General features: G+C 45.1%; 1 protein-coding gene across 1 annotated transcript; it reads right to left on the reverse strand.

Moving 5' to 3' along the window:
- Nucleotides 1-3,588: 3,588 nt before the first annotated feature.
- CACNG2 (calcium voltage-gated channel auxiliary subunit gamma 2) lies at nucleotides 3,589-23,841 on the reverse strand. The gene is made up of 4 exons (XM_036760809.1): nucleotides 23,763-23,841; nucleotides 23,547-23,630; nucleotides 6,196-6,336; nucleotides 3,589-4,265 (listed from the first exon to the last, which is right to left on the reverse strand). Exons 1-4 carry the CDS (start codon nucleotides 23,839-23,841, stop codon nucleotides 3,730-3,732), a joined length of 840 nt encoding a protein of 279 aa, XP_036616704.1. The 3' UTR covers nucleotides 3,589-3,729.
- Between the last annotated feature and the right edge of the window lie 47,859 nt (nucleotides 23,842-71,700).

Genomic DNA, 71,700 nt, shown 5'->3' on the forward strand with positions numbered 1-71,700 from the left:
ATAAATCCACTTACTTGAGGACCGAGCTATAAAAAAAATCTTTATTTCATGTACCAGGATTTGTTTTTTAGTTTTCGGCTTTTTAAAATTTTTTTTCTTTTAACAGTCTGAAAAAATCCCCACAAAGTAAAGAAAAATGGAGGTTGGTTTCTTGAACTGGTCTGAGCTGGAACGCGAGCCATAACCCTCTCCAAGCCCAGTCCTTTCTCCTCCCCCCCAGCCCTTGCACCCCTTTCTTTTGCACAGGAATGGCTCGCTCACCCTCTCTGGCTCCCTCTGCCTCTTGGCAAACTCCTAACCCTCTGTGGATCTCCACCTCTGTAAAGGACCCTTGGCGATCCAACCCTGATCGTGCTCCATCAGGGTCAGAGCATGGGATGTCATTTTTCACTACTGAATATTGGTTGCCGCTTGGGTGGTTTTTTGCTTTTTGTTTCTGTTTTTGTTTTTTGCCTTTCTCTTTAAGGTCTGGAATCTGGGAGGAGTGAGAGAGAAGATAGATTGAGATTCAGAAGGCATCCCATAGGTCCTGCCCAGATTGAGCAAAAGCAGTAAGCTGCTCATTGACAGCCCTTCTTTCTCTGTGTTGCTAGGGCCATGTTGCTCACTTGAATGCACACAGCAGGCTGCCCAGTGTATTTCCATGCTGGGGCTGGGGGTTGGAGGGGTGGAGAGGGAGATTCAGTCCTATATTCCGTGCTGAATTGTAGTCCCTCCCCACCAGCCACAGGCTCCTTCTGGACTGGAGAGAACAGCAAGGAACTCTAGGTTTCAGGCCCTTTTGGTGGCTGTCTTAGACACCCCAGGGATCATCACTGGGCAACCAGAAAAGACTTCAGATTGGGCATGTGTCTAGAAAGGGATGAGGTCGGCTTGGACTCCTGTGGAAGAGTCAATGACTCAACCCACTGGATAAACCTACCCTTGTACACTGGAGCACTCATTGTGGAGATTTCAGGTTTGGGGAGAGGTGATGAAGGTCTGTCCCATGGGAGTGAATTGGTCCATTCTTCTTTGGGTCAGGGGAGAGGACATTTCTAGCCCCTAGACATAGACCGAATGGGAGCTTGACCTTCATCCACTCTCCACCAGCCAGATTGCCAACAGGCAGTCTCTCTTGGCTTCCACATGTGGGACAGTTCCCCAGGCTCTTAGCCACAGAATCTCAAGGTAGCCAGAGAGTCTAGATGACATTCTCTCTCCTGCCCATCAGGGCCTCTGCTCTATTCTTGATCCTGGTCATAGTACTGAAAGAGGGCAAATGGAATAAATAGTGTTCAAAGGGACCCCTGGCATATCTTCCCTCTTTTCCAGAGCAGCAGCACAAACATGCCAAGGCAGGTTGTTCACAGAGTATAACAATCTGGCTTTGACATGGATGGGGGTCAGGGAGTGGGGGAGCACAGTGAGGAGGTTTATGGGATGTGTGTGTGTGTGTATCTGTGTGTCTGTGTCTGTGTGTCTGTGTGTCTGTGTGGGCCCCTTGACTCAGGGGGTATTGGTCATTGGGAGTAGTATTGACCAAGAGTCTGCTCGTGGTGGTGGGTGGGGGTGAATTGGCACTGTGAGTGTGAGAACCCTAGGATACCCAAACTGTAAGGCCCCCTAGAGCTCATCCCGTCCCAACCTTGGTCCCCCAACCCCATTTGACAGAAGAGGAAACTGAGACCAGAAGAAATGAAGTGACTTATCCAAGGTCTCTCAGCAAGTGTGTGGCAGAACCAGAGGTCAGAACCCAGGACTCCTGGCTTCCAAACCAGAGGCTCTTTTCATGTATCTGTGAAGGCAGGAGTCAGTGAGCATGGTGACACGTGTGTGTGAGTGCGTGCGCGTGTGTGTGTGTGTGTGTGTGTGTGTGTGTGTGTGTGTGTGTACTATGGCTTCCATGAGTGAGTCAGTATTACTTAAACGTGGGCACATGAGGCTGGATCATAGAGGGGGAAGATGGGAGAACTTTGTGCAGGGGGCAGAAAGAGGGGGAATCTAGATGGATAATTGAGTCCAAGCGGGCATGAGTCAGTGTCTGCGGGTGTGAGTGTGTGAGTCTCCTTGGGATGTGTGGTCTTTGTTTTCAGTTATACACTCCCTCACTAACAGTTTCTTCCTCTTAACAGGAAGAGATGTTTTTCTCATAGAAAGAGTCATTTCCCCCTCCTCCACCAGTCAGCTCTGCTCCTGGTCTTTTGTTAGTTTTAATTGTTCTTAAAAAATTTTAAATTATTTCATTTAAATGGATTTATTTTCTGTTTTTTTTTCTTTACATGTTTCCCGCTAATACTTAGATTTCCCTTCTTACCCCCCCTTTTTCACAGTTTAAAGCTGCAAAAGTTAAAATAAAAAATATGATCTGATTTCTCTTGCAAGGAAATCCACATATTATATTTACATGTATGTAGTTTGTAGTGTTTTTGGAATAAAAAAAGCCACTTTTTTCTTTTCTTTTTTTTTTTTTAAAGAAATCTTTTGTCTTAGTGTCACTGTGATCAATCACTTCCCTCCCCTTGGACCCCTGGCCTGGGGGAAACAATAGGCCCCATGGTGTGGCAGCTACTCTTCACTAAGGAACTGAAAAGTAGTTGGAAGCCTTGGGCCAGGGGGACCATTTGACCCCTGGGACTGGAGGCAGGAGGGATGGTGAGTCTAACTGGGTCACTTTCTTTCCCCCTTCTTCCCTATGTGGATGGGAGAGAGTGGCTTTGTTTTCAAAGTCCTCCAGAAGGGTGGCCTTCTTTCAAATCAGACCTTGTTGGATCAGCCCAATTTGAGTGGGTGACCCCCTCTGCCCTCTTCCCCATTCACCCCTAGTGACTCTGAGCACAGGAGCATTTGGGAAGTGGCTCCCCATGAATTTCTGGGAATCTTGGAAAGTCATGGGCAGCCTTCCCCTCTTTCCCCATCACTCTGGGGCTGAGGGGGTCACAGTGGATCATCCTTAAGCACTGGGAGCTTGGAGAGGGGGCAATGGCCGATGTGAAACTCACCACTTCTCCTTCCTCCCACACTTGAGGGACCCATGAGAGACTAAGAAGCCTCGACTCCCCTAAAGACCTACAGGTTCAAAGGCTAGCACTGGGTCAGAGAAGGCATGGGCACTCCTTGCTTGGGGACATTAACCCAGAGACTCCAGGGCTTGGTGGTCACTGCTAATCACCCCCAGCCCTCTCATCGCCTTGAGGACTTGGGGCTCTGCTTCCCTCTACCCCCTAAGGGCAGTCAGAGCCCACTTTGGGTTAAAAGTGAACAGAAAAGAAATCTCATCAAAATAAAAATATAAACCCTGAAAAATTCCCCAAAGCCTCCCTCCTCATCCTTGCCTTGGTTTATTTATTTTTTAAATTTCTCTTGGTTCCCTTGGTTTTTTTTTTATTTGTTTTTATTAAATGTTAAAATAATGGTACATGGGAAATCATGCATTTTCTTTAAATTTATTTTCTATTTTTCTCTTTTTTAATCTCTCTTGCTTTTAAAGTGTTTTTTTCTCTTTTTTCCACATTTTTCCTGTTGTTTCTCTTCATTTCTCTTATTTTGTTTTTGTATTTTTTGTTGTTGACTTATTTTTTCTTTTTTTCTTTTTTTTCCTTTTTTGCTTTTGGAAGGTTCCCCCTTGGTTGGTTTTGTTCCCCCCAACCCCCCACCCCTCTTTTTCCACCCCCACTGACCCTAGCCTGGCCCGGCCTGTCACCCTGGCCTCTTTCCCCTGGCCCCTACTTGGAGCTCTGGGCCTCGGCTTCATACAGGGGTGGTACGGCGGTTGGCTGTGTTGGTGTGGATAGAGTCCTTGTTCTCTTTCTGGATACAGTTGTGAACTTGGAGGAAGCTATTATCCCTGTCAGAGTTGTACGTGGTGGTGGGGGTGGTGGCGGCTTTCAGGGGGTCCCTGGTTAGGGTGTACATCGAGATCTCTGTGGAGGGCAGAGTGTTGAACCCTTTTATGCCCACGGGGGAAGCATCCCTGGAGTGGGAAGGCTCGGTAGAACGGGAGCTGGAGCGACTTCGTCTCTGGTAGCGGTAGCGGTAGCTGGGGATGCGGGTGATGGCGGACGACTGGAGGTAGTCCGTGGCACGGGCGTTGGCTCGAAGCTGTTTGTGCCGGTCAATAAACATATGGACGGCCAACACTCCCACCATCTCGGCAATGATGAAGGACAGGGCCCCGAAGTAGAAGGACCAACCGTAAGAATAGCTATTTTTCTTGGAGTCACTCTTGGAAGGGTCTCCAGCATTGGCTGATATGTACACGATGATGCCGATTATATTACTCAGACCTATGAGGAAGGTGATGAGGAGGAAGCAGGAAGAAGAAGGCTAGTTAGTTCCCAAGGAGCAGTGGACGGCAGATGGCGCATACTAGAAGCATTAGGAGGGTCTGTGGAAGGTACCTCATCTTACAGATAAGGAAACTGAGGCTGGAAAGGTTAAGCACTATCTCCAAGGTAATATAGGTTCTGCGGATCCTCTGTTTAGAGCTGGAAGGGACCTTGGAAGGCATCTAGACCCATCTCCTTTATTTTATTGTTATTTTATTATCATACAATCATTGGATCACAGAGATCACTAGAGAGGCAGGGGACCTCAGAGGACATCCAGTCCAACCCCGTCTTTTACAAATGAAGAAATGAGTCCCAGAAGGGTTCAGAGGTCAGAGTCCAAGGTCACACAGGTCATGGTTCTCCCTCCTCACTTCCAGCCCTTGGGAATCCGGAGGGCCCTTCTGAACATGGGCCAGGTGCCAACTCTTATAGGAAGTCTGCTATGGGCCAGGCACTGTGCTAAGGGCTGGGGATACAAAGAAAGATTGCAAAAAAATAGCCCCTGCTCTCCAGGAAATTACAGTGTGATGGAGGTCAAGGGTGTGTGTAGAGCATATGATTAACAAATACTTGGAAACGCACTGCAGTGCAGAGGAAAGAACATTGAGTCTGGAGTCCAGAAGACCTAGGTACAAATCATACCTCAGGTACATACTGGTTGTGTGACCTTGGGCAAATCACTTTATGTCTGTCTGCCTCAGACTCTTGCCTTATAAAATGAGGGGATTGGATTTGATGACTGAGGTCATTTCTAGCTCTGAGTCTATGAACCTATGAGGAGATGATTTTTTAAGGTCCCTTTCTTCTCTGACATCCCCTATTCTAAGCTCCCTCCCAACCCAGACTTCCCTTGTTCTAAGCTCCCTCCCAGCTCTGACATCCCCTGTTTTGAGGCCCTGAGGCCCTACATCTTATGGTTGACTTGACTAATTCGGATAGTAGACTTCTCCTCAAAAGGCAATTGGGTGTTAATGAAAAGTGGGAATAAACATCAAGTGTAGGTCCTTTTCCTTAAAATTATTTTTATTATCAACTTAATCATAACAAATAGTAATATTTCGTTGTGCAAAGAATAAAAAAGAACTTCTGTCACAAACTGAACCGCTTCTTTTTTTCCCCCAACGTAATTGGGGCTGACTTGCCCAGGGCCACACAGCTAGTAAGTGTCTGAGGCTGGGTTTGAACTCAGGTCTTCCTGCCTCCAGGACTGGTACTTTATTCACTGTGCTACCTAGCTGGCCCTGAACCACTCGTTTTTGCATGTAGATTAAATTGAATAAAATTGCCCAGTTTGCAGCACTTCCTGAGGGGACTTTTGTTTTCCTGAGTATTTTTAAATGTTTTTATTGATGCCCTTCCTTCCTTCCTTCCTTCCTTCCTTCCTTCCTTCCTTCCTTCCTTCCTTCCTTCCTTCCTTCCTTTTTCTTTCTTTCTCTTTCCTTCTTTTTTTGTCCCTGTCTGTCTGTCTATCTGTCTGTCTCTCTTTCAACACCTGGGTGATTTGCCCTGTTTGTCCAGTGGCTGGATGCCACTGAGTCGGTCTACTCAGCTTGGTGGAAGCTGTACCACACTGCTCCCTAAATATGAAATGAGGCGTACCTATCTTTGCCCCACTCTCCCCCACAAAAATTCCGTCTTAGAGGGGCCCTTCCTCTAGAAAGTCACTACTTTCTGCTCTCAGAAAGCTTACCCTTCATTGGATGAAAAATACAAGAGAACCAGCTGTTTCCAGTTGTGGGGTGGCGCCAGCATTATTACCTGGGCCCCATTGTTCCTCCCTCTTTTCCTCCCTCCCTGCCTCAGTCTTTTCTGTACACTCCCTTCTTCTTCCTGAAGCCAGACCCTTCTGGCCACAGAACTGCCCATCCCATCATCATGTCTTTACCTGCAGACACGAAGAAGATGCCGGCACTCAGGATGATGTTATGTCGGGTTTTGTAGAACTCACTGGCTGCGATGCAGAGGCCCCCCATAAAAAGCAGAATCACGCTCAGGATGGGGAAGATACTGGAGGCTCTCACAGCCCCTGTGAAGCAGAGAGAGGGGGTGGGAGGAGAGAGAGAGAGAGAGAGAGAGAGAGAGAGAGAGAGAGAGAGAGAGAGAGAAAGTTGGTGGGAGACGCCAAGTACATGGGAATAGGGGGAGAAAACAGGAGCCTAGGAATGGGCAAAAGGAACTGGGAAGAGGAAGGGGTATCAGTGAGAGGGAAGGAGAGCTGAACATGTCGGGGACAGAAGAAATGAAAGATGTGAAGGGGAAAGGATAAAAAGGGAGAGAACAGAGGGAATGATGGTGATGCAAGGAGAGAAGAGCAGATAATAAAAGGGGAAGAGGACAGACTCCACCTCTGCTACCTCCACATGGGGAAGCTAGCAGAAGCAGGCACCCAGCTGGGGCCAAAAGTGATCATGATGGTGCTGGGAGAAAACACCAGGCTGGACGTGGAGGCAGGATGGGGAAAACCAGGGTGGGCTCCACCGAGAGAGCTGTTGTAGCAACATCTCCCTCCACCAATATTCAAATGCACAAAGGCTGCTACTTTACTGCTCTAGTCAATGCTTATAATTAGATTTTTTTTCCAATGTGGATCATTTACTCGTTCAGCAAACATTTCTTCCAGAGGTTCTTGCTCTGAAGTCTATGAAATTGTTTTAAAACATTTTGGTAGCTGTAATTCAATATAATGGGCTTCTGTTGTCGTTCTGTACTTTTTATTTTATTTATTTAAGAGCATGATTCTGAGACAGAGCCCACTAATGTTACAAGAAGGGGTCCATGATACACAAAAGATTCAGAGCCCCTATTTTATTTATTTATGGGCATCTTAGTGGTGGTATAGATAGATGGCTAGATTTGGAATCAGGAACACCTGGGTTTGAATCCTGCCTCAAACATTTACTAGCCATGTGACCTTTGGGCAAGCCATTTAAACTCTCTGGGCTTTAGTGTCATCATCTATAAACTAGTGATAATTGTGCACCTGCCTCAAATAAGATCAAATAAAATGCCATATAAAAATGTTTTGTAGATCTTAAAGTGGATACCCTTTATTGCTTACTCATCATCCATTTCATTAAAATCCTTTGTTCTTATACAACCTGCATTTCCCAGTGAATTTCCCTGCCCTCCCCAGAAAGTTACTCCTTGTAATAAATAATTTTAAAAGGAGGAAGGAAGTTCAGTGAACCTAAGTAACATATCGATTGGGTCTGACATTCTATACAGTGTTCTATATCCATAGTCCTCCGTGTTTGCCAAGAGTTGTAGGGAGACACCTTTTCATATTTCTTCTTTGCGGCCAAGTTTGGTCCCAAATAATTTGGAATCATTTAATTTTCATTGATTTGTCAGCTAGCCTTCCTTAAGCACTTGCTGGGGCTGGTTCCCAGCTCCATTGTTCAGCACCAGCATGACCTTGGACCCTCTTCCTCATCACCAAGTTTCCCTTTCTTTATTTGGAGAACAAAAGAGTTGGACCATACAACCTCCTAGACTCCTCCTAGCTCTAGATCTGATATATGTTCCTACCATAGTCTAGATAGGCACAGTGAGGTGACCCAGGGATACCCACATTTCTAAACAGCTTTAAGGTTTACAAAGTGCTCTCCCCCAAGCAGGCTCTGAGGTACAATGTGCAAGTATTATTGCACCCCACCCCCGGACCCATAGGGAAGTAGTTGTAAGAGGCAGGACTTGAACCCTGGTCTGCTGACTACTACAGCCAACCTCCCTTCCAGTCAACATCATTTCCTACTTTGAGAGAAGAGAAGGGTGGTAGCAATGTCCACTGGTAGGTCTCTTCTTGCTCGTGCCCAGTGCTCTGATCACAGGCCCCAGAAAGGAGAATATTCTCCTTCACAGTAAGTGATTTCCTTGGCCAGGCAATACTTCTCCCTGGTCCTCCTCCCCTCCCCTTCCTCTGGAGCAGCCTTGATTCACAGCATCACCAGCAGGCCTTGCTGGAAGGCTTCTGATCCCCAACCATTTGGAAAAGGGAAATGACATTATAAATAAAGAGGAGACAGGAGAGATTTCCAAGGGTCGGGAAGCAGCTTTTCTGATGAGCAGTGTGAGAGAAAGATCCCAGGCATCTTTCCCAGAAAGCTGGGCTCCCAGCAGGGAGGGTCCCAGAAGGATCTCAACACCCTTTCCCAGGAGGGACAATTGTGCCAATCCCAGGGGACTGGGGTCAGGCAAAGAGCCCTTGGGTTGGAATCCTGGCTATGGTATTTCTTCTCTCATTGACTGTGGGCAAGTCACCATTCCTGTCTGGGAAGGTGGACTCAATGATCTTCAAAGATGTTTCCAGTTGTGGACTCTGAGGATCCTAGGGTTCAGCCCAGTTCTGCAGATACAACTGATGTGGCCCAGAATGGTATCCTAAACAGAAGCGAGCTCACAGGCAGATTCTGAAGCAAAACTGAAGCCAGAGAAGAAAGAGTTGAGGGGGAAGAGAGACAGAGAGAGAGAGACAAAGACAGAGAGAGAGAAAGACAGAGAGAGACAGAGACAGAGACATAGAGAGACAGAGACAGAGGCACAGAAACAGAGAGAGAGAGAGAGAGAGAGAGAGAGAGAGAGAGAGAGAGAGAGAGAGAGAGAGAGAGAGAGAGAGGGACAGAGAGACACAGAGACAGAGACAGAGAGACAGAGACAGAGAGAAAGAGACAGAGATAGAGAAAGAGAGAAACAGAGAAGAGAGAGACAGAGATTGACAGAGACAGAGACAGCTATTGTATTGCAGACAGCTAAGAGCAAACATTGAAGAGTCATGTCAGTGGGAGGTTGGAGGTAGGGTAGAGCTTACAATACAGTATGAATTTGAGAGACCAGCTGGAGAATATGGGCAGAAGCTTATTCTAGGACAGTTCAGTAAAAGATATTTCATTTCCACTAAGGAAAGATTCTTTTTGCCCAGGAAGAAAGACGAAGGCTCCTGGGATCATGAGTATAAAGCTAAAAGGAGCCTTTGAAACCATCTAGTTCAATCTTTACAGATGTGGAAATGGAGACCCAAGGAGGTCTTGCTCAAAGTGACACAGGCAATACAGGACAGGATTTGAACTCAGATCTTCGGACTTCCAAGCCAGAGCTTCTTGTAGGAAATACAGATCCAGGAAAAGGCATGACGTTGATGTGTCGCATCCCATCTCATCACTCCCTCCTTTCCTCTCTCTCTTTCCCATGCCATTCATGCCTTTGTTCAGGCTGTCTCCCAGGTCCTTCTTCACCTCTGCCTCTTAGCATCCTATGTTTTTTTCTCCCTCCTTCCTCTCCCAGCTGTTAGGTCCTGCCCTTTGAAAATGATGGGATATTGGTTTAGTAAACATTCTACAGAAGCTAGTAAAGCTCCAGATAGAATGTAAGCACCCTCAGGGCAGGATTTCACTATTGTCTTTGTCCAGTGCCCAGCACTGTGTAGGTGCTTGTTGATTGAATGGTCTCATGTCTCTCTCTTTCTAGCACAGGGTTTTCTTCTCAGCCAGCTTGGAATAGTAGTCTGGGAAATTATAATTAACCCCATTTCCAGGTGAGGAATGTGAGGCATGGAGTGGGGAGTGGAACTGCCTAAGGTGATACAGATGTTAGTATATAACCAGGGTTCTAGCCTGGGCCACCTGCTCTTTCTATTATGCTCTTTTTGGAGGATTCATAGCTGGGTCTGGGATCAAAGTGGTTAAGAAAGAAAGCCAGATGAAAGAGGGCAGGCCATTGGCTTCTTGTCTTCTAGACCACCTTCAAGGTATAGAGTACAGGCTCAGAATGGGTCATGGGAAACATGCACTTCCTACACCCAGACCTGGGACTGTGAGTAGGCAAGGTGGGGAGCCCCACACAGTAGTGCCCCAAAATGGTGAAGAAAATAATACCTCAAAAAACAGACTAACCCAAATGGCAAAAGAGGTCCAAATAGGTAACAAAGACAAGAATGCTTTAAAAAGCAGAATTGACCAAATGGAAAAGGAGGTCCGAAAGCTCACCAAAGAAAATAATCCCTTTAAAATTAGGATGGAGCAAATGGCAGCCAAAGACTTTACGAGAAATCAAGAAATAATAAAACAAAACCAAAAGAATGAAAAAAAGAAAACAGTGTGAAATATCTCATTGGGAAAACAAATGATCTGGAGAATAGATCCAGGAGAGATAATTTAAAAATTTTTGAAAACCATGATCAAAAAAAGAGCCTAGACATCATCTTTCAAGAAATTATCAAGGGAAAAAAAGTAAATGCTGTGGGAGCCCTCAGGAGGAAGGAATGTCATCCGGTAAGGGAATCAGAAGACTTCCTGGAGGAGGCCAGAGTACAGAACATGTGCTTTGCTCACCCTGGGCTAGTCCACTTCCTCAGACTCATCCTTGAACTGTGCTAAGTTACTAGAAGGGCCTTCTTAGCATTGATTCTGCTGAGTCATCCCCAATCCCTGAGCTGCACCATTCACGTTCAGACTAGGGAATGGGTAGAGTCAGAGGGGATGGCACTGAGTCCAGATACCACCTCAGACTTTCCTGTCCTGGGCCTAAGGGTCAGTGTGGCTTGGCCAACTAGGCACTATGGTCTGATCCACCAAGTGATCACAGAAAGACCCAGCCCCAAGGCTGATTCCCTCTGCCCAGGTGTTTGAAGCTGAAAAGGGGTGTGTGTGTGTGTGTGTGTGTGTGTGTGTGTGTGTGTGTGTGTGTATGTGTGTGTGAGAGAGAGAGAGAGACAGAGAGAGAGACAGAGAGGGAGAGGGAGAGAGACAGAGAGACACACACACACACAGAAAGACACAGAGAGAGAGAGAGAGAGAGAGAGAGAGAGAGAGAGAGAGAGAGAGAGAGAGAGAGAGACAGAGAGAGACAGAGAGGACAGAGAGAGAGAGAGAGGGAGAGGGAGAGAATGAGGAGGAGAGAGAGAGAGAGACAGAGAGAGACAGAGAGACAGAGAGATAGAGAAACAGAGAGGGAGAGGAAGAGCCCCAGAGAGACAGAAATTGTCCACACCTCCTCTGTGGGATAATCTATGCAGAGTTAAGATAAGTGGTTTGGCACAGAGGGTGAACTCCCTTGGTGAGAGTTCCCTGGGTGGCAGGGAGGTGCTCTCACATAAAAGTCAGGCCATGGCTGCGCCACTTTCTGGCTTTTTGCCCTGTGGGACACAGCTGCCAACTTGACCCTTACTCTCTGTATGACCTTGAACAAATCACTTCACTGTACTGCCTGGGCCTCAGTTTCCTCATCTGTAAAAGGAGGGGGAGTGGACCAGCCCTGGAGGGCTGTGATTCTGATCCCTTTCGTCTTTCCCATTCTGAATCCGCCAGTCTACCCAGCACTCCCTCCCTCACTGGTAGAGGGAAGGAATATTAAACCCTGGCAGACAATGGCAGATGGATGAAGAAGGAAAGAAGGATTTGTGAAGCACCTCCGATGTACCAAGTCTTCTACAAATCTGATCTCATAGGACCCTCACAACAACCTATGGAAGGAGGTGCCACTATTGTCCCCATTTTAAAGTTGAGGAAACTGAGGTAGAGAGTGCTTAAGTGACCTGCCCAGGGTCATACAGCCTGTGAGTGTCTGAGGCTGGATTTGAACTCAGGTCTTCCTAACTCCAGGCACTGTTCCACCTGAGATTAACCTTGATGCCCACTAAAGATTTTAAGAAGAGGAGGGGAGAAGGGAGTGTCTAAAAATGTTTGAGAATGTGAATAAACGGAGGAAGGACTGGGCTTTTTGGGGTGTGCCTTACCCATATCTAAGCAGTCTTTCCAGACTGAGGACAGACATCCAGGCAGCCTTGGGCCTCTCTGCTCAATGCTGGCAGAAACCTCTCTATTAAAAGCAACCCCAAGGGCTTAGTCTGATTGGGCAGGAAGAGGAATTTTAAAGCAGTTGGTAGTGCGTTGGAGGCAGAGGAATTGAGATGAAATGCTGCCTCAGTTTCCTTATGTAGGAAAATGAAGAGATTGGACTAGGTTATCTCTAAGGCATCTTCCTACTCTAGTTCTGTGACTCTGTGGCTTTTTCATGAGCTCCTTGTGGCCTGGGTGACCTCTGAAGAACAGACCAGTCTCCTACCAGTAATTTCCTTGACAACAAGTCAACTGTGTGCCAACCTGCCCAACAGTCTCTGAGAAACTGTCGGCTTGATTCAGGGTGAGCTTTCCTTGGGGCACAATTAGAATTAGTCCAGGGGCCCGGGGAGTGACCTGTGCTTTGACCCACAGAATCTTGGCCCCCTGAGGGGGCCATGTAGTCCAGACAGTATGGACAGGAATACCTTCTACTATATCCCAACCAGCAGTGGTCATCTAGCCTCCATTTAACCTAAAGTGGGAGAGAATTTACTGTTGTGAACTCGTTAAAATGACACAATGTTATGTAAAGAGGTCTAGATGTGGAGTCACAGTTGTTGTTCAGTCGTGTCTGCCTCTCCGTTACCCCATTTGGGGTTTTCTTGGCAGAGATACTGGAGGGTTTTGCCATTTCCTTCTCCAGCTCATTTTACAGATGAGGAAACTGAGGTAAATGGTGTTAAGTGACTTGCCTAGGGTCACACAGCTAGGAAGTGTCTGAGGCCAGACTCAAGTCTTCATGACTCCAGCCCAGGTGCTCTATCCATTTCACCACATAGCTGCCCCACAGGTTGTCGCTGCCTTTCCTAAAATTAGGTGCTTAGAATGGAATGTCCCATTATGGATATGGTCTGAGAGGGCAGTCTGCACTGGGGTCATCGCTTCTCTTGGGCTATTATGCATTCATTAGGACACTTTGAGGTCAAATTAAAGGGTTGAAATTTTTTGGGGGTGTTGTGTCACACTGTTGATACTCATTGGGCTAACAGTCTTCTAAATTCGGTAGTTCTTTTCCCATGAGCCTTTGTCTACCCGTTTCTCCCTCTCATCTCATACTTGTACACTTGGGTTTTTGGAACACAAAAGTAGGATTTTACATCTATCCTTCATGTGCTTTACCAGCATAGGGGAGAGAGTAGTAACCACAACAACCATAAATAATAATGATGATGATGGCGATGATGCCTATCATTAGACACATAAGCTAAATGAGCAATATGCCCACAAAGAAGCATCAAACAAATGGGTGGATTTGTTTATTTGAGGACAAACCAGGATGACTAGAATTTAGAGATGTGTTATTTTTAAGGAGCCTGGACTTACTGGTCAGTGAAAGTAACGCAATGGACTAGTAGAGTGACACACTAATTCAAGCTGTAAAAATTAAGCACCTACTGAATTCTTAGTAAGACACAGATTGGTGATTAGAATTCTACATCCCAGGCTCTCTGTTATTAAAAAAGACAGCCTGCCAGATGACACATCCACATATTCCAAGCAGAAACCTCAAAACCTCCTTGAGAATCCAGCAAATAAACTCTATGGAAACTGGACCATTGTCATGGGTGGAACTGCTGCCCATAACACTCATCGATACTCATTTAAGAACAGCGGTTTCCATTGATGTCACTCCCCCAAATTCAGCCCTCTGAGCATTGGGGAGCGAGAAGCTTTCAACATGAACTTTCAACAGAAAGAGGCCTAGCAGAAGAAATCAAAACCACAGGGGAACAGGCGAGGTCTTTGTCCTGCCTGCTGCCAAGGATGCTTGCAGCAAGCCTCCAGAGGATGAACTTATGTCCCAATGCGTTTATTCAATTACAAAGAGTGGCTATTTTTTCCCACCTGTGCAAACAGTCTTTAGTTTTTTTTTTTTTTGGAAGGGGGAGGGCAGGGCAATTGGGGTTAAGTGACTTGCCCAAGGTCACACAGCTAGTAAGTGTGTCAAGCTTCTGAGGCCAGATTTGAACTCCCCTGACTCCAGGGCCAGTGCTCTACTCACTGTGCCACCTAGCTGCCCTGCAAACAGTCTTTAGAACAGGAAATATGAAAGAATAATGGCCAAGAGAATGATACTACATTTCCCACCTCTGGGTGTTTGTACTGCCTGTCTGTCATGCCTGGGATACTCTCCCTGCTTCCCTCCACCTCCTGGTTTTCCTGGCTTCTTTCAAGTTTTAGCTTCCCTGGTCCCCCTGTCTTCCCTTGGAGATGACCACCAGCTTACTCTATATACATTCTGTTTGTTTATAATTATTTGTAGATTATCTCCCCTGTTAGACTGGGAGCTGCCAGAGGGCAGGAACTGTTTCTGTCTTTCTTTATGTTTTTGGCGCTTAGCATGGTGCCTGGCACGTAGTAGGTGCTTAATAGATGCATTAATAACAGCTTTAAGTAGCCAGCATTCGCAGTTTAAAGGTTTGTGAAACACTGTGTCTCGTTTGATCCCCACAACAACACTGGGAAGTAGATACTGTTATTATTCCCATTTCGCAGATGGGAAGGGGAAGGTAACAAATATTTATTAAGCCCCTACTATGTGCCAGATTCTTTAGAAATATCTCCCTTGATTCTCACAATGACCCTATGAAATACTAAGTTACCAAAAAAAAAAATTATAGTTCCCACTTTGCAGATGAAGAAACTGGTGCCGAAAGAAGTTAAGTGACTTGCCCAGGGTCACCCAGCTCGTGTCTGAGGTAGGATTTCAGCCCAGGCCTTTCTGAGTCCAGGTCCAGTGCTCTGTGCACTGTGGCGCCCCCTAGCTGAGGAGCAGGTTCAGAAAGGTTGAATCACTTGATGGGGAGTTCAGAGGGGGGATCATAGATTTAGAGCTAGGAGGGGCCTTCTAGCTCACTGGGTCCAGTCCTTTCATTTGATACAAGAGGAAACTGAGGCCTAGAGAAGTGGGTTGGCTTGCTTGGGCTCAACAGCCGATATATGTTTGAGGCGGAATTTGAACCCAGGTCCTTCTACCTCTAAGCCCAGCACCCATCCCCCCATGCTGCCTCTGTACATTGTGCCTTGCATCTCCGGACACAGGGGGAAGTGGCCTGACCCAACTGTCCAGTCCTGGCTAAAGCCACCTCGAATCGGGCCCTGGGGATGGAACATCTCATTTGGTCTGGTGATGGGATGGCCCGAGCTCTTCTCCATCCTCGGGGATTCACCCTGAGACGCTACTTCACATGGAACGTTTTCAAGGTTAATAGATCGAAAAAAAGTGACCTACTTTTAATCCATTCGTGCAAATTTTAGTCTGTTGTTCCTGATGTGTGGTTATTTCCAACTTCAGGATTAACGTTCTGCTAGAGTTTCTTTAAAAAACCCAGCCTCGCCAAGGCGCTGATGCTCAGAGGCAGCCTAGGAGAGGGAACAGATGGGATGTCTCGAATGCCCCTCCCCCTCTGCTCTGCGGAGCCAAGGCGCCCCATCTTGGGAGACTTAGGTCCAGGCTGCCCCCTGCCCCCTGCCATGGACCCTTCTTCTGCATCTCTGGCCCTGGGGCAGGCTGCACCCTTCACTGGGGTACTGAGAACAAGCTGCCTGCCATTGTGGGCCTGTCCAGACCACACGGGAAGCTCCTTTGCTTACAGACACATAGGTCTTTAACTCGATTTATGTCCCTTGAAGGGCGGAGGGACTTAGAACAGGGGATGTCAGAGCTGGGAGGGGCCTGAGAACAGGGGATGTCAGAGCTGGGAGGGAGCTTAGAACAGGAGGGAGCTTAGAACAGGGAATGTCAGAGCTGGGAGGGGCCTGAGAACAGGGGATGTCAGAGCTGGGAGGGAGCTTAGAACAGGGAATGTCAGATCTGGGAGGGGCCTGAGAACAGGGGATGCCAGAACTGGGAGGGAGCTTAGAACAGGGAATGTCAGATCTGGGAGGGGCCTGAGAACAGGGAATGTCAGAGCTGGGAGGGGCCTGAGAACAGGGGATGCCAGAACTGGGAGGGAGCTTAGAACAGGGAATGTCAGATCTGGGAGGGGCCTGAGAACAGGGGATGTCAGAGCTGGGAGGGGCCTGAGAACAGGGGATGTCAGAGCTGGGAGGGGCCTTAGAACAGAGAATATGAGAACAAAGAATTTTACAGTTGGAAGGCCCTTGAAAATATTGACTATTAGAACTGGAAGAGGCCTTAGAGGTCCACTAGTCCTACAGACTCTTGTTAGAAATGAGGGAACTGAGGCCCAGAGAAGGTCAATTCCTTTCCCAAGACCCTCTTGTTAATGAGGAGCTCTCTGCATCCAACTAAACGACAGAGGCCACTAGGTGGTGCCACAGTGCCCAGAGCGCTGGACAGGGACTCTGACGCTCCCATTTCCAAGCCATTCTTAGATGCTTGTTAGCTGGGTGAACCCGAGAAAGACCTTGAACTTTTGTCTACCTCAGTTTTCTCATCTGTAAAGTAGGTACAAAATAATCACACCTCCCTCCCAGAGTTCTTGTGAAGATGAAAGCGGAATGAGATTTGTAAAGGGCTTCGCAAACCTTAGAGCGACCCCCAAATGCCAGCTATGTTAATATAATCAGCAGACAACACGTATCTTATATTAGGTCTTTCACCAAAAGACATTAGAATGCATTTTCTATTCTAACAACAATCCTTTTGTGGAAATGTGAAAGCTGAAGCTGGCAGGGATATGGTTAAGGGGAGGCTGCCAGGACCAGCCTGTGGGGCCTGACTCCGTGGCCATCTTCATTGCTTCCCTGGACCATACTCTAGCAGGCTAGCTGTAGTGGTGATTGTAAACTGAATGAGAAGGACAGAATCAGAACATTGGAACTAGAAGGGCCGTTAGTGGCCACTGCGTCAGACTCCCTCATTTTACATGTGAAGGAGACTGAGACCCAGACAGGGGAAATGTCAGTTACCCAGCTAGATAGTGGCATTGCTGGGACTTTGAACCCAGGACTACTAACCCTCCCCCGCCCCAAAGTCCTTTGCTCTTTCCCTAACCCCCTGCTGCCTCTTTGTCCTTCACTTGTCAACCTTTAAGGGTGGCCAGCACCCACTGGGTGATGCCTGAGGCCTTGGGCACGTCCTCAAGAGAAATCAAGCACAAGAAGCGTCTATGAGAAAAACAACCAAACAATCCAGGAGCACAGGGTGTCTGGGAGTCCCAAGAAAAGCACGTTGGGAGAGCTCACAACAGAAGCCAGACATCTGCAAGGCCTCCTGTTTCATTTCCCAAATCCCTGTAGCTGCTGGATGGACCTCATGCCTCCTGGGAAACAGAGATGCCAGGATGGATCTATCTTGCTGCTTTGATTGGAGAGGCCATCCCTTAAAGAGACAGCAGCGATCCATATCATAAAACACCGCCTGAATTTTTAATATGATCGATCTGAACGTAACAGAAGCCAATTTAGCCTGGGTGAGGAAAGACAAGGCCCCACTGGGCACAGAGCCTCACAGCTGCCCTGAAAGGGATCTGAGTAAGGCTGGGGCCAGATGGCCCTCGGTGAGGAAGGAACCTTCCCTGAAAGCACTGTCCTTGAAGTCTCTGGGTGGGATAGGAAACGGGCAGCAGAAAGGAGTGACATGGTATCCTGGAGGGCAGACTGGATCTGGGGTCACAGGCTCCAGGTTCAGATCCTGACCCTACTGTTACTACTTGAGCCCCTGGGCTTTCTCTAAGATGAGGGGGCTGGGCTAGATGGTCTCTGAAATTCCTTCAAGATCTAAATCTAGGATTTTATGGCTTCTGGATTCAAGACAGAATTTATCAGGTTGAACCTTAGCTCTGCCGTTTTTAAAATCACTTTCCCATTTGCAGTCTCAATTTCATCAGCTTTTTAAAATGGGATTTGTTGTTGAGTTGGTCTGACTTTTTGTAATCCTATTTGGGTTTTTCTTGGCTAAGATACTGGAGTGGTTTGCCATTTCTTTCTCCAGCTCATTTTACAGATGAGGAAACTGAGGCAAACAGGGTGAAGTGACTTGCCCAGGGTCACACAGTCAATAAGTGTCTGAGCCAGATTCAAACTCAGGTATTCCCGATTCCAGACCCTGCACTCTATCCACTTTGTCACCTAGCTGCCCTTAAAATGAGATAGATGATCTCTAATGTCCCTGTTGGCTTTACATCTATGGCCATTGTAAGTTTTATTCTTAGAACTGCTACTACTCCGGGTTGGATTCAATGTCCCCAGAAGTCAAGAGCTCTTAGCCTCCAAGGGTCATAGATTTGGAGCTGGAGGGGATTTCGAGGTCAGAGGTCCACAGATTTAGTGCTGGAAGGACTTTATAAATCATCTTATCCAACTGTCTCATTTGACTCTAAAGCCCAGAGGGGTACAGTGCCTTGCCTGGGGTCATTGGAAGTAGTATTCCACTCTTTGTTTTCTGACTCTGAATCCACTGTGCCAAGCTGCCCACTTCCCTGGGAATCCCTGACACAGAATCCTAGACTGTCAGAGTGGAAGGGGACCTTTGAGGGCATCTAGTGCAACCCCCTCATCTTGCGGATGAAGAAACTGAGGCTCAGAGAGGGGAACAACTTGCCTAAGACCATATTGCTGGTCAGTGGACTAGAAGAACTCAATGCCTGCTTTTTTGATTCCAGACCTCCCTCTTTCTCCTTGCTCTCAGAGGAGCCTAGGTTTGTAGACTTAAATTAGCAAGGAATCTCAGTTTTCTCATCCATGTTAGCCCACTATGGTCCCTTCCAGCTCTGGAAACCTAGGATTTGATGAGAGCGGAGTAGGCAGCCCAGCCCAGTGGAAAGGCCACACTGGATTCAGAGTCAGAAGATGTGGGTTGGGATGCCACCTCTAATGCTTACTTGCTGCGGGACCTCCGAGGTTAAATAACTCACTCCTGGCTGCCCAGGTTTCGGTGGCAGACTTAGTTTCCAACAGGAGGTGAACTCAAAGGATTGGACGTGGCCCTTGAAGCCTTACCCAACCATGGCTTAGGGGATGAAATTTTCCTGCTGCTATTTGCTGAAGGTTTGGCACACAGGCATACTTGCCAGCAGGAGAGAATGGTCCCTCTTTGCTTTTTCCCCGTGGCTATTGCCAGAGGGAGAGCTTCACAGAAGTGTGGTCCAGGGACCCTGGCCTCCTGGCATTCCTCGATTTCCATTTATTTTCCCTGGCTCTCCCTTCCATCCGGAATTCTCTTCTTCCTCATGTTGGATTCGTAGCTTCCTTCAAGCCTCAGTTAAAATCACACCTTCTGCAAGAAGCCTTTTCTGGCCTTCCTGAATGCTCATGCCTTCCCTCTCTCCAATTTATCCTGCCCATGTCTTGTTTGTATGTAGTTGGGTGTTTTTTGTTGTCTCCTCCATTAGACTGGCAACTCCTTGAGGATGGGGGTTGTGTTTGGTCTTTCTTGGCATCTCCAGTGCTTGGCACAGTGCCTGGCACATAGTAAGCATTTCCTAAATTCTTGCTGACTTGACTTAATTTAACAGGAGTGGGGCTATTATCTGAGTGGTAATTTTAAATTAAATTACAATAACATTTCTAATGTAACTGTCATGGGGCTGGACTTGGGCCCTTCTCCTAGAGCTGGGCATACATACATTATGGTCTCCTGCTAAAGGACATGTATGACATAGCATCTCCTAATTGGTCACTTGGTCCCTAGGCCTGGGGTTACACTGAAGATGACTCAGCCAGGAGGAGCTGTCCACTCGATAGGCCATCCGAGAGCAAACAGCTTGACTTTTCTTTTCCACTCTGGGTCTTTTCCAGCCTTTCCCTTTGAATTCTAGTGGTGGGGGGCAGAGAATTTTTCTCCTCTCTCACCCAGTGGTAATGGTGGCCCACAACCTAGGCTGATGGCAATGAGAATAGCCCTTGCCCAGGTGAAACAGGGATCCTGGCTGCTTTCTTCTCTGGGCATAGGTCTGCAAATAGCAACCAGCCATCCTGAGCAATGGATCTTCTCAGTCTTGGTGGTGACTACCTTGTGAATGCAAGCATTCCTGAGCTCGTGAATTAATTCTGGCCAACCAGTGGGAGGTGTTTCCTGGAACTACATTGTTTCTTAGCGGGCAAGGTGACCGCCAGCCTTAAAAGGACTAAAGAACTGTCCCTGACTGGCCAGCAAATGTGGAACTTAGGAATTGCTCAGACAAGTGGAGGTCTGAGGTGAATGTCTACTCAGCAGTCTTACACTGCACCTTTACCTTTGGGAAAGATTATAATGATGGGGATGGGTTATAGTTGTATGTTTTAATTAGGTATCTGTTAATGAATGCTTATGGCCCTTTTTCTGCTTTAAGCATTTCTTTTGTGGTTGAGAAAATGAAAAAAAGCTTCTTTATACCTGCTAAGTATTGCATATTTAATATCTTTTCTACAAAGTGCTCATAAATCCCCTTATGAGGACATCCTAGATATGAGTCAGACCAAAGCATTGTTTAGAGTCGGGGGTCAGCATGCTATGGTCTTTGGGCCAAATTTGGCCCATCAGATTCTTAGCTGTACAAAAACAGGAGATGGGCTGGATTTGGCCCTTGGGGTGCAGTTTTCTGACCCCTGGTTTAGAAATTTCCCCTTGAATCCTATTTTAGGGAAGGGGCATAACAAGATAGAGAGATAAGAAAAGCCTGACTCTCCTCTTTCAGTGAACACAGGATGAATTTGGGCCCTGTGTGAGTGCAGAACACCGGGCCTTGTGGAAAAGGGCTTTCTGAGGTCACATCTCATGACCTGGTCCATAGCTGTCTTACTTCTTTTGGAGCTTACTTGTTTGGCCTAGATTTGGGTAACTTCAGAATTCCATTTGGAATGCTCCAATGTTTTTCAGTGATAGAAATGGGATACCTCATGTGTCACAGGTACCCATTGGAAATATTTTGTTAGGACCTCCACCTGGATTTTCCTGTGCATTGGAAGAGATCCAGTGAGGAAATGTATGGGTTGCTCGAAGGACCTGTGGGAGGAGTTTTCACCATGGATTGTTTGATTTATCACAAGAAGGTGAGGGAATGAGTTCTAGTTTTGTTATAAAGACCCTTCATGATCTGGGACCTGATTTGGGACCATAAATTACTTTCCCTTCAAGAAAGGAAGCTATTTAAAATTTTTTTTCCTTTTCCTCTCATTTGCTAGGGTTGTTTTTATAATTTTAATTTTGTTTTCTCCTAATAATTTTGGGTTGGGACCTACAGTAAAAAGCAACAGGCAGGAGATAATCTATGAAAACTTGGTGAAATGTTGTTTGCTTATTACATTTGCATAATTTTGTATATGGGGTTAAGTATAATCTCCAGACCCACCAGGTATGGTAGGTTTTGGACCTCATAACAGAGTGTTAATTTTAGTATTTTTAAAAAACAGTGTTGAATACAATGCTGGAATTCTTGGCATGGCATTCATGAGACCATTAAGAATTGCACCACATTGGCTCTGGTGAGACTCTTTAGTTCAAGGCACTGTGGGAAGCACATAAAAGGATGTTGGGGCCTCCCTGGAACCTCAGTGAACTATCCAGGGTTGGGAATATGGGCAAATGTGCCCCAAATGATCTGATGGAGACATTATCAAAAGTAATGAGAATGAATGAAGTTGGACATTGCCTGTGTGTTACAGCGTGTTGAGTCAGAGAACCTGGGTTTAAATTCTGACTCCACCATTAATTTCCTTATGTGAACTTGGAAAGGTCATAGCCTCAAATCCAATGTTAATGCCTTTAATATATTTTTCCTTGTCTTGCTTTCCCCCCTTATTTTATCCTTTGGAATATAAAATCCTTGAAGACAGGGACCAGGTTGTTTTGTCTTAGTATACCCAGAGCCTAACACACAATGCAGGGCACATAGTAGGTTGGTTAAATTGAATTAGGTTTCCACTTTCTTTCCCAAGATGAGGACTTTGGAAGAGATGGCCTCTCTTGCTCCTAGTCTATGTTGATGACAATGTCATAGCCATATTTTCTGAGTCAAGATCAGAAGCTTTCTTCATTATGCTATACTATCTCTCTTCCCAGGAAACATCATTGGCTTGTTGCATTTTAGCTGAAAGAGACATTTCCTTGGGTTCTCAGCATGTTTTCTCTTGATAAATGTATTTCTCAGAGCTGCCATAGTGATTTTTCCTAAAGTACAAGTTTGACCATATCACTCTTCTATTCAATAAACTCCACTGGCTCCCCATTCCCTCTAGGAACAAATATAAACCCTCTGTTTGTAATCTAAAGCTCTTTCCAACCTGGCCCCAACCTACCTTTCCGGTCTCATTACCCATTAATCTTCTCCACATACTCTGTAGTCCAAACAAATCAACCTTCTTGCTGTTTCTTATATGAGGGACTTCATTTCCCATTTCTGTGCCTATGCACTGCCGTCCCTCATGCCTCAAATCCACTCCCTCTTCATTGCTGTCACTAAGAATTCTTCACTTCCTTCAAGTACCATATACTGCAGGAAGCCTTTCCTTATCATCTTAGCCACTAGCATCCTCCCCAACCAAGTGACCTTGTATTGTCTCTATATCTTATATCCGTATATGTTGTCTCCCTGACTCAGTGGAAGTTCCTTGAGGGCCCCACCTGGCCCATGATAGGAGCTTAATGGATGCTTATTGACTGATTAATCAGTGGCTGCTCGGTGGCCCAGGTCATAAATTGTGTCAAAATTTAATTTTGGCTTTATTTGATAGTTTTCCCCTCTAAAACTCTCATCCCCTTTTTTCTTTTTTTTCACTTTTATTTTTCCAATTACTAAGCATTTCTTTTCTCCCCCTCCCAATTTCCCCCCTACCTCCATTGCAAAAAAACGAAGAAAAACCAACCCTGCCCCTTTCTCTTCAGTGGAACCGTTAGAGAGAGAGATAGGTACTCCAGCCCACTGTGCCTGGCACATGGAAGGTGCTTAATAAATGGATCGTGATAACTCGATTGTTGGTTGATCCAAGAAGGAAGGATTGCCTTGTTCAAATTCCTCATTCCCTTTGAAGTTTACAAAGCACTTTCTCCACCATCATTTACTGAACCAGTCAGTGCAAGGGTTAGCACTCCCATTTACAGATTAAGAAACTGAGGCACAGATAATTTGAGTGACTTGTTCAAGGTCACATGGGAAAGATATTAGGAGCCTACATCATGGGCTGGAAGGGGCCTTAGAGGCCATCAAATAGAACCCTCTTATTTACAGATGAGAACAGTGACCACACAGGTCCAGTCATAGATCCATAGATGACAACACTGAATCCTCCTGAAGTTAAGTGACTTGACCATGGTCACACATCAAAGCATGCGTTTGAACACAGTCTCCTGGCACTGCCATATACCTGAAGGTTGGCTCCATTGGATTTGCCCAGAGCCTTTAGTAAGAGCTGACCTCTGATCCTACTTTTGGAAGTGAGGTTCTCCCTCAGAGATCCCAGATTACTGGGTGCTAGCACCCACACCCCCATGATTGAGAGGAAGAATCAATGCACTTACGGAGAAAATACTCTGCTGTGTCAGCTTCATAATCTGCATCCTCAGGGAAGTGATCGATTTGCTTACACAGACCTTTAAAATTCCCTGAAAAACAAGGGAGGAGAAAAAAATGAGCATATCAGAGCATCAGGGACCCCAGTTCCCAATTGTTTCTTTCTGCCTTCATTGCCTCTTAAGAACCCATTGCCTCCTCCCCTCAAAGAACAATCCCCAGACCTTCCCTTTGGTTCATGCAGGCATTGGGTGGCCCCAGACCCGGGACTCTGGAGAGAGGCTCTAAGGGTCTGGCTTCCATGAGCGTTTTCTGCTTAGAGCTATCCTGGGGGTTATCTGTGCTTTGATTAGCAGGAGGAGTTTTTATTCTGGTCTGAGGACTGTCACTGAAGAGACAATGAAGCCCTAGTCAACTCGACTGCCGTCAATTCTCTGTTGCTGTGAGTAGCGAGGGAGCAGGGCAGCAAAGCCGGGGAATGGGAAGGGCAGCACTTGCTGCTAGTAGTCCTGAGGTGGGGGGACCTACTGTGATGTCTTTCTCCCATTCTGAGACTGTCTGCAGGTCATAGATGAAAGCACCCCTGGGCTAGGGGTTTGCAAACTAGCCTTTACACGGTGGCAGCTGAGCCGATTATGTTGGCAGGAGGGAGAGCAAGAGCACCAGGTGAAATCTCTCCCTGGAAGATCAGTGCGCCTCTCTGATGTTTCTGAGCAGAATTCCTTTGTTGCCTGTTTGTGTTTTCCTGGGCATGTGTCTCTGGGCGAGTCTTGTGCAATAGACTGTATTATAAAATGCCTGAAGTCTTGGGCGCATTAAACATCTAAGGATTTGGATGATGATGACTCTATCACAAAGTCTTAAAACATTTTAAAAAAAATTTAGTTCCAGATTCTCCCTTTTTCTCTACCCTCCTCCCCAACTCACAAAGAAGGCAAGAAAAATGATAGAAAGTCATGCAAAACATTTCCCTATTAGCCATGTTCTGGGGAAAAAAAAACAAGAAAAAGAAAGAGAAAAAAATATGCTTCAGTCTGTACTCTGAAACTACCAGTTCTCTATCTGGAGATATCACTGTCTGAGTCCAGTCTTATTCTGTTGTTCTGCTGGTCAGAGGTCACAGGACCCCAACAATGATTGAGGAATGGGATGTGGAGGTTGTTCAAATCCTCTAGTTATGAGAATTACCATACAGACATTCGTCAACAATTAAAAACCTTAGAGTAACAGCAAAACATATTAACATGGAAATTACACTGAATGCTCATTCAACAGTCAACAAAATTTTACAGCCATATCCTGCCTAGCCCAGACAAATGTCATTCAGCAATAATATCATTGCTATGGTAGAACTGAATCCTGCCCTACTGCCATTGGGTTGATTGCCTTATATGCAAAGGAGATAATTCCATGAACTATAGAACTAACAATCCCTTGAAATGGGTCATTTCACCTAGAATTGGGTTTTGTGGGACTAATTAGAAGTGTTGAGTAGGGTGTGGTTATATCAGATACCACTATATGGGATACACTGTGTTAGATCCCAAGGATCCTCAGATCTGAGAGAAGAGATGAAAAAGGCACACACATAACTTTGAAAAATAAATTGTAAATATATATTTAGTTTATACATATGCACACATATTACTATATATAATTGTATTATATTAACTGGGCTGGGCTGAATTGTATTATATATCTATATACACACATATGTATATACACATACTTATAAACATGTACATGTATGTATACGTACATATAAAATAAAAGCCATCAGAGGCAGCATAGTAAATGGATAGAGAGCTAGCCTCAGAGTAAGGGAAATCTGGGTTTGAGTCCTGCTTGATACACAAGAAATTAAAGAAAGCTTCATGGAGGAGGTGGCATTTGATCTGGGTCTTGAAGGTTGGATGGGACTTTAACTGGTCTAGACTAGAGAACAGGATGAGCAAAGGAGACCTAAAGTCAGGAAAAGTGTGAGATGTGTTCATGCAACAGTGAGTGGCCAGTATATAAGGGGCAACTAGGTGGCGCCACACTGCACAGAGCACTAGGCCTAGAGTCAAGAGGACCTGAGCTCAAAACCAGCCTCAGACACTTATTAGCTGGGTGACCCTGGGCAAGTCACTTCACCCTGTTTGCCTCAGTTTCCTCATCTGTAAAATGAGCTAGAGAAGGAAATGGCAAAACCACTCCAGTGTCTTTGCCAAGAAAACCCCCAGTGGGGTCACAAAGCATCAGAGAAGACTGAAAACGATTGAACAGCAAAAGAATATATAAAGGGGTGTAGCTAAAGCTGCAAATGCCGATTGGATCCAGATTGGGAAGGCCTTTGGAAATCAGGCCTAAGTGTTTGTACTTTGTTTGGTAGGAAATAGGGAGCCATCAGAGGTTTTGGAGCATGATCGCATCTGTGTCATTTGTCAGGGTGACCTGGATGGGATGGGGCAGGGAGATAGCTTAGTAGGGTATTGCAATAGTCCAAAAAAGAAAAAAAAGTAATAAGGCCAAAACAGTATCCATCACAAATATAATGATGTTGATAAAAAAAGGTCGTGTAGGTGTAATGACCAATTTTGGCCTTGGGGTAGAGATAAAGAAATGCACCCCCCTCCTTTCCTTGGAAAAGTGAGGCATGGCGGTGGCAGATTGTCGTAGGTGCTGTTTGATTGTTGGATGAGAAGGTTTATAGGGTGGGCATATTCAGAAATGCATCTACCTGAAATAGACTGAAATGTGAAAAATGCAAGCGGCATCAACAGAACTTTGATTTAAAAAAAATAACGTAGGCTTCTCGCTTGACTTAGCTTGGTGGACATGGGAGTGGGAAGGAGATCGATATGAGAAATTCTGCCCAGAGAGAATCAACAGGCCTTACTTAGGAATGGACTGGGCAGTGGATGAAGGAGAAGGGAGAAAGCAGAGTGACTGTAAAGGATCTGATCCTGGGTCACTGGGAGGATGGAGAAGCACTGGATTCCTTGAGGGAGGAGACTTTAATTTTTGTCTTTGTCTCACTTGTGCTGAGCACAGTGCCTGGCACAACTCACTCACTCAATCAACAGGCATTCATCAAGCCTAGGACACTCTATGCTTCTTTTCCCGTTTCTTCGGTTTTCACCGGCTGTCCCTCCTGCCTGGGCTGCTGTCCCTCCTTACATTCTCCCCTTCAAGACTCAGCTCAGATCACACCTTCTACAGGCCTCTGAGGTGACCTGCCATCTCTTCTGTCTGTGTCTTGTATTCCAGGTTTAGACTGTAAGCTCCTTGAGGGCAGGGACCATGATTTTTTGCTTTTCTTTCTATCTCCATTGCTTAGCTCAGGACCTGACATTTAGAAAGTGCTTAATAATGCTTGTGGACTGACTCCCTAATTGCCAGGCACTGGGATTCAAAGACCAAATGAAAAATTAAATAAAACAAAATAAAACTTAAATAAAAAATTGGAGCTGAAGGGAACCTCAGAAAGCATAGAGTGCAACCCTTCCATTTTGCAGGTGAGGAAATGGCTACCCAGAGACCTTAAGACATTTGCACAGCCAGTAAGTATCTTAGGCAGGATTTGAGCCCAGACTTTCTTGACTCCAAATTGGGCGTTTTATCTGCCGTACTTTGCTGTCTCTCATGGTCGGCTTGGACAAGAACTCACCCAGGGTGCTGCCCAAAGACACCTGGAGCTAAGTATTCTAACTAGGAGCTAGGGTCTGTTGTGTTTATTTGTTTAAGGGATGACTTTCTACGGTAGCTAAAAACTGGAAACAAAGTGGGTTCCCCTCCATTGGCAAATGACTGAACATTGTGGCACATGAAAATAATAGAACATTATCGCCTGGCAAGGAATGACCAGCAGGAACAATTCAGACAAGTGTAGGAAGATTTAGATAACCTGATGCAGACTGAAGGGAGCAGAACCATGAAAGCAACGTTTTCAATGTCCACCATGATATGAATGGAAAGTGTAACGAGATGCGACTCAGTGCTGTTTAATTACAAGGATCCAGCTTGGCCTTGGAGAAGAGATGGAAAATGGCTTCTCTCCTTTGATTGGTGAGGTAGGGGTCCTAGAGAGGTCGTGAGTATGCTAACCAAGATTTGATCTGTGGTCCTCCCATTCCAAATCCAGCTCTAAAACTATGCTTCTAAAAACGCTATCCTGAGAATGGGTCTGCAGTCTTCCCCAGACTTGACTGCCACAGGGGTCCAGGACCCCAAAAAAGTGAAGAATTCTTGTCCTAGGTCAATTCACATTTTTGAAAAGCCCTATACATTCCCCCCCCCGCAACAACTTTTGAGGTCGATAATATGAGTGTGCTCTCTCCATTTTCCAAATGGCAACACGAAGACCCAGCAAGTTCAGGCAGTCTGTCCAGGATCACACATAAGTGTCAGGAGTTATGCCTTGAATCCAGAGTTTTTGATTCTAAGGCTGGCGTCCTCCCCATCGCACCAAGCCTTCTCATCTAGTCTGCCTCCTACCAGACACCATATTCTTCCTGCCGACATGGAGCTTGCCTCAGGAATTGAGAACAATTTAGAAAATCTTACGGTGACCACCCTGGCAGCTGGTGCCTCCAACTGAATACATATTAGAATGACTTCAGAATTTTGGGTCCAGGAGAGAATGACAGTGAGAAAGTGGCCTTCACCAGCCAGCCATTCCTCTAAGAGACAGTTTGGCTTCTGTCCTTGGCTCTGGCTCTAGGGAAGAGGTGGTCAGACATTCTCAGGGACTCATAGGAATGGTTTCCTGGCTTGCTTAGTTAGGATAGGCAAATGGATACAAGCGATTCTCTGTCAACCAAGCCATCAGCCAATAAGCCTAATGAAAATAAAATCCCTAAGGTCCTTTACACAGACCCTCCAACTAACTCCCAGCATCCTCCTAGAGCTGGGCACCGGCTTAGCTGATGTGGAAAACTCAGAGACGGCTTCTTTGGCAAGCCAGTTGTTGCTGCTGCCAGGGACAAACCATTTCAAAATGTGAAATTTCAGCTCACAGGTATTAAGTAGCTTAAGAGGAGGTTTCATCAGCTTTGTAAAAACCATGTTAATATCCCACAATACCAACTGCTGCCGCCTTTCTTTGTGGTACAATGAGCTGCTCATGGAAACCTGATCATTAGCAATGGGCCAGACGTTGGTTTATTTCCTCCATATTCATGAAAAAGCTGAAGGAGCTGCTAAATGAACTCCCATGGAGGATGTGTGTGTAACCCAGCCGAGGGGGCAATCAAGTAATTCTTTTAAGTGGGGGTAAATGAAGGGGTTCATTAGGTTGGCTCACTCTGTATTCAGATGCTTTCCATCTCAGAGGGTTTTGGTTGGGCACCACAGGGCATGTGATGCGGTGCCTGGTGCATAGTAGGTGCTCAACCAGCGATGGTTGATTGATTGATTGAGGAGAGTACTGGCTTTGGGGGGGGGGTGAGGACCTGAGTCTGCTGGGTGACTGGCTCTAGGCTGCTGGAGTCCTCTCTGGGCTTCAGAGGAGCAGCCTCTGGGGTTGTTTTGTTATTTTATGACAACTCCTATTTCTACGTGGAACTTTAACATTTGCAATGCACTTTCTTGACAGCACAAGGATTGTTACCCAGCGCATACAATACAATATGATAAACATTCATTAAGTGCCTACTATGTACCAGCCACCGTACTAAGGGCTGGGGTTACAAATAAAGAAAGTTCCTGCCCTCGAGGAGTTTACAGTCTAATGAGGGAAGACAAAACGTGATACGCAAAAGGAAGCTGTGCCAGACCTCCAAAAGCCAACCATGTTACGGATGAGGAGACTGAGGATTGGAGAGGTTAAGTGACTTATCAAGGGTCATGCTGCTCGGATGCATCAGAGTCTGAATTTGAACTCAGGTCTTTTCTAACTCTAGGTTCACAGCTCTTTTTGCCACACCACCATTGGAGTGAATGAATTACTCATCCTGTGATTCACAAAGGGCTTCTAGGAGCCCCGGATCCGGAGTCAAGAAGACCTGAGTTCAAATTTGACCTCAGATAGTTACTATCTGTGTGATGCTGGGCAAGTCACTTGACCCTGCTTGCTTACAGTTTCCTGTAAAATGAGCTGGAGAAGGAAATGGCAAACCAACATATCTTTGCCAAGAAAACCCAAAGCGGGGTCACGAAGAGTTGGACATGACCAGACAACAACAGCAATTCTCCAGAGACTCTTTCGTCCTCTAATGCTCTGGATGCTAATCCTTGCTGTTTGTTCTTAGTTCTTGGAGAGGACCAGGACATCAGGAAGGTGGTGCCATGACTTGCAAGTGAATTGGGTTTAAGCGAGCGAGGGCTGTGTAAAGTCACCAGCCTCACGTTCTCCCCCAGAGCCCCCTGGGTCCAGTGGCAAGATATAGATCAGGATGACTGGAGTTGACCCCACAATCCTTCTTAAAGGGCTCGTTCAAGTACATCTTCTTCCAGGAAGCCTTTTGGGATTACTGCAGCCCCCAGCCTTTTGATCTGTTCCTCCTCTGAACTATATAGCACAACACATTTGGGTTCCCAAACATTTTCTGATCGTTCTGTTTGTGTGGGAGGAGAGATTGTATTATGTGCTTCTTTGTCATCTCCCCCTCCAGAGACTCCTCTCCCTTCATACCCAGCACCTGGCACCATGCTAGGCACATGGTAGCTGTTCAACTGATCTCATCCATTGATGGAAGTGTAGCCCTCTATGACAGAAGTCAACAAAACTCTACATACTGTGACTATTAGTTATCCCCATGGGACCCAGCTAGAAGAAACTCAACCTACTTGTTTGGAGGAGGTTTGTTAATGAAATAAAGGTACCTTGAAGTCATTAGGAAGTAGCCAATGTGACATATCACCAATTAAATAGAATTTGTTACTTTGGGATCTGTAACATGTTTGAAGGTGGTTGGCACTGGTCAAGCTTTCTTACATCTCTTCATCTTGTCACCTTTTTTCCCCTCAACAACTTTCAATGGTTTCCCATTTACTACTGGAGAAAGCCTTAAAACTCCCTGACATGAAATAAGAGCATTGCCCTTTTCTCTGTACCCCAGGGTCCCAGGCTCTGAATCACATTTGACTTTTCTCTCTCCCTCTCTCCACACGTCCAATTACTTTCCAAGTCCTGTTAATTAAGTAAATTCCAGTCTCTTTCTTCTCCATTCTTTCCTTGTTACCCTGATGCCAAGGTCATCTTCCTAATGCATGGGTCTTATAATGGCACTCTTCTGCTTAAATACCTTCTCTGGCTCCCTATTGCCTGCAGAATAAAGTTAAAATTCTAATTCCTTAACCTGGTATTCAAAGCCTTTTACAATCTAGTTCTAGTCTTCTCTTATACCACTCCACTCTTGAGATATATTTCTCAAAATCATCTCACCCTCTCCCACTTCTGAGCATTTGCATTTCCTCATGCCTGGAATGATTTACTGACACTCCTTCCCCCCAACACACACATATGTAAGTTGAAATTCTTTTCCTCCTTCGAGGCTCAGTCCAGGTATCTCTTCCATGTAGCCTTCCCTGATCCTCCAAACTAGAAGTCATTCTTCCCTCCTTCAATTTCCCTTTGCTTCCTTCAAGTCTCAGCTAAAGTCCCCCCTTTTGCAAGAAGTCTTTCTTGGTCCCTGTCAAAGCTTGTGCCTTCCCCTAGAGATGAACTCTGTTTTATCTCAGCTGGATCTTGTGTATGCGTAACTGTTTGCATGTTGTCTCCCCCATTAGACTGTGGGCTCCTTGAGGGCAGGGCTGTCTTTTGCCTTTCCTTGTATCCCCAGCACTTAGCACAGTGCCCAGCCCATAAGCTCTTCGTAAAAGCTTATTGGCTTGACTTTCTCAGCCCAATCTGTCTGACTGCTCTCACATGCTTAATCATATTCCAACTTCATCACAGGGTCATAGATGTAGAGCTGGGAAAGACAATCCCTTCCAGTCCCACCACTTCATTTAACAGATGAGAAAGCTGATGCACAGAGGTTAATAAAAATAATCAACATTTATTTAGCATATTAAGCTTTGCAAAGATATATATATATATATGTAATATACTATAATCTCATTTGTTATATATTACATATAAAATCTTTCTCAAAAATATACATATGTATGTGTGATATCCACATCCATATCTCTTTCTTTCTTTCTTTCTTTCTTTCTTTCTTTCTTTCTATCTATCTGTCTGTCTGTCTGTCTGTCTGTCTGTCTATCATATGATTCTCACAACAACCCTATGAGGTAAGTGCTGTTGTTATACGCCTTTTACAGGGAATAAGACTGAGACCCAGAGAGATGAACTGACATGCCCAGAGCACACTGGCACTAAGTAGAGGAGTTAGGGTTTGTTAGGTTTTCTGGATTCAGACCCACTCCCCTCTACACTGAACTGTGCCACCTTTCTTTGGGGTTCTAGGTGCCCAGATTTTGGCGATGTACAAAGAAGAACTGAAGCTGTCCAACCATGGGATGGCCAGATGCACACAAAAAGAGATTCTCATCACCAGTTGTTTTGGATTCTAGAAAAAGTGAGTGAGAAGGTATTAGTGTGGCTTCAGCCTGGGAAAAAATGATCTTGGACTTTATTTTTACCAAACAAAGGTATAGGAATAACTATTGACCCATTTGCCTACTTTTCCATCCCTATCCAATGTTTATGGGACTCATCTATACAGCATTGGGGCATCCTTGATAAAGGTATGAGAAAGGTACAGGTTGACTTTCACAAAGGGCATTTCATGGTCTGGGCAGCCGGGTGGCCATAGTGCACAGAACACCAGGTCTGGAGTCAGGAAGGCCTGAGTTCAAATCTAACCTCAGACACTTCCTAGCTATGTGACCGGGGGCAAGTCCTTTAGCCCTGTTTGCCTCATTTTCCTCATCTGTAAAATGAACTGGAGAAGAAACGGGCAAACCACTCCAGCATCTTTGCTAAGAAAACTCCAAATGAGATGGCAAAGAGTCTGACATGACTGAACAATTCCATATTCCATAGCCAAAGGTGTGCTGTTCAATGTTTAACAGCCAGCTCTCTAAAACATGTACTCATGATATGTTTTCAGTTTAATTTTCATCATTAACATTTCCTCCATCACTTCTTTAAGTCTAGACAATCAACAAAACAACAAACCAAGTCCTCACTTGAATCATTTACCAGTTTTCAAAATATAAATGCTCCTACTTTTCAGCTTTGACAATTTGCTCTCTTGAAGTAGTCTGAGGCAGAAAAAGACATCAAAGCTGCTCCCAGCCAGTGCTGTTCATCGTTAGAATGTTTTCTTTGAAGTCTATTGTTGAGTAGCGTGTTGTGACAATTTGAAAATCACGAAATAAATATTTTAATCAATAGATCCTGTCTGAGGTGGTATCTGAAGGTAATTCGCTCGTGAATATGGAGAGAGATTCTTGGGGCCTTTCATGAATCAGGATTTAGGATCACAGATCTAGAACTGGCAACCTGGGACCCCCTGGGACCCCCGGAAGCCATCCAGCTCCCTCCTCCATTTTACTGATGAGAAACTGAAGGTAAGAAAAGTGAAATGGTTTGTCCAAAGTCTTACAGCTAGTGAGGGTCTGAGGTGTGATTGGAACCCAGGTTTTCCTGACTCCAAGTTCATCTGCTACACACCAAGCTGTCTTTTAATTAAGGGAAGGCTTTCTTCTGTTTGGGGAAAACTGAGTCTGACTGTAGGAGTTGGAAGTAGTGAGAATGTGTGAGGGACTGAGGATGATACCTTGAGAAAGTGCCAGAGTAGATGGATTTGAGAGCAGAGAAAGGGGGAGTGGGGGGCCTGGTCTCCTGTGTCCAGGGAGAAAGAAGAGAGTGGGTGATGTTGTTGAGACTTTCCCAGGGACAGCTGGGAGCAGCTGAGGGAGGGAGGGCCAGATGGCTTTCGGTCTGTTCAGAAGACTAAGTCATCTGCTGCTGGGGCTGGGGGTAGGGGTGTGGCTGGGGACCAGAGGAAGGCAGGAGCTTAAAAATCTAACTAGGGGAACCAGACAGACAAACCAGGAAGGACAGAAATGAGATTGGGACAGACGAGCAACCCAGGCAAGACCCTTTGGTTGGGGAATTGAGTTTATTTTATGATGATTCTCTTCTCTCTTTACTGGCTTATTCCCTACTGCCTACAAAGACACCCATATTTTTCCCATTTTGAAAAAAACCCCACTCACTTGATCCTTCCCTGTCTATCATTCTGTGTCCTCTCTCTCGTCTGCCCTTTGTAGACAAATGCCTCCAAAATAGGTGCTTCTACTTTCCCTCTTCTCATTCCCTTCTTAACGCCTTACGATCTGGCTTCCAACCTCATCATTTCACTGAAACTGCTCTCCCCAAAATTACTGATGCTCTCTTAGTTGCCAAATCCAGTGGCCTTTTCTCAATCCTTGTTCTCCCTGACCTCACTGCAGCCTTTGACACAGTTGATCACTCTCTCATCTCTAGGCTCTTGAGATACCACTCTTCTGGTTCTCCTTCTACCTATCTGACCACTACTTCTGAGTCTGCTTTGCTGGATTGTCATCCAGATCATGCCATCTAACTGCGTGTCCCTTAGGGTTCTGTCCTGGGCCTCTTCTCTTCTCTCTATACTACCTTACTTGTTGATCTCATCCCTTCCCATGGGTTTAATTACCATCCATGCTGATGACTCTCACATCTACCTATTCTGCCCAGCTCTCTGCTGACCTCCAATCTCCCATCTTGAACTGTTTTTTCAGACATCTCAAACTGCATGTCCAGTAGATGTCTTAAACTCAGCATCTATAAAACTAAACTCATCATCTTTCCCCCTAAACCCTCCCCCTCCTTCTTCCCTATTATCATCCTCCCAATCCCTCTGGCTCACCCTAGGGGTCATCTTGGGCTCCTCGCTCTCTCTCTCGCCCCTACATCCAAGTGGTTGCCAAGGCCTATCTACTTCATCTCTGAAGCATCTCTCTAACATACTACCCTCCTCTGATGTTGCTCCCAACCTGGTGCAGACCCTCATCACTTACTGCCTGTACTATTACAAATAACCTGCTGGTGGGACCTGCTGCCTTAAGTCTCTCCCCACTCCAACATATCCTCCATTCAGCCACTAAAGTGATTTTTCTAGTGTCCATGTCACCCAGCTCCTCAATAAACTTCAGTGGCTCCTGATTGCCTCCAAGCCCTTCATGACCTAGCCCCCTACTAGATTCCCACTCTTCTTATACCTTATTCCCCACCATATATTCTATTATCCAAAAATCCGGTCTCTTTGCTGTTCCTCAAACAAGACACTCTCTTGTCTCTGGCCATTTTCTCTGCCTGTATGCCTCCTCATCTCCCCTTATTGCTTTCTCTGCCTTCCTTTAAGTACATCTAGAATCCCTTCTTTTACAGCAAGATTTTCCCAGTCCTTCTTAATTCTAGGGCTTTTCCTTTCAGTAATTTTCTGTTTATTCTGTCTCTAGCTCGTTTTGTACATATTCATTTGCTTGTGGTCTCCCTTATTAGATTGTAAGCTCTTTGAGAGCAGGGACTGTCTGTTGCCCTTTTTTTTAATCCCCAGTGCTCAGCACAGTGACTGGCACACAGTAGGTGCTAAATAAATGTTCACTGACTGACTGATGGACAAAGCAGTGCCAGTGAGATTGATTAGGAAATTCATCCCATAGAATGTAAGCTCCTTCATTTTGGCTTTGCATCCCTGGCACCCAGCACACAGTAGGTATTTAATAAATGCTTATTGATGTATTGACTGCTCCAGAAAATGGAGTTTAACTCCCTCCTCCAACTACCAAAAGTTCTCTCGCAGTGTAAGTGATGACCTATTCTCTAATAGAATAGAATGGCGGAGCTCCTATCTCTGCCATCTCAAGAGAGAGACTTTTGGAATAACAAGAGAACTGACTCTCCTATGACTTTGTACAAGCCATGTAACTGCTCTTATGCACTGGTCCAGTCAAAAGAGGATGAAATTTGGAGTCCGAGGACTTGGGTTCAAATTCCAGCTGTCACTTACTCCCTGTGTGATCTTGGAAGTGTCATTTGCCCCTCTGGGGTTCAGGTTCCACATCTCTAAAATCATGGAGTTGCGCTAGCTGGCCTCAGAAGTCAACTGAGGTAATAATTGAAACCACTTTGTAATCGTAAAGGGCTATGTAAATGCTAATGTTAATAACAATGATGGTAATTATTATCCTGATCCTTTCCAACTTGGGCTATGTTATTGGTAAGTTGCTGATAGGTATGGGTGGACAAGATAATGTTTCCCCACTGGGAGGTCACCACTATGGGACACAACCTTTCCTTTTCCCTCTGGAACAGGAGACTTGTCTATGCCTGGAAGGAGTTTCTGTACTACTTGGGCTGGGGTAGCTATGACCCTGTTGGACCTCAGGGTACCTAAAGTAACTCTACTAATTCTCTCCTTAATCTGTTTTCTTCCCTTCCTTCTCTCCCTCCAAATCACTGAATCACAGGATCTCTGAGATGTCAGAGTTTCTGAGAAGGGACCTCAAAGATCATCTAATCCAACCCCTCATTTTACAGATGAAGAAACTGAGGCCTGGGGGAAATCATAGGCTCACAGATGTAGAGCAGGAGGGGACCCCTCCCTGACCAAGAACCCCTCCTTCACCATGTCCCACAAGGGGTCATCTAGCCTCCATAAATGGCCTAGGGTAATGAACCAGCTCCTGACAGTGATGCTCATTTCTACCTCTCCTCCCTCCTTCTCTCTGAATCCCAGGATCTCAGAGGTGGAAGGGAGCTCAGGGTCCGACCTCTATCTGAGCAGGGATCTCTCCTATAATATCCCTAATGAGTGGTCGTAGGGTCATAGAGCTAGAAAGGACCTTAGAGGCCAGCTAGTACAATCCCTTTATTTTACAGATGAGAAAACTGAGGCCCAGAGCGGGAAATGACTTCCCCAAGGTCACAAAAGGGTCAGTCAGTCAGTCAACTAATACTCATTTAGTCTCATCTATGTGCCAGGCACTGTGGTAAGCACATAAGAAACAAGCTCAGAGAAATGAACGAATTGCCCAGATTCGCATTGCTAAAATGTCAGAGGTGAGATTTGAACCCAGGGCTTCCTGACTCAAAGTCTGGCACTCTACTCACTATGCCATGCTGCCTCTGGTGGAGTTCCTTGTACCTCCTGCCCTCCAAGTGATGAGGAACTTTCCTTTTCTCCTCTGTTCCTGCTCTTTTCCTATCCCCTTTTCTTCTCTCTTCCCTCCCTCCTCTGTTTCTTATTTAATCACAGAATCTCAGCACTGGGAGCAGGAGGGCCATGGCTGTCTCTTGCTATCCTTCCTGCACCCCTTAGACAAATGAAGGATGAGAGCTGACAGCAGCCACATAAACAGCATAGCAGGTAATGAATGGAATCATTGGCCTTCTCAGCTGCAGGTCTGTAGCCATTGACAGAGAGCCCAGCTAGACAGTCAGCCGTGGCTGGCATTCTGGGTGCTGCAGTGACTGCATCTCTACTGATTTAGAGCACTGATTTATACAGAAAATCACAGGGGCAGGATAAGACAGAAAAAGAGAAGTGGCTTATCCCTCCAGACTCCTTGGTTTCCTTCCTTCCTCCTTCCTTCCTTCCTTCCTTCCTTCCTTCCTTCCTTCCTTCCTTCCTTCCTTCCTTCCTTCCTTCCCTTCCCTCCTTCCTTCCTTTCCTTTCCTTTCCTTTCCTTTCCTTTCCTTTCCTTTCCTTTCCTTTCCTTTCCTTTCCTTTCCTTTCCTTTCCTTTCCTTTCCTTTCCTTTCCTTTCCTTTCCTTTCCTTTCCTTTCCCTTTCCTTTCCTTTCCTTACTTTCTTTACTTCCTCCCTCCTTTCCTTTCCTTTCCCTTCTTTCTCCTTCCTTTCCTTTCCTTTCCTTTCCTTCCTTTCTTCCTTTCCTTTCCTTTCCTTTCCTTTCCTTTCCTTTCCTTTCCTTTCCTTTCCTTTCCTTTCCTTTCCTTTCCTTTCCTTCCTTTCCTTTCCTTTCCTTTCCTTTCCTTTCCTTTCCTTTACTTTCATGTGCTTTGCTTTTCCTTTCCTTTCATTTCCTTCCCCTTTCCTTTCCTTTCCCTTTTCCTTTCCTGTCCCCTTTCCTTTCCTTTCCTTTCCTTTCCTTTCCACATAGTGATAACTCACATTTTCGGAGTGCTTTGAGATTTGGAATGCTGTCCTCACAATGCTCACAATGACCCTTGATGGTAGGCAGTGCAAGAAGTGTTATTCCCCTTTTACACTGAGGCTTCTATCCTGGTACCATTATAAAGGGAAGTGATGTTTCAATTTACACAGTAAAAGTTATAATTCAAGCCCAGGTCTTTTCTAATTTGCTTTGTGACTTTGGGCAAGTCATTCCCTCACTTTGGGCTTTAATTTTCCTTTCTGCAAACTGAAGGGGCTGAGTTTCTTGATGTCTAAGGTTCTTCCAAGTGCAGGCATTCTCTGTTCTAAAGTCTCATACAGATTTGCTATTCTATGTTCCAAGATTCTTCCCAGATTTGGTATTTCATGTTCTGAGATCTCTCCAAGCCCTGACCTTCCCTGTTCTAACATACCTCCCAGCCCTTGACATTCCCTGTTCTCTGCTCTCTCCCAGCTCTGACATTCCCAGTTCTAAGCTCCTTCTCAGCTCTGACATGCCCCGTTCTAAGGCCCCTCCTAGCCCTGACACTCCCTGTTCTAAGGCCCCTCCCAGCTCTGACATGCCCTGTTCCAAGGTCCCTCCTAGCCCTGACACTCCCTGTACACTCCCTGTACTAAGGTTCCTCCTAGCCCTGACACTCCCTGTTCTGAGGCCCCTCCCAGCTCTGACATGCCCTGTTCTAAGGCCCCTTGTTCTTAGGACCCTCTTAGCTCTTTCTCCTACAGTCCCTCCCAGCCTTTATTCTAAGTGTGCCATTCTCCCTAGTGGCTTTTCAGGGGTTCTCAGGGAGCTTTTAGACAAAACTGAAATGAAATTCTTCCTTTCTTCTTCAGCTGCCTAGAGACTTCAGCTCTCCTAGTCTGAGGCCCACCATTGAGTCTCAGCAATGCCCACAGGAGTCAGGGGCCTCTGGCAGCCCTAAGGCATAGGAGGATTGAAGGGGGATGGAAAATGAGAAGAAAAGTGTGCTCCCGGTTTGAGCTGTCCATGGTGGAAGCAGCTGCCTCTGGGGACAATGGAGGGGTTCAAGCAAATCAGTATTTGTTGGGGATGTTGGGGAAGGACCCCTGTGTCAGGTGCAGGTCAGGTGACACCCAAGGTCCCTTCCTGTTCTATAATTCTATTTCCCCAAATGATTTCCTCTCTACTACTTATTTTTCCTTGTGATGGATGTGGGGTAGGGATTTTTATGGCCATTTTGCTGATGAGCATACTAAGGTTACATTAGGCAATAGAAGAGATTCTCCCAAAGTCACACAGTGATAGTGTAGATCTAGAGCTGGAAGCAAAACGAAGCCTGTCATTTTACACATGAAGAAACTGAGGCACAGAGAGGTTAAGTGACTTGTATAGGGTCCCACAGCTAAGTTTTCAAGGTAGAATCTGAACCTAGGTCTTCCTGACTCCACCCAGTGCCCTATCCACTATGCCTGAATCCCAGCTATGCTACTTCCTGTGAGTTTGAACTTAGGTAAGTTGCTTCACTTCCTGGGATTCAGTGTCCTCATCTATGTAGTGGAGTTGGACCAGATGACCTCTGAGGTTCCTTCTGGCTCCAAAGCCAAACCTACAATAAAGTGGGTCCTTGATCTATGCAAAACTATTTTTGCCCCAGTTGAAAATATTCCTACTTGTAGCTCTGGAGGGATTAAGACCCAAAACAAGAATATGTGATAATGTATAAAAGTATCTGAGAGGTATGAGTGCAGTGCTTTGTGAGGTCTGAGGGGGAAGGTTGTTATTTCTTGAGGGATCAGTAAAAGCTTTCTGTAGGTTGGGTTTGACTTGGGCTTTTAAGGAAGGGTAGTAATTCAATAGACAAGAGCTAGAGGGAGGGCATGCAGGGTATAGGGAAGGAGATGAGCAAAGTCATGAAGGTGGGAAAATTCAAACTAAGTTCAGGGAAATAGCAAATAGTACAGTTGGCTGCAGTGTAGAGTGCCTGCCTAGAGGGAAGTAACACAAGACAAAGCTAGAATGGTATGGCGGTGCCAGATCATGGAGATCCTTGAATGTTAGGCAGAGCAATTTGACCTTTACTCATTAGGTAATAGGGAGCCATTTGAGAAGAGATAGATGATCAGACCTTTATGCATATATCAGTCTGAACAGGGTATGAAGGATGGGTTGGAGGGGGAGAGAGTGGAGGCTGCATTGGTGAAAGGCAACTTTTCTTGGAGAACATTGGTAAGTTTTAGGAGCTTTTCCATAATTTAGTTGCTAACATTTTTTTTCTAGGCACTAAAATGTGACTTTTTTTTTAATATCTTGAAAAGACGGACCTCCCCTTTCTTCCCCAAGAAGATTCCTGTTACCATATGGTGACATCTCAGCTGGAATGGAACCCAGGTGAAACCCTGAGCAATTTGGCCAAGTCCACCTGAGGGCATCCCTCTCCAATGCGGCTGTCTGCTCTGTCACATCATAGGCATCAAAGGTTGCCCACACCCCCTGTCAGGCACTCTTCCTACACCCACACAAGACATGTGAATTCTGCTGCCTCTCTACAAAGAAAGCCACAAGTCCCCACCCCCTCCTAATTCTTCCTCTGTCTGGGGGCTGAAAAGGAGGTGCTTGACACAGAAGCAAGATGGGGTCAGGACTGAGACAAAAAGGAAGAAGGAGGCTCAGAGGGGGCAAGAGGAGTCAGACTAAGAGGAATCTATCACTGAAAGAAACATGGGGAGTTCTGAACTTGTCAACTATGACCTGGTGCTACAAAGGCAACCCTTTCCACATCTGTTTTTGGAAGGGAGAGTATGCCACAAACAACAAACGCTTGTTATGAGCTATTGCCGTATGTAGAGGACTGTATGAGATACTGAGGATAGAGAGATGAAAATCCACATGAACTTTGACCTCAAGGAACTTCCAGTCTGTGGGAGTGAGGGGAGGAGGGCTAAGACTGACACACCAATAAACATGGTACGAAGCAGAGGGATAAAAGAGACCCAAAGTGCTCAAAGGGAGAGAGCAGTAGCAATGCTGGTGATGGTGATGGTGATGGTGTGTGTGTGATGTTGATGGCGAACTGCACTGTTTCATCTTTTTTTAAGGGCAGCTAGGTGGTACAGTGGGTAGAGTACCTGGCCTGGAGTCAGGAAGACTCATCTTCATGAGTTCAAATCTGGTCTCAGATACTTACTAGCTATGTGACCCTGGGCAAGTTGCTTAACCCTATTTGCCTCACAACTGGAAATGTTAGAGCTGGGAGGGAGCATAGAGCACAAAATATCAGAGCTAGGCAGAATCTTAGAAATGAAAAAGTCAGAGCTGGGAGGGGCCTTAGAACATGGAGATGAGAATATGCATGTATATGTGTGTAGAAATATAAAATATAACCTCCTTCTGAGATTATATCACCTATCTTTATTTACACACTTGCTGGGTGACGGGGATAAAATAACTATCTCTCTGGCCTCAATATCTTTACCTGGAAAGTGATGGAGTTTGATGGAGCTTTGAATCCAATATGTGATCCAAGAGTCCACCAAAATGGCCTCCATGTATGGCCCACCTGAGATTTCTAGTCAATTCCCCCACCCCACAGATACCTTACACTGAAGAACAGCTTAATCCATTAGATACCAGCCTTCCATCAACTTGATCAAAGTTGGTCAATGACAAGCCATAGACTGGGAACTTCCCTTTGGGTAAACAGAGATGATTAAATTGGTTTTTGGATTGCTTTTGTACAATTGCTAAAAAAATCTGTATTTTTGAATTTGTTGTTTAGTCATGTCTGACTCTTTGGGACCCATTTGGGGTTTTCTTGGCAAAGATACTGGAGCAGTTTCCTTCTCCAGCTCATTTTGCAGATGAGGAAATCAAGGCAAAAGGGGTTAAGTGACTTGCTCAGGGTCACACATATAATTCTAAGGCTGGATTTGAACTCATGACTCCAGGTCTGGTGCTCTGTCCACTTCACCACCAAGCTGCTATTTTTGAATAGCTAATACCATTATCAAGACAAACTCTCAAGGCTGGCTTGCATGTTATTTGATTATGTGGACCATTGTTGAAAAGAGTTACGTGCTCCAGCCTGGCTTTCTTAAGGTTCCTTCTCCCTCTCCATTCTTCTATTCTGCTTATGGATACTTCATTGACAATTTATGAAGGCGAGTCAATTCTTCTGACCCTTTAATGTTTCCAAAAAGTTTTGCTCCTCAGGCTTCCTGGAATTTTTGTTCAGAATTTCAGAGGATTTAGGAAGAACCTCTGTTAACTTGGGGCTCCACCTGAGGGATCTCTGATGGAGGATGATATTAGGAGATAAGGCCAGGCTTGGTCCAATGCAAAATTGGGAATCACCTTGTTTGTTTTGGGCCCCCTTTCATCTTCATCTTCACACTTTCCCTGCCACTCCCAAGTATCAGGACTTTCTTCTTATCAGAACTGGCTAGACGTCTCAGGGGAAAGATCTAATACACTCACTCATGCTAATGTGTTAATAGCTGATAACGATAAATGTTGTCTTAAAAGACCTGGGGGTTTAGAGGACTGGGACCTCAGCATAAGTCAATAACGTGAGATGGCAGGCGAAAAATGATCTTTGATTCCTTTGAAAGAGGCAAAGTGTCCAGCACTAGGGTATGGAAAGCTCCTCTAGAATAGGGAAGCTGCAGTCCTACTGCCTTGCCTTCAGACTACATCCAGAGGACTGTGTTCACTTTGGGACACCATATTTTAGGGACGATATTGACAGGCTAGAGAGCATCCAAAGGAAGGAGGCTAGGATGGCGAGAGATCTAGAGACTAGAACAAATAAGGATAGGTGGAAGGAAATTGGGATCATTAGCCAAGAGAAGAATAGACTTAGGGTGGATGTGGCGTCTTTTGGTATTGGGAGGGCTATCAAGTGGACCTGCTCCATTTGGCCTGGAAAGGTAGAGATGAGGTGGGCAAATCCAGGACCAAGGGACAGAAATTACAGACTTATGCTTACCATTAAAAAAAACTCTTCTAAATCAGGGCTGTTCTTCTTCTGTGGTAGCCCAAAAGCTGAAAACTAAGTTGTCCTTTTATTGGGGAGTGGCTAAGCCAGTTGGGGTTTAAGAATGTAATGGAATATTATTGTGTAGTAAGAAATGAGAAAATGGGAAGATCTCTATGAACTGATGCAGAGAGAAGTAAGCAGAAGTAGGAGAACATTTTATAACATGAAAAAAGCAACTTCAAGTCTGTTTAGAGCTCTGATCAAATGCTTTGACAAACTGCCAGAATGAAGGTGAAACATCATACTCCCTTCCTGACAGAGAAGAGATGAACTTAAAATGCAGAAAAGGACACATTTTAGAAATGGTTAATGTAGGAATTTGTTTTGCGGGATCATGCAGCTATGGATTGAAGGATTTATTTCCTTTTCTTTTAAAAAAAATTGCTCAAAGAGGGAGATTTAATACAAAAACTGTTATTTAAAAATAAAAATAATATTTTTTCTTTTTTTTGGAGGGGGGAAGGCAGGGCAATTGGGGTTAAGTGACTTGCCCAAGGTCACACAGCTCGTAAATGTGTCAAGTGTCCGAGGTTGGATTTGAACTCAGGTCCTCCTGACACCAGGGCCAGTGCCTTCTCACTGTGCCACCTAGCTGCCCCCTAATGATTTTTTAAAATAAAAAAATAACCAATCGGAACTGTTCCAAATTAGAATTAGTGGCTATAATGAGTTCTCTATTAGATAATCAATAAGTGTTTGTTAAATGTCTACTATGTTTCAAGCACTGGGGACAGAAAGAAAGACAAAAGATAATCCCTGTCCTCAAGCAGCTCCTAGTCTAATGGTTTCCAAGTGAAGAATCACCTCTTGGGGAGGCTGCAGTGGTGAGACTTGGTTGGATATGGATTGGGGTAGATGACCTCTGAACTACCTTCCAGTTCCAGGCTTTTGTGACTCTGGGGCTGTTTCTCCCAAGAGTCAACCTGGCAATGACTTAATCCAAAGGAATTACTCTTTAGTGACAACCATGAGGAAGATGATGATAAAGGTCCTTACTGCTTACTGGCAAACATTTCCTCGCAATAACCCTCTCAGCTCTGCTGACCCGCTTTCTAAGGTTTCTCTCAGATCAGACTGGCTCTGTTCTAAGGTCCCCTGCCATCTCTAGCATTTCATGTTAAAAGATCCCTCCTCACTCTGATGTTTTCCGTTCTAAGATCCTTCCTAGTTCTGATGGTCTCTCCTTAAGTCTCTGCCAGATCTGATGTTTTTATGATCTAAGTCTATTGCAACTGTTGCCAGTGTCCTCTAAGGATTGATGTATACTCTTTTAAAAATAAATTGAAATGAAAAAGCCTATTAAATGCCCATTATATGCAAAATACTTTACATTATTGTTTGGATTATAGAAGGTCCTTGGTATTCTCCAGAAAGTGTTTTATTATTCCTTTTTGGTCCAGAATGCTAGACCATAAAAGCAATTGCTTTCGATCATATGATTTTTCTTTTCTTTCCTAAGTTATGTTGGTGCTAGGTGGATGCGTCAGGCTTGGAGTCAGAAAGACTCATTTTCCTGAGTTCAAATCTGGCTTCAGACACTAGTTGTGTGACCCTGGTCAAGCCACTTCACCCTGTTTGCCTCAGTTTCTTCATCTGTAAAATGAACTGGAGAAGGAAATGGCAAACTGCTCCAGTATCTTTGCCAAGAAAAACCCCAAATGGGATCACAGAGTTGGAGGTGAATGAAAAGGACTGAATAACAAGCAACAGACAGAGGGTTGGGTCTGGAGTCAGCAAGATCTAAGTTTAAATTCAGCTGTAGACACCTACTAGCTGAGCGAGCCAGACAAGTCACTTGACCTCTGTTTGCCTCAGTTTCCTTAACTGTAAAATGGGATAATAATAGCATCTACCTTTCAGGACTGTTGTGAGATCAATAGAGATAACGTTTGTAAGGCACTTAGTACTGTGCCTAGCACAGATGAAGCACTATATAAAGGTTAGATATCATTGTCATTAACGTGATTAGCACAGTGCCTGGCACAGAGGAGATACTACATGAATGTCACCTACTAGCTATTACTCATAGGATAATAGACTTAAACCTAGAAAGGGGCCTTTGAGGCCATGAAGTTCAACTTCTTCATTTTACAGTTGAAGAAACTGAGTCTCAGAGAGGTTAAATGAATTTTCCAAGTTCACACAGGCCACTAAGGACAGAGGCAAGGTTTGAGTCCAGTTCCTCTGTCTCCAAAGCCAGTCCTCCTTCCATGGTATCTCATTGGCTGTGAGTTGCAGTGTAGTACATTGGGGATTAGGAAGCCTCCTTTTGCCACTGACTTTCAGTATGACCTTGGGCAAGTCACCTGACTTTTTTGAGGCTTGGTTGTAAAAGGAGGGAAGCTAGACTAGCTAATCCCTAGAGTCCTTCCTGTTCAAAATTTTAGTGATTCAAAAATATGTCCCATGTAGGTCAGATGCATCTCAGATGCAGATTTGTCTGAGCATAGAAAGTTACTTAAATAGGTCTACAAAAAACACTGTTGAAACAATGAAGGCAGCAGTGCTTTGATCACTCAGGAAATGACCACTTGAAGCACTTCTGCCTCCCATCACCTGCAGATATAAGCTGCCTAGTGTCCTCAATGGTTTCCATGAAAACAGGACATTCACAGAGGACAGTGAGTTCCAAAAGGAAGATTGCTCTGTTAGTTACACCCGAAGTAAACAGTCTGATGCTCAGGGAGATGGGATTCAAAGGGCACACCCCCCTCTAGCATCCTTGCTAACTAAGGATATTTAGTACAGCCTTCTCTCGCTTGGGTATGCTTTCCCTTCCAATTAGATTGTAAACTTCACAAGGGCAGGGAATACGCGGAACTGGGTATCTTCCTCACTAATAAAATGACTGAGGGCTTTGGAGTTTGCAAAGGCCTTTACATCTGTTATCTCAGAACCTTACAACAACCCTGTGAAGTGGGTCTGATGATGCCCATTGTAGAAAAGACGAGACTGAGGTCAAGAGAGATGTAGTGACGTTCCCATAGTCACAGAGCTACTAAGTATGATAGGTGGGATTCAAATTCAGGTCTTCCCTACTCCAAGGGAGGTACCAGTTCCTTTCTCTCTTCCTCTTCCCTATTGATTCCCCGAAGAGAACTTCATTCAATGGGAACTTCATAAATTTGAATTTGTATGGAAGAGAACAGTGCCTTTTTCTGTTTGGTCCCAGAGGACAGGGCCAGGAGGAACAATGGCAGAGAGGAAGCTTTAAACTTGTAAGACTCAACAGCCTAAAAATGGAGCTATTCAAAGGCAGGAAGGAGGGAATTCCCCAATCCTGGAGGTCTTCTATCATAGGCTGGATGATTACTCATTGGGTGTGTTGTGGAGAAGTTTCCTTTCAGGTATGGGTTGGATTAGGTGACCCCAGCGATGGCTTCCAAATATGAGATTCTGTGAATGGGAGATGAGTGTCCCAGGAGAGTCTCTAAGACTATAAATGGCAGACCTGGATTCAAGTCCCACCTTTGACACATACTGTTTATGTGATGCTGGGAAATTCTCTAAGATTGTGTTGTAGTTTAGGTGTCCATCTGCATTGGTGGAAGGAGTTTTTTCACTAGGTGTTCCCTATAGCAATGAAACCACAGACTGGGACCAAGTTGTCTCACTTAGTCAATGGAGCACTGGATTGAAGTCAGGAAGACCTGAGTTCAAATCCTGCTTCAGACACCATGTGACCTTGGGTGAGTCATTCATAATACCTCCGTTTCCTCATCTGTAAAATTGGAATAATTAGAGTACCACCTACCTCCCAGGGCTGTTGTGAGGATCAAATGAGCTAAAGAGCTCTACAAATTTGATAGTGCCGTATAAATGCTAGCTATTCATAATATATATTGTACATGTCTTCATATTCCTCAGTGCCTAGAACAATGCCTGGGCCATGGGAGGTGTTCAATAACTGTGAGCTGAATTGAACTGAGGAATAGTGTTCAGTCTGCATCTTGAGAGCGAGTCTGTGAGAAGAGAAGGACATTTTGAAACTCAGGCTGAGGTTGGGATGTAAGGGACTGTTACTGGGAAAAGACATCCGTGGTGCTGCTACTACAGATTATTCTGAAAGGCGCTACTGCATAATGGATAGTGGGTTGGGCTGGGAGTCAGGAGAAACCTGGGTTCACATCCAGCCTCTGACATTTACTAGCTATGGGACTGCAGGCAAGTGTCTTAATTGCTCTGAATTTCATCTCACAGGATGATTGATTAAATATCTGCATCTCACAAGTGCAGGGTAGAGTTCCAGCCAACCTGGGGAGCAGAATAGCTTCTCTGACTTTCTGAGTTAGTTAATGAGATAGCTTAGCTCGTGTGGATTTCTCTGGGAAATTTTATTTAATCTTTTGCTGCAGTGTACCACCTGGGCACACTTTTCTCAAGTTACTTCAGTCTATGTAGTTGCATATGATTACTTCCCTCCCATTCTTTTAATTCATGGAGCAAAGAAAAGAGGGAAAAAGAGAAAGGAAGAAAGAAGGGGAGAGGAGATGGAGAGAGGGAGGGAGAGAGACAGAGAGAGATCAAAGGAGAGGAAGAGAGAGAGAGGCAGAAAGAGATGGAGAGAGGGAGAGGAGATGGAGGGAGGGAGGCAGGGAGAGAGAGAGAGAGAGAGAGAGAGAGAGAGAGAGAGAGAGAGAGAGAGAGAAAGGAAAAAGAAAGAGAAGGAGGATGGGAGAAGGAAAGGAGTGGGAGAAAGAAAGATAGAGGGAGAGAAAGGAGGGAGTAGAGAGAAAAGGAAAGAGAGAGAAGAGAAAGAAAAATGGGTAGGAATAAAGAAAAAAGGTAAGGAAGAATGAAGAAAAGGAAGAAGAAAAGGAAGGAAGAAAGAAGGTCATGTAGTATAGAGTGAAAAGTCCTGGATCTGAATCCAGAAGACCTGAGTTTGAATCCTGACTCCAGCTTTCCCTGACCTTGGACTTGGGTCGCTTTATGTCTGGATCTTATTCTCCACTGTAAAATGGGGGGTTTGGACTAGATTTTTAGGTCCCTTCCAGATCTGGTGTTTCTATGTTCCTTTAAAGGAAGGAAAGAACAACTCAGGAGAATTAACATGACAAAAAGAAATGTAGCTTGAGAAGTTAAAAGGCATATACACAAATAAGTTTGCTTGTTTGTATTAGCTCTGTTGTCAAATGTATATCCATACCATGAAAATGGCAGATTTGCTCACACTGTAGAGGGCTGTTCCCAGGTCTGCTCTGGACTTGCTTTGTTCCTGGACCAAGTCATTTCATCTCCCTGTGCTCACTTTCCTCCTCTCTTAACAGATAGTATTGACCTACTTCGTTGGGAAGATTGTCCTATAAGTAGAAAAGTTTCTGGTCTGGTGTTTTCTTTCTAAATTATTATCCTTCAGAAGGAACTGACCCTTATCATTCTTTCTACTGTTTCCGTTTTTGAAATTGGATGATAACGTGAAATGGAAAACACCAGATTTTCCATTTGTGGGTTTTTTCTTTGATTTCATTGGAAAACATCTTGCTTGAATTGCCTGTAAGATGTTGAGACCCTCCAGGGACCATAAAGAGACCTCCCTGGACCCTCTTGTCACCCTCCAGTTTCTGCTGATTGCTCCTATCAAGTTTCTCTTCGTGTTATTTGAACTTCTTTCAAGATAGAATTTGGCTCAGAAGATGGTTTTGAAAGATGGCGTGTGACTGGGGTGAAATTTGCAAAAGGAAGGCAGAATCAAGCAATCTCCTCCAAATTTAATCAATGTCCTCACCTCCCTGGAGGTCAGGACAGAAAGGAAAAGTGTTTTAAAATCTAGATCCCATAAATGCTTCAGTTCTACAACCCCTGCTCTCAGCTTCTCCAGGCACCAGCAAAGGGAATGGGATACAGGGGCTCTTTCAGAAGCCCAAAATTCCAACTTCTTTTGGTCTCTCCTCTTTCTCTTTTTATTCAAGGTTTTATTGTTGCCTTTTGCTTTTATATCATAATCATTCCTCCTACCTGATTCTGTGAACTCTTTATGGTCAAGAAAAAGACAATTAAGTAAAACCAACCAACAAGACCAACTACATCTGTCCAAGTAGGCAATATTCCATACCCAGAATCCCCATCTTCCTAATAAAAAAGGGAAGTAAGTTTATTTCCTCCATCTCTTTCCCAGGGCCAAAATTAGTTATAATTACATGGTATTGAGCTTCATTTTATTCTCCTTTTCATTTACATGGTTTTAATCATTATGAACATACACTTGCACACACACACACACACACACATTTTTTTTTCTCCTGGTACTTCTTCACTGCACATCAGTTTATAGAATCATGAATCTGGACTTGGAAGGCACCTTAGAATATGGTGTAGTACACAGGACAGAAAACTTGGAGTTAGGAAGTCTTGAGTTCAAATGCAGCCCCAGATACCTACTAGCTGTGTGGACCTGGCAAAGTCCCAACTTTTCTGGGACTCAGTTTGCTAATTTATATAATGAGGGCCTTGTGTGTGTTGTTTAAGGTTTCTTCCATTTTCACATCTTTTACACTTGTGAGAAAGTACAACCCTTTCATTTTAGAGATGAGGAAACTGAGGCTGAGAACGGTTAAATAACTTGACAGAGGTCACAAGGTAGTGACAGATCTGAACTAGGATCCTTAGGCTTTGAATACCAACAATCCTTCCATCTCTCTAAGGCTGAGAATTACTTAAGTTCATCACTTGTTATAGAGCAATAATATTCCATAATATATATGTGTACAATTTGGCTCTGCCATTCCCCGATCAAGGGATCCACTGTCCTTCCCATTCTTTGCTACTACAAATAAGTACGGCCATGATAATTTTGACCTGCAAGGGACCTTCTGAGGCTGTTCAGTGATATGTGGATAGAGTATTAGGAAAGGCAGAATTCAAATCCTGCCTCAGGCACTTATTAGTGATATAATCCTGGGAAAGTCACTTAACCTTACCTAACCCCAGTTTCCTCATCTGTAAAATGGGTGTTATAATAATGGCACTTACCTTCCAAAGTTATTGTGAGCATCAACTTTGATAGCATATGTAAAGTGCTACGTTCTAGCTATCGTCAGCATCATCATCATCATCATCATCGTCGTCATCATCATCATCCTCACCATCATCATCATCACCATCGTCATCATCATCATCATCATAATCATCACCATCGTCATCCTCACCATCATCATCATCATCGTCGTCACCATCCTCACCGTCATCATCCTCACCATCATCATCCTCACCATCGTCATCACCATCATCCTCATCATCATCATCATCCTCACCATGATCACCATCATCATCCTCACCATCACCATCATCATCATCACCATCATCCTCATCATCATCATCATCATCATCCTCACCATCACCATCATCATCATCACCATCATCATCATCGTCATCATCATCGTCATCATCATCATCATCATCATTCCTATCTTTGGGGTCCTGGCCCAGCAGTGGGATTCTTTTGTCAGTCGGACCTACTTTGCCTATGCAAATCTGCCCAAATCTTAGTCAGAAGAGCCTTTAGCTATTCATTCCAGGTCATGCCTTGACAGGAACCCCCTCTTTAGCATTGCTCACAAGTAAAGCTCTCTGGTTAGTCACGGGGAGCTATGTACTTCCCCAGGCAGCCCACCCCACTGTAGTGCAGTCCCAACTATTGGGCTTATATTGTCTTACTCTGTTTCTCTGTAGCTTTTATATCCTACTTTCTTCAGCATAGCGACTCAATTCAACAAATGCTTACATAGCCATTCATGTGCCTAGCACTGAGCTAGGTGCTGGGCATATAAATAATAAGAATAATACTGATAATAATAATAGCTCCCATTTCTATAGAGCTGTATAAAAGTTATCCTATTTGACCACTACAACACCCCCCTAGGACATTGGTGCTATTGCTATCCCAACATACAGATGAGGAAACTGAGGCCCAGGGAGGCTAAGTCACTTACCTAGGGTTACACAGCTCCTAAGTGTCTGAGGCTGGATTTGAACTCAGGACTTGCTGACTCCAAGTCCCATGCTCTATCCATGTTAGCATTTAGTTACTAAAGACAAACATGAAGTATTACCTGTCTGTGAGTTGCTTATATTCTTTTGGGGGAAATGTTGACACAGATGAGTAAATCTAGATGTATATATAATACTTGTATGTACATACACACACATGCACACACACACACAGTAAATTTGAGGGAGAGGCGGGAGCTTTCATAATCCCTGGGATCAGAAGGGCCTCTGGAGGACTTGGCATGAGCTGTGGCTTAAAGGAAGAGAGAGGCTCTAAGGGCTGGAGGCTTGACAAGGCATGTACAAAGGCATGGAAATGACATATGGGAGACAGAAGGTCACGGAGAACAGCCAGTAAATTACTTAATCTGAAATTGAAAGTGTATGAAGGAGAGTACTATGGGATTAGTTTGGAAACATAGACGGCACAGAGGAATTTACATTTTATCTGAGGGGCAAGAGGGAACCACTGAAGTTTCTTGAGCACTGGAGTGACATGGTCTGTGTTTAAGGATCGCTTTGTCATCTAGGCAGAAGATGAACGGAAGAGAAGAGAACCTGGAAGAATGGAAATAAATTGGGAAGCTTTTCTGTAGTGGTATGAGGAGAGAGAAAGAGACAGATGCAAGAGATATTGTGGAGGAAATACTAGCAAGACTCGGTAATTGACTGGAGGAGGAAGAGGAATTGAACAATGGAGGATAACCCTGAAGTTGAGAAGCTGGGTGAATGGAGGATGTCAGCACCCTGGACAGCACCATCATTGTGAGAAAGAGCACCGAGGCTAATATCTCACTTGCACAGGGCCATTCTCCAGATGTTGGAGGAGGGCTAAAGTATCCCTCCTGCCTCTACCCTCCACCCCACCAATGAGTACTCTCTTCTCCATGCTAAAGACCTCCAGTTCTTTCATCGGATCCTTCAAGAGCTTAGCATGATGCCTTGCACAAAGCAAGTGCTATAGAAATGCTTATTCCCTTCCCTTCATATGCAGCCTGGTCTTCTTCCACTATTTCTTTTCAATCTTGTCTTCCCTAAAATATGACACTGAAGAGAGGAACAATATCATGTTTCTACATTGCTTTAAGGTTTACAAATGGCTTTCCTTAAAGCAGCCCTGGGAAGTATTATTGTCCATTTTATAGGTGAGGAAACTGAGGGTCCAGAGGACTGACATGATATGGGTATGGTCACCAATCCAGTAAGGAGCTGAGGAAGGATACTAGCAGGGGTGTGCTGGTTACTTTTCAACAACTGGCTCTCTGAACGGCAGGACATACTTTTAAGTTTAAACTGCAATATTAACATTTTCTCCATCATTTTAAGTCTAGGCAATCAACAAAACAATAAATCAATTTCTCGAGGTATAAATGCTCACACTGAAAATTTAACAACCAGCTCTCACTGGATGCTTGCAGCTGGCTCTGAAACAGTCTTGGACAGTTCTAGAACTTGAAAGGAGCTCAGAAACAGTCTAGTTCAGTTCCCTTATTTGGCAGCTGAGGAAATAAAGCCTGAGGAAAGTAAAATGACTTTCCCAAGGTGACATACGTAGAAAGCACCAGGAACAGGATTTGAATCCATATCCTCTGACTCAAGAGCTAGTGTCCTCTTTCTACTATACCTTGATGCTTCTGTTGGATTTATACCCAGTTTTCTGACTGCAAAATCCAGCAGAGCTGCCTTTCTGAGCATAAAGCCTCCAGCTGTGGTCTGAGGGGGAGGGGAAAGGAAGGAGGAGGTAGAGGGAAGGTGGAAGTGGAGAGGAGGAGGAGGGGGAGGGAAGGGAAGAAGAAAGAAGGGGGACCGGTTAGCGAGCTTTTGCCTTCCTCATTCTGGCCCCTCTGTCTCTCCATGCAGGCTCATCTGAAATTCAGCCCTCCTCAAGCAGTCAGGAGGCTAAGCCATCAAGCTGCTGCTGTCCCTTGCCTGGCTGACCTTAATGAAATAGCTCAGCGTTCATGCATCGCTCTGGGTAATGGGAAAGCTGCTCTCTGTGGGAAGCCCAGCATTTCTATCTCATTTTGATTTAGGCCCATTCTTTCTCAGCTATAACTGGTTGTTTGGCCCATGAAAATCTGCCCAGAAATAAAACAGAAGGGATAGGTAGGAGAAAATGACCCGCAATTTGGACTCTTGGGATGTGTGCAGGGAGGGTAATAGATTCCCGCCCTTTAGCGGGTGCTCCTGCTATCCAGCTGGTGAGAACTCCCAGAAAAGCTCTCCCACTGGAGAATGCGAGGTCTAGCAATGCCCTGGCTGGGCACACTAATGAGCCTTGGTCGCCTCTACCTGGGATTTCCCTGGGAAATGAAAGGTAAAAGAAAGGGGACAGGAAAAACCAAGAATCCCCAATTCTCAGAGGAGAGCAGTGAGGCCAAAGGGGACTGATTCCAGGGCATCCCTCCCATGAAGGATAACTAGGGGTAGGTCATGGGCTCTTCTAGGTGCTGTGTGAAATGGCTCTGTGACTCCTGAACAGCTCCACAGGGATCTTGGTTTCTTTAAAAAAATCCCTGAAAATAAGCAGCCAAATGTGCAGAAAAATCGATTGTTGATACAGCTTTAGTGCCCAGGAAACATGGGAAACCAAAAGAGAAATGCTGTATGGTGGACAGAGTGCTGGCTTTGGAGGCAGAAGCTGTTGTTCAGTCCTGTCTGATTCTTCGACCCCATTTGGTTTTCTTGGCAAAGATACTGGAGTGATTTGCCATTACCTTCGCCAGCTCATTTCACAGATGAGGAAACTGAGGCAAACAGGGTGAAGTGACTTGCCCAGGGTCACACAGCTAGGAAGTGTCTGAGGTCCTAGGGTTCAAATCCAGCCCTGTCACTTGTTACCTGCATGTGTTTTAGCAAGTTTCAACCTTTCCACATTTCTGTTTTGTCATCTATAAAATAACAAGTTGGATTGGATGACCTATAAAGTTCCTTACAGTTCAAAATCTATGCTCCTATGACCCTCAGTCACTGTTTATCTCTTGCCTTAGTTTAATCCTTGGTAAAATGGAAGGAGTTGGACTATGTAGTCTCTGAGGTCCCTTCCAATTCTAAATCTATGGCTATGATTCCATCTGACAAAAATAAAAATTAAAGGAGCAGGGGAAGGAAAATCTGAGAGTATAAGAGACTCAAGAGTACAAGATACAAGCGTACAAGACTCAAAATCTGACTGAGTCAAATGGATGCTTTGTCCAAAGCCAAAATTCTGAGTGTTTTATCAGTGGAACAGAGTAGACATGATCAGCAAATGACTGTAGAAACCTTGTGTTTCGCAAGCATAAAGACTTAAATTTTGGGATAAGAATCCATCATTTGGTAAAAATTGTTGGGAAGGCTGGAAGGCAATCTGGCAGAAATTGGAAATAGACCAATATCTTGAACCATTTACCAAGAAAAGTTTAAATTGTATACATGACCTAGATATAAAGAGACATACTACAAGAAGTTGGTGAAATGTATACTGGAAATTATAAAGGAAAAGAATTCATTTATGGACTTCATGATTAGGATTATGAATATAGAGCTAGAAGGTATCTTAGAGATCCTTCAGTCCAACAACATAATTTTACAGGTGAGAAAACTAATGGATGCCCACAGAAAGGTGAGATTACAAACCCAAGATTACATTTCATTTTCTCCTGTTTCCTGCACACACCCTTCTCTTCCACAGCCTGACCAATGATTTTCAGTAAAATTGATTCCTCCTTCCTGTTCTGGAACCAAGATCAAAATAATTCATTGTTCCTGGCTGGGTTGTTTCACTCTACTGCCTTGTGGCCCCACTGAATATCATGCTAACTTACCCTAAACACCAAAGGATTTCCCCCGGCTACCACTTCCCTAAGTGTGTTTTGCCCTCTTGTTAGAATGTGAGCTCTTTGAGGGCAGGGAATGTCTTTGCTTTTGTGTCCCTAGCACTCAAGTGTTTGGCTCATATTAAATGCTTAATAAATGTATTTATAAGGGGAGTCCTCCTGGAGTCAGGAGGACCGGAGTTCAAGTGTGACCTTAGTCACTTACTAGCTATGTGACTCTGGGCAAGTCACTTAACCCCAAATGCCTCAATAAAAATAAATAAATGTATTTACCTTCCTAGTGAGTGACAAAGGCAGGATTTGAATCCAGGTTTTCTGACTCCCAAACCAGTAGTCTTTCCTCCATACCAAGATGTGAGCACAAACACAGCTTATCAAGGCTGGGCAGGGGAGACGTTTCTTTTCACTCCTGAGTGGAGCAGCTGAGGTCGTAGGATTCTCGGATTTAGAGCTGGGAAGGGATCTTAGTCAGCTAATGCAGCATCTTCATTTTATAGATAACTTTGAGTAGAAACTGGTAGCATGGACGTTTCTGACAGATGCTTTAGGGGCATCAGAGAGTAGGAAGTCTTCAGGTACTTACATAACAAATGCTCACATTTCTGTAGCCCCCAAAGGTTTCCAAAGTAAGTGCTTTATATACATTAACTCATTTGAACTACAAAGTCACCCTACGAGGTTGGATTGTAATCCCATTTTGTAAAGGTAGAAGCTTAGTGTCTTGCCCATGGTCATGCAGCTAGAAAGTGTCAGAGGTAAGTTTTGAACCAAAGCCTTTCTGACTCCAAGTCCAGAATGCTACATATGTGATCTAATTAACATGGGCATTCTCTGGTACAAAGCTTCCCCATCTGTCAAAAAAAACAGGGAGGGGTTGGATTGGCCTGTCTTTGAGGTGCCTTTCAATTCTAGATCAATTATTTGACCTCTATGACCTTGGAAGACTCATCTCACCCCTCTGTGCCTTAGTTTATTCCTCTGTAAAATGAGGTGTTTGGACTAGATGTCCCCTGAGGTCCCTTTCAACTATAGATCTATGATTCTCTGATCCCACCTACGTATGTGAACTTGAGAAAGTTACTTCCCTGCTTTGGGACTCAGTTTACTCATCTGTCAAATGAGAAGGTTGACTATATGGTTTTCCAGTTCCAGATCCGATAATCCTCCCACAAGGGCAGATGGCAGCTCAATCCCATGCGATCTTTCTTTAAAATCCTCCATTGTGCATCTACCGAACACCCAGGAAGACTTCTTCTTGATCTTTCAGCATTTTTGCCCATAGCGTAACACCTGACTCTGTCTCTGTTATCCCTCATTCCACCTGTGGAACTGGACCATTTCTTGTTCTGGTCATATATGACCTTCAAAATAATCACAATCAAGGTTACATACCTAAGAAAGCTACATTCGAAACAAAAGAATAAAACTGAAAATGAAGAAAGTAGGGGGAGATAGAAGGAAGACCTTCTAGGCAGAAGGGCTTCTGGACCATTGGAACCTTTAAGGAAGAGAAGCTTGGGATCCTTTAGATGCCACAGCATCTGGCCAGAAGCAAGGAAAAAGACAAGATGACCCCTTGAGGTCCCCTTATGTTCCTCCTAGTCTTAGATCCTGGGGTTTGAGCATTGGCTTTGTAAACCCATGGGAACGGCTCCAAGTGTGACTCCCTGTGCTGAAGGCCCAGGTGATATTGGCATTGACACAGCCCTTAATGTTCGAGCCTTCCTAAAAAGCCATAATGAGACATGGGTTTAGACAGCTCTTTAGACATGTCTGTTTTAGAAGCAGTTTGACCTATGGAGAGAATGTCAAAAGAAACAAAAACATTCTGACATTTTAAGAGCCTTAATTTACTCTGGATAAAAGCCACTGAATCTGAATATGTCAAGTGTAAAAAGTAAAGCCTTTGGATCTAGGATCTGCACCCAGTGTGGGGAGAACCCTGCCAAGCTGGCTGCCTCCATAAAGCAGAGCTCCTCTTGCATGTTTGGGAGAAATATTGGCAGGAGTTGTGACATACCTGGGAAAGCAGGTTGAGGTAAGATTGCTGGATTTCTAGCCAGAGAGCCTGTGTTCAAATCATGCCTTGGCCACATGCTGCATGACCTTGGGAAAGCCTCACTTCTTCCATTATGAGGAAAAGGCAAACAGGGTGAAGTGACTTGCCCAGGGTCACACAGCTAGGAAGTGGCTGAGGCTGGATTTGAACTCAGAGAGCTGTGTTCACCTGACTCCAGATCCAGTGCTCTACCCACTGTGCCACCTAGCTGCCCCTGATTAAATGACTAGATAGTATTTATATCACACTTCAAGGACTGCAAAGTACTTTACACACACGATCTCATTCAGACTTGCATAAATAGCATCCCAAGATCATGGGATCATAGACCTAGAGCTGGAAGGGACCTCAGAGGCTATCTAACCAAACCTTATCATTTTACAAATGAGGACACTGAGGCCCAGGGGGTTTACAAGACTTGTCCAAGGTCTTCCAGGCAGTAAACATTAGAGGCAGGACTTGAATCCTGTTCCTCTGACTTGAAGTCAGGGCTTGTCTCTGTGCCATGCTGCCTAGGGCCTCTTGATAGGCAAACTCTTATTTCTGGCTTCCTTTCCAGACTCCAGATCTGCTTGCTCATATATCATACCCTTTCCTCTGGCACTCAGTGGGCTCCAGAATAATTCTGTGAGGCATTCTGCCTCTGCTTTCTAATCCTTGCCTTGCTAGGGAAAGGGGAGGGAGTGGGCTACACATGCTGGTGATTAGGAGTTCCATCAATAGGACCTGAGGGAAAGAGCCCTCCTGGAGAAAGATGCCAGGCTAGCATTGGGATCTGAGAGAAAAGGCAGGATGCCCTGCTGAGCCAAGCCAGAGTTCAAGAGGTCACCAAATCTGAGGGCTCAGTGGGAGGCAAGAACAAGGAATGTTTAATTCTCTGAAGTGAGCACAGAGTCAGGGAGAGTGAGGTGGGAGGCATCAGTGAGCAACTCCGAGTCCATGGGAACTGGAGGAATCAGCAGCCTCCAGCCCTGGGAGGGTCTGCAACGGGCCGGTGTCAAATAGATCAAAGGATATGAGCGTGAGCAGAGTTTCTCGCTGCTTGTCACCCTCAGTGAACTGACCGGGCTCTGGCAGGCTTCAGCCAGGGTCATCGGATCGTGGGTTGGGATGACAAGGTGGTCCTTCTCTCTGCCCAGGCTAACCCCTCTACAAGGGGTCCTCTTTTATTTTGTCTTCTCCAACAGATTGTCCTTGAAGGCATCTCACGCTTACTTATCATCGATCTCTGCCCGCCTATTGGCTGCTTCCCCACTATTTGCAAATATGCCCGTGTCTACTCCATCTTCAAAACACCTTCACTCCATCTGACTAGCTCCAATGGCGATCACCCTGTATTTCTTTTCTTTCGTAGCCAAAGTCCTTTAGAGGGCTGCCTCCAATTGGGGTCTCGACTTGCTTTCTCTCCTTTTCTCCTTAACTCTCTGTAGTTTGGTTTTAGATCTCATCATCCAACCAAAAGTGCTCCCTCTAAAGTTACTTATGATCTCTTAGTTGTTGAATCTAATGGGCTTTTCTCAATCCTCAGCTTTCTTGACTTCTCTGCAGCCTGTGACCTTGTGGATCACTCTCTTCTCTTGGATAATCTCCCCTCTCTTGCTTTCTCGTGGTTCTCATCTAATTGTCTGCAGGATCCCTTGCTCAATCTTCTTCCAGATCACACCCACTACCCATCAAGGGTCTGTCCCTCAAGGGTCTGTCCTTCTCCCTCTTCTCTCCTTCTGTACTATCTCACTCAGTGATCCCATCAGCTCTTAGAGATTCAACAGTTATCTCTATATTGCTGCTGTTTAGGTCTCTTTACCCAGTCCTTACCTTTCTCTGGACCTCTGGTCTTCCATCTCCAACTGCTTAATGAACATCTTGAACTGAAAGTCCCAAAGACAGTCCAAAACTTAACTCATTATCTTTTCTCATAAGCCTCCCCCTCTTCCTCACTTCTCTAGTAATGTTGATGGCACTGCCATCCTCTCAGTTACCCAGGCATCAACCTAGGTATCATCCTAGACTGCTCAGCCTCTCTCAATCCCCATATTCAATCTGCTGCCAAACCCTGTAATTTCTACCTTTGCAAGATCTCCTCTTAGTGCTCAGTGCCTGGCCACAGTAGGTGCTTAATAAATGCTTATTGATGGATTAGTTGACACTGGGCAAGTCGCCTAATTTTTCCAGCACCCCAGGAAAATAGAAATTACTCTGTGCTGAGGAAAGAGAAGTTTATTGGGAAAGGAAACTTCTCACTGGGAGTTCTCTACACCAAAGAAATCATTGGTCTAGTTCCCAAAACAAATGTTTCATGAGAACTTCACCAGTGGGATGGGGCCCCAGTGCAAAAGAGTTAAAATAGTGGCCCCTCAAAAGCTTAAATCATAGACTGAGCATAAAGCAACCCATGAAGTCCTGTACTTCAACCCGCTCATTTTATAGCTGAGGAAATGAGGCTGAGGGGAGGGTTAATGGACTATCTCGGGGTCACACTAGTAAGTATCTGAGGAAGGATCAGAACCCAGGTTTTTCTGACTCCAAATCCAGCACCTTATCCACAACTCCACACTACCTTCCAAAGACCAAGTAGGAGTAAGAAAAAAACAAGATGATAGGAAGATAAGTTTCAGCACAGGTGATGAACCTAGCAAACAAGCCTGTTGTTCAGTTGTTTCAGTGGTGTCTGACTCTTTGTGGCCCTATTTGGAGTTTTCTTGGCAAAGATACTAAAATTGTTCACCATTTCCTTCTCTAGCTCATTTTACAGATGAAGAAACTGAGGCAAACAGGGTGAAGTGACTTGTCCAGGATCATACAACTAGTAAGTGTCTGAGGTTGGATTTGAACTCAAGTCTTCCTGACTCTAGGCCTGGCACTCTATCCACTCACCACCTAAATGCTCAAAAAGGGCACTAGAGTTTGGCATCAGAGGACCTGAGTTCATATTCTGGCTTTGTTCTTACTAGCTGTATGATCTTAAAGAAGATCCTCATCTCCTCCTCCCCTTTCCCTCATCGCCTACAGTTTCCAAGTTCTGTGGTTTCTACTCCCTTGACAACAGCTATTGGATATGCCCCCTTCCCTCCTCTGACATTGTTACTTACCTGGTGCAGGCCCCCATCACCTTCTGCCTGGGCTTTGAAAGTTTCCCTAGTTTGGCCCCTTTCTACCTTTCCAATCTTTTTACTCCTTGTCAACTTCTCTCTGTGGTCTAGGGACACTGGTCTCATTACCGCGTCTCAAACTAGACATTCCATCTCCCGACTCCAGGTATCTTCACTGGTTGTCCCTCATGCTTGAAATCCTTGCTGCTTCCTCCTGACATCCCTGTCCTCCTTCAAGTTCCAGCTACAATCTCACCTTCTGCAATATCCCATAAAGCTGGTGTTTTCCCTCTGAGACGATGTCTAGTTAATCCTGTCTGTATCATGCTTGTATGTGGTTGTGTGCATGTTGTCTCTGCCATTATTAGACTGTAAGTTCCTTGAAGACAGGGACTGTCTTTGGTCTTTCTTTGTCCCCGAGGGCTTAACATGCAGAGCCTGACACACAGTAGGTGCTTAATAAATGCTTGTTGACTAGTCTCAGTTTTTGTGCTCCTCAGTTTCCTCATCTATAAACTGAGAGGGTTTATCACAAGTTCTTTACTTTTTTTCATGACAGTCCCTTTTGAGGTCAGTAAAGCCCATTATAACCCTGTCTCAGAATCATATGGTTCTTAAAAAATAAAAATGGAAGGAAATGCTCAGTTTGAGTTAGAGGTTGATGAAAATAAAGATGAGCTCTCTAAATCTATCTCAGGTTAAGAACACCTGGACTCCATGAACACCGAGTTTGCTTGCAGCTCTACATCTCTGAAGCTATGGGAAGCAGCAGAGTAGAAAGAGCCCTATTGCCTCTGGATTCAGAGGACCTGGGTTCAAATCCCACCTCTAATTCATACTTTCCATGTGACCTTGGGTAAGTCACTTAACCTCACTAAGGAGCCCCCACTTTCCTTCTTTTTAAAATGACTGCGTTGCACTCAATGGCTGCTGAGGTCTCACTCTAGAGCTGGGGTCCTCTGCTCTTCCCCTAGGAAATTATGTTTGGGTAGGGCTACCTTTTCCTGTTCTTGGATTCTAGACTTGAGGGAAGACAATGAGTTTCGGAAAGACACTTCAAGTACACGCTAGTCAGTAAATCTTAGGCCTGGATATTATCTTGGGTGATTCCCACAGTGAACATGACCAACTAAGGCTGTATTCCCAGCTCATGTCACAACTCAGAGATAGAGAAGACCAGTGGAGCCTCCCCAGAGATCGCCATTTGTCTTGCACACAGAGGGCTCTCCCTCTGTATTTTCATTTCTTCAGGTCCAATCCACAGGGAGCCACTCAAACTCATACAATGCGAAAGAGAGCTCGAGATTCCAGAGCACTTAACGTTTGACAACGTGCTGTGAGGCAGTCAGGAAGGGGTCATCATCCCCACTTTATAGATGAGGAAACTGAGGCTTAGATGAAGGGTTAGAGTGATAATAATCTCAATTCACTTCTCTTTACTCCACAATAGCTTGACTTTCTGAGTGGAAGGTAGGTATGGGAATCTAACACCATGATAGATGTGGAAGCTGCTGTGAGCCCTGAGCCCAGTCTCAACCCATCATTTCTAAATATGTATGTCAGATGTAGGTTGGCACTCTCAGAGCCGTGGGGCCAGTCTGCAAAATCACCAGCATCAGAGAAATGTGGGCAGCCTCTTTTTATGCTAGATGTAGTGGAAAGAACACTGAATCTGGAGACAGAGGAACTGTGTTCAAATTCCAGCTTTGCTAATTCAGTTGAAGTCAATTCAGTTTCCCAACACTGCAATGTATCTGTGATGTCAGAGGTGTGGTTACTCCCTTGAAGATGCCAATCTGGTTGCATCCATGCCTAGCTATCCTGTGTGAATCTGGTCTGTGTCCTTCTAGAAATCAACCTCAGGGACTACACTCATTCTGCTGGTAGCCTTTCTTGAGTCCTCTTGACATTGGATCCAGTGTTTCACCTTCATTAAGTGTTAAACATTTATTAAGCACATATGGTATGTGAGACACTGGCCTAAACAGTGGGGATATAAAGAAAAAAAATAGTGTCTGCTTTTATAAGGAGGTTTCATCCTGTGTGATTCTGAGCAAGTAACTCCATCTGTCTAGGCTCCAATGAGATTGGACTAGATACCTCTAAGATCCAGCTCAAAATCTCTGATCCTTTGACTTGGATTTGTGTCTTTTTGTTATTGTTGAGGCAATTGGGGTTAAGTGACTTGCCCAGGGTCACACAGCTAGTAAGTGTGTGAGGTTAGATTTGAACTCAGGTCCTCCTGACTCAATGGTCAGTGCGCTATCCATTGTGCCATCTAGCTGCCCCTTAGATTCAGGTCCTGAGGACTGCTTGATCACTGTGTGATCATAGACAAGTAATTTCACTCTTTGGGGAATCTGAGGTTTGCCTCCTGGAGTCAAGAAGCCTAAGTTCAAATCTGCCCCCAAACTCTTACTGTGTGACCCTGGATAAATCACTTAATGTTTGTTTGCCTTAATTTCCTTGACTGTAAAATGGGAATCATAATAGACAAAGTTATCGTGAAGATCAGACAGGCTAACAGCTCTAAATTCCTTAGCTAGTCCCTGGGACATAGTAGGTGCTTTTTTCCTTCCTCTGTAAACCAGGGGAGTTGGAGGAGATGATCTCTAAGGGCTTTTCTGGCTGTAAGCCTAGGACAATGCCACCCTGCTCCTTTTTACTGGTGCTATTAAGCTGGAATGGAAGGAAGCTGTCACCCCTCCCCCTCCACTTCTGGCCAATGTTTTCTCCTTTATAGACTCACATTCTATACTGATAGAATCAATGCTTTTGTGTGCAGTTGGGTCTCTGCCTGTCTTGGAACAACTCTATTTACTTCTCTTCTTGATGGTGGACAATTGAAATCATTATCCAGGTAACTGGAGAAAAATTTCTACCATTTAAGATACAAACAAAGGGCTTGGCAGTGGGAGAGGAGATTGAATTAGCTAGGGCTATTTTTTTCATCTCCACAGTTCAAGTCATTGGCTGCCTCACTATGTCATTTTGCTAATAGCCTTCCCAGGGAAGCCTAGTAGGAAGAGCCTCATTTTCAGTATCTAGCACAAAAAAGGGAGGGGCATTGGCCTAGATGGACTGTAACATCTTTTCCAGTTCTAAATCTGTGAAACTAGAAAGCATCACCTTCTAGAACCCAATGCCATCTTTATCAGTGGACATTGAAAGACTTAAAATACAGAGATTGAAAGCTGAAAGGGCTCATAGAAACCATCTGGTCCAACCCTCTCCTTTCACAGGTGAACCCAGAGAAATGAAGTGGCTTGTCCAGGGTCATACAAGTATTAGGTCCTTTGACTTGGGGCAGCCAGGTGGCACAGTAGAGAGAGCACTGGGCCTGGAGTCAGGAAGACCTGAGTTCAAATGACTCACTAGCTGTGTTACCCTCCATTTGCCTCAGTTTCCTCAATTGTAAAATGGAGATGATATAGCACCTACCTCCAAGGATTCTTGGATAAGGCACTCACATACTGCATGGTACATAGTAGCTGCTTAATAAATGCTGGCTCTCTTTCCAATAGTCTTCCTACTGTGGCCCATGGGTTCCTCTGGAAAGTTGGGGGAAGATGAGTAATCCTCAACCCATCACTCTTGGGGGGCTATTGGGAGCAAAGCACTTTGCAAAGATTCCAGTGATGTAGAAATGAGGGCCACTGTTCTGATCCTGAGCTCTGATTCTGGCCCTGTCTAGCTATAGCTTTTGGGTGTAATGATTTCAGCCAGCAGCTTCTCTAGGGAGAGAGCTACTGTGCGCCAGTGTTCCTGGCATTCTGCATCCCAGCCTCAGCTAGCTAAGTAATCTACTCTATGGTAATTAATAACCTTATTATGGTAACTCGATCTCATTTGCATTGTGCCAGGTGTTTTTTGATTGGCATTTTACTTCTCCTGGGCTAGATTGCAAGGCACCCCACCCCCTGCCAAGGGCATGCCTGCTGCCTTCTATCTTTTTGATATCCAACCCCCTCCCTCCTGATGTCAGAACATGGGTTAGTCAGCAGTGGGGGCTCACCACTGTAATGAGTCTGGGGACTCAAGAGAACATCTTTAACTCCATTTCTAAAAAGGAGAGGTGCTAGAGCTGTGATTTCACTGCTAAAGGGGACACCCAGGTGAGAAAATTTGGCGTGTGTGTTGTCACCTTCTCTGCAATTCATAATCTAGAGAGTAGCCCAAGGAACTAAAAGATGAAATAATTTGCTCAGGGTTACAGAAGCAGTGCATGCCAGAGGCAGAATTTGAACCCAGGTCCTCCTGTCTTGGAGGCCACTTTCTGTCCACTACATCACCCTCTTCTCATGATGATCTCAGTAACTACATTGAGCACTATTTCTTGTTTGGCTCTGTACCCTCATACAGAGATTATATCTAGCCTGGCATCTTGCATGTGGGTACTTAAGAATTTTTCAAATAATTATGGAATCTTAGAGCTGAAAAGTACCTCAAAGTCTTTCTAGTTCAACCAACAGTCATTTAGTCATTTTAGTTGCGTCTGACTTTCTGTGAATCCATTTGGGGTCTTTCTTGGCAAAGATACTAGAATGGCTTGTCATTTCCTTCTCAGACTCATTTTCCAGATGAGGAAACTGAGGCAAACAGGATGAAGTGGCTTGCCCAGGGTCACACAGCTAGAAAGTGTTTGAATTTGGATTTGAACTCAGGTCTTCCTGATTCTAGGCAGGCACTGTGCTGCCTAGTTGCCTGAAGCTCAGGTAGGAAGACCTAAATTTACCTTACAACAGAGCTGCCCTTGTTCAACCCATACCCAAGTGAGAATCCTCTTTACATTATGCATGACAAGCAATCTTCCAGTCTTTGCTTGAACACCTTTGAAGAGGAGGAAGAACCCACTCTCTTCTGAGATAGTTCATTCCATTTTCCAAAACCTTTAAGGAAGATGGTTTAAATTTTTTTTCACAGAGCCTAACTCTGCCTCTCTCTGAAACTTAACCTCAGTGTTTCTAGTTCTGCTTTCTGGGGTCAAAGAGAACAAAGCTCATCCCTTTTCACAGCCCTTCAAATGCTTGAAAGAAATCTTCAAACCCCTTACAGGGACCAACTCAAAACCTCGTGCCTGGTAGATGTTTAATAAAAAATTTTTTCGAATGAATAAACAGAATGGGAAATTCTGAGACATGCCATAGAGTCCTGGTTTCTCTTATTTTTATGATACATCTGAAAGGCTTTCTTACCCTTCAGTTTGTCAGTCCTTTATTCAGATGTAGAATATGAATATGATTTTGTATGTAAGCAGTTGGAGACTCAAGAATGATCCATCCTTGATCCCCACCCAGATAAGCACCATGCCACCAATGGATACAGCAGGACTGGTAGTGGTGGGGAATCAGGGGCTAGCTGACACCTTGGTGTGAATATCAAAAGTCCTTCTTAGATTAAAGGCAAAAGCATCCTCAAGGTAGATATTGATGCTACATGCACACGCGAGCGCGTGCACACACACACACACACACACACACACACACACACACACACACACACGGCTGCTCTGGTTTTCTGTGCGTCCTCAGCATCAGGGCATAACCTGGACAACATTTAATGCAGCAGCTTCCTTTTAAGAAGTCATAGACCTCCTATTGGAGTGAATCTTCTTTCCAACCTTGCAGTTCTTTATCACACATTCTACACTCCAGCCAAACTGAGCTCATCACATCCTCCACAAGAAGCCTTTCCCCAAACCCTTTAACGCTAAGATCTAGGTTCAAATCCTGCCCTTGACACTAGCAATGTGACCATGAGCCCCCTGGACCTTGCTTTCCTAATCAGTTAAATGCAGAGGTTGGGCTAGATGGCTTCTGAAGCCCCTTCCAGGTCTAAATTTATGATCCTATGAAACTGGCTCTCAGTGGGCAGCAGACTCACAGGTGTCAGGGGCTTTTGTTTTGATAAAGAGATAGACAAAGGGGGCTGGGTCTTTTTAAAAATGCACCAATCCTGAATGTGTTGAAGGCTCTTGGCGGGGGGAGGGGGTGTGTGTGGCGGGGCTGTTGGTAGAACTCCTTTGGAGTCAGGAGCTAATTCACCCATCCCTTTAGCTGTTTCTCCTTCCTCTGTGAATGGGACCTGACCCAATCAGCGTGCCTTAGCTATAGGAATTGAACGCTGGGTGAGGCTGCAGTAAATGTGAACGGAATGAATAGAATTGAGATGTTGAGGGGTCCTGTGTGATCAGACACAAACATGAGGGGGTGAACAGTTTGTCCCAAACTAAACCTGTCACACTGTCCCCTGCCTTTTCTCTTCTCTGTCTCCCAACCTCCTAGGTTCAAACCTGGGAGTTGTTTCTGAATTGTTCCTCTCCCTCCCCTCCCTGTCCTCAGGCGCCAGCAGCAGCAGCTGGGACTCATCAAGCTGGGCATTGAGGCATGGCCATCGCCACTCTTGGCTGCTCAAAGGGGTGACCTGGGCAGCCAGGCGGGAGATGAGAGAGTCGGAGAGATCGAGGCTGCTGAATTCTGTAACCCGGCCCTTTGGTCCCATTCTGCAGCCCTTCCTGTGGTTGATCTGTGATATCTAGACCCCCTCTACCTCTTTTCAGAGTTAGGTGCTGCCTCGTGAATGGACTCAGCTGGCCAAATGAATGAGTCCCTTTTGCTGTCACTGTCTCTAAGGATATCAGTTTACCAAAGCTTAAGATCTAGGGAAAAAGTAACAGAGACCATCTAGTACACCTCCCTCATTTTACAGATGAGGATACAGAGACCCAGAGAGAAGGAAAATGATTTGCCTCAAAATCACGCAGATAATAAGTGACAGAGAAGGGTCCTCTGACTCTAAATCCCTTGTTCTGTTTCCTGCGTCACATGCCAGCGAGGTTCACTCCTCCACTTTCATAGACTGGAGGATCATTCTTTGGGGCTGGAAGTGGCCTCAGAAGTCATACAGCTGATCACCTTAATGTAACAGGTGAGGAAACCAAGGCCCAGAGAAATGAAGTGACTTTCCTCAAGAATGCATGGATAGGAAGGAAGTGGAAGAGCCAGGATCTGAACTCAGGTCTTCTGAATCAAGAACTAGTATCCATGGCACTAATCTACAGCCCTTCATTTTGATAAATCACTGGACCCTAGCTCTAAGTCAGTCAGAGGTCATCTAGTCCAATCTCCTCATTTTACAGAGCAAGAAACTGCAGCCCAGGGAGGGAAAGTGACTTAGGATCAGAGCTCCAGGCCAGCCGCAGAGTCTATGCTCAGCAGTCTGATCATGCAGGTGAGGGCACTGAGGCTCAGCCAGGCTAACCTGCAGAAGGTCACACAGCTAGTAAACAGTAGGAATGCTTAATGAACACTTGCTGAACTGAATTAAACAGTGACAGGTCAACTTCACGGCTTCCTCTCAGAAAGGGGCTTTCATCTTTTTTTGTGACCTGGACCCCTTGGGCAGTCAGGCTGGCAAAGCCTATGGACCTCTTCTTAGAATAGTGGTTATAAATGCATAAAATGGAATACAAATGACAAAGGAAACTGATTCTATTGAAACATAGTTATTAAAAAATCCTCCACAAGTTCATGGACCCCAGTTTGAGAGCTCTCACTCCCAGGTGTACCTTTCATTCACATTTTAAAGTGCTGGCATGACTTCTTGTCTCAATAATTCAAGTGTTGCATACAACTACTCCAGTCATTTTTCCCCTCTGTCCTTCCCTTCCTCCCTCTCTTCCTTCCTTCCTTCCTTCCTTCCTCCCTCCCTCCCTTCCTCCCTGTTTTCCTCTTTGTCTCCTTCACTCCCCTCCTCTCCCCTCCCCCCCTCTTCTCCTCTCCTCTCCTCTCCTCTCCTCTCCTCTCCTCTCCTCTCCTCTCCTTTCCTCTCTTATCCTTTCCTTTTCTCTTTCCTCTCTTCTCCTCTCCTTCCCTTTCTTCCCCTTTGCACTCCTTTCCCCCCATTGCTAGAGCAGCACAGACACAAAGTTTACATCTAAACCTAGCCTAACATTGCCAATTCACCCTCAAAAATACACTCACAGGTGAGACAACATTACAAGGGGCAGTTGCTTCTATGAGACAATGTTAAAGATAAGAGTGGTGCTCCTGGGCATCCACAATTCACAGGATCATAGGATTTGGAGCTGGAAAGACCTTAGAGATGACATAGTCCAACACTTGTACTTTACAGGTGAGGGATGGGGCCCAAGCCTAAGGTCACCAAAATAACTAGTCAATGGCAGGACTAGAGCTTTGACTCATGTCTTCTGACTCTAAATCCCAGGGCTCTTTCCAAGACTTTACTTACCCCTGAGATGATACAGGGCCCTTTTGTGCTCAGGACTGAAATAGTCCTTCAGTGGGCATTTATTAAGCATGTACTAAAAGTGGGAGCCTTGGAGCTGGGGATAGATACATAGACAAAAATGAAACATTCCTTGCCATGAAGAAGGTTATGTTTTTGAGAAGAAGGGGGAAAGACATGGAATATTCTCATATATTTTTATAAGAAAATACTCACAAAATAGATCCAAAGTTTTGGGAGAGGCACCTGGTGAGGGGAGTTGAGGAAAAAGCCTCCTGCAGATGGTAATACTGGAGCTGAATTTTGAAGGAAGTAGGTTGGAGCTGAATCTTGAAGGAAGTAGGTGATGCATTCCAAGAGCTGGGGGCTGGGCTGGGCTGGGCAGGGAGCACTAGGTCCAATTCATGGTTGGGAGGCAGCATAGGGGGCTTAGGGGAGCTGGCTGGGGCTGAGAGCTACAGGCTGGGCTGAAGCATCACAGCAGGGTTTTCTGATTTTATGGTGGAGTTAAGTTCTAAGGTATTAACACCATTCTGTCAGAAACTACACTGGCAGAGACAACATGGTGTGGCTGGAGCATGCCTCAAATCTGTCTTGAGCCTGGTTGCACATCTGACTCGTAAGGAGTGTTAATGGGAGACAGGAGGACACTCCAGCCCTCACTCCAGGACCCCATTGCTGATAATTGCTTACAGGCATGACCCTAGACCTAGCCCAGTCAGTGATCGAGGAGGTGTCCAGAACAGACATGTGGGTATCTGTTGACATGAATGAACTACTCATGTCATCTTTTCTAATCTGTAAGTATTAACAGCCCCATATTTAGGCTTCTAGGATTGGGAGCTGGGAAGAATCTTAAAATATGGAATGTCAGGGCTGAGAGAGAGCTTGGAATGTGGAATGTCAGAACTGGGAGGGAGATTGGAATGTGGAATGTCAGAGCTGGGAGGGAGCTTAGAATGTGGAATGTCAGAGCTAGGAGGGAACTTAGAATGTGGAATGTCATAGCTGGGAGGGACCTTGGAATGTGGAATGTCAGAGCTGGGAGGGAGCTTGGAATGTGGAATGTCAGAACTGGGAGGGAGCTTGGAATGTAGAATGTCAGAACTGGGAGGGAGCTTGGAATGTGGAATGTCAGAGCTGGGAGGGAGCTTAGAATGTGGAATATCAGGGCTGAGAGGGACCTTAGAATATGGAATGTCAGGGCTGAGAGGGAGCTTGGAATGTGGAATGTCAGGGCTGAGAGGGAGCTTGGAATGTGGAATGTCAGAACTGGGAGGGAGCTTGGAATGTGGAATGTCAGGACTGGGAGGGACTCAAAAGACGATCAAATTCAACCCCTTAATTTGACTTATAAGGAAACTGAGGCCCAGAGAGGAATCAAACTACAATATAAAATACAAAATTAAGCTCATTAGAAACCTGCAAACAAAGTGTTAGGAGAAGTTGAAGGGAGAGAAAGATCATTACCCATAGGGGGATCAGGAAGGGCTTCCTGAAGGCTTTGGCATTTGAGTTGACCTTTAAAGGATGGGGAGGAATTCCATAGGCAGGGATGGGAATTGTGGGAAGATAGGCATTGCAGACTCAAGGAATAGTCTGAGCAAATGCATGGGGGTGGGGGGAAGAAAGCAGGGGCATGTGTGGGGGAGGGGATATAGGCCAGGCTGGCTGTCATCAGGGCCAAACAACAGTAGGGAAGCCTGTGGCCCTGGCCTTCAGAATTGCTAGGAGACACTTGAGAAATCTCTGAACTCTGACCCACAAATTCATTTTATAGTTCAGGAGACTCAGGCCCCAGAGGGACCAACTTTGTGTAGTCTCTGGCTCTGGTCTTTGAGATTCCACTGCTTATCAGGTCTTGGGCAATGGAAGGATCCTTGCCCAAGGGTCCTGGGTTCAAATCCCACCTCTGATGGTACTTGAGCAAGAGACTCAGAGGCTTTTTGGGTCTCTGAAAAATGAGGGGATTGGCCTCTGAAGTCCTGTCCACCTCAATCTTATGATAATCCCAGCCTGGGAAATGATGGGACAGTTTATGAAAAAGCTGGCACATACGTTAGACTCAGACCTTGGGGTGAAGACAAATCTAAGAGTCTTCAAAAGGGTTACTTTATAGTCAGTGTAGTGGTTTAAAATCTGGATCCTCCAAGCAAAAACTTCCGCATGGGCCCTACTTGGTGACTTTCATAGAATCTCGGAAAGGCAAGGAATTTGAGAGGTCCCTGACTCCAATCTGTGTCTGAGCAAAGGTCTGTTCTAGAGTAGGCCTGACAGGTGGTCATCTGACCTACAGTGGGGTGGGAGAACCCATTACCTCCAGGGCAGCTCACTCCACTGGGGAACAGACAGAGGAAGCTTTTCCCGAGGTCAAGGCTAGACCTGCCTCTCTAATAGCTTCCATATCTGGCTTCTAGTTCTGACCTGATGTTGAATTCTTTTTCTGTGTGACAGCCATTCAAATGTTTCAGGTAGGTATTTTATTTTGCCCTCTATCCCAAGGCTTCTTTTGTCTCCAAGCTAAATGTCCTTAGTTCAGACTTTCATATGGCATCAATTGAGATCCATTCCCAATTGCCCTCTCCTGGCTGCTCTTTGGTTTATGTCCCAACTAACATGTGACCCCCAGAACTAACCATCATACTCCAGAGGTGGCCTGACCAGGGTAGAGGACAGTGGGACAATCATTTCTTTTTTTCTCGTTGCAAAATAAATGGCTCTGCAAAGCAGAAGACCCCTCGATGGAATTATTCACCATGTCAGGGCAATGTGGGCAGGGTTTCATGGTTTGATTTTTAGGGTCCCCAGGAGGGAATACAGAAGGGCCCTGGTCACTGCTGCCCAGCTGCCACATTCCCCAATGTGGTCTCAAGGGTGTGTGAAGCAAGATCACAGCCACCGGCGTCCCGCTTAACGATGGCTGTTGCCATGGAGAGTGGTTTGAGCTGGGCAGCTGCATCCAATTTAGAAAGAACCAGAGGATGGGGTGGGTCACACACCACTAGGCACAAAGACATGCCTGTGCCCAAAGGAAGATGAGCAAAGCAAATGGAGAAAGCCCTTTGTTCTAATCCTGATCCTATTTGTCCAACTCATGTATAAAGCCCTCATGCTTGACCTTGAAGCAAATCTTGATATTCACCACCGCAGTCAATCATTTGATTAATCAACAAGCATTTATTAAGTGCTTACTGTGTACTATGCCCTGTGCTAAGTCTTGGGATAAAATAGAAATAGTCCTGGTCTTCTGGGCTCCTCACCCTCTTTCATGCTCCATATACAATCTATTGCCAGCGCTTGTTGATTTTACCTTCATAACATCTCTGTATAAGTACCCTTATCTCCTCTGACCCTATCACTGCCCTGGTTCACCATCTCACATCTGGACTGTTGCACTACCCTGCTGGCTGGTCTCTGCCTTAAGTCTTTCCCGACTCCAGTCCATCCGCCAATCAAATTCATCTTCCTAAGGCCTAACCATGACCCTCCTGTTCAATAAAACTCCAGAGGCTCCCTATTTCTTCCAGAATCCAATTTAAAATCTTCTGTTTGGTGTTCAAAACTCTCCATAACCTGGCAGCCTCCTAAATTTCTTACTACTTACATACCCCATGTATTCAGTGACCCATTGACACTGGCCTCCTGGCTGCTTCTTCCAAAAGACCCCTCATCTCTCGACTCAGCATCTTCACTGACTGCCCCAGGTCCAGAACACTGTCCCTCCTCATCCCCACCTCCTGGTTTCCTTTAAGTTCCAGACGAAATCTTGCCTTCTACAGGAAGCCTTTCCCTTTCTATTCCCTTCTCTCTGTTGATTATCTCCAATTTATCTTGTCTATAGCTTGTTTGCACACAGTTGTTT

This window comes from Trichosurus vulpecula, chromosome 5 (genome assembly GCF_011100635.1).
Source record: "Trichosurus vulpecula isolate mTriVul1 chromosome 5, mTriVul1.pri, whole genome shotgun sequence".
In the NCBI taxonomy this organism is placed as follows: Eukaryota; Metazoa; Chordata; class Mammalia; order Diprotodontia; family Phalangeridae; genus Trichosurus; species Trichosurus vulpecula.

Excerpts from the sequence above, each read along its gene's own strand:
- CACNG2 (XM_036760809.1), bottom strand. The coding sequence starts at position 23,841 with ATGGAAGCCAGACCCTTAGAGCCTCTCTCCAGAGTCCCGGGTCTGGGG. Across the intron at positions 23,631-23,762 it reads CTGCATGAACCAAAGGGAAG|GGAATTTTAAAGGTCTGTGT; the intron begins GTCTGGGGATTG and ends CTTGTTTTTCAG. Across the intron at positions 4,266-6,195 it reads CATCTTCTTCGTGTCTGCAG|GTCTGAGTAATATAATCGGC; the intron begins GTAAAGACATGA and ends CCTTCCTCATAG.